The sequence below is a fragment of the Haliotis rubra genome, unplaced genomic scaffold, assembly GCF_003918875.1.
Source record: "Haliotis rubra isolate DU_JTF1 unplaced genomic scaffold, ASM391887v1 Scf1436, whole genome shotgun sequence".
NCBI classification, from domain to species: domain Eukaryota; kingdom Metazoa; phylum Mollusca; class Gastropoda; order Lepetellida; family Haliotidae; genus Haliotis; species Haliotis rubra.
In genome coordinates, this window is record NW_025765377.1 from 118,850 (window position 1) to 185,698 (window position 66,849).

A 66,849-nucleotide genomic window follows, 5' to 3' on the forward strand; every position below is an offset into this window, starting at 1 on the left:
TATTTGTGTGTCGGGTGGTCGGGTAGCCTGGTGGTTAAAGCGTTCGTTCATCAAGCCAAAGACCCGAGTTCGTTTCCCCACATGGGTACAATGTGTGAAGCCTATTTCTGGTGTCCCCGGCCATGATATTGCTGGAATATTGCTAAAAAGCGGCGTAAAACTAAATTCACTCTCTCACTATATGTGGGTCACGCCACTTCAGTATATTTTCTCGTCTAAGACGTCTTAGGATTTAACGCTATACCCTGAATTTTGAGTAAATTATTTAGTGGAATTATGTTCATTTGAAAAGGTTTTGGCTTTTACATTTTATCGAAGGAATTACCTACAGGAACTTTTACCTCAAATATACCATGCCACCTTTTTCTTATGATTCCTCTTTTGACTCAGCATGACGAAGAGGGGCCTAGTGGATAAGGTGTTGTCTCGTCACTCCGAAGACCCGGGTTCGATTCCCACATGGGTACAATGTTCCAACGTTCATCGCACCTTGACAACATGACCATAATGGTTACCCAGGCAACAACTAAGAAAATGCCTGTTGCAGGATGGCTCCTCATCCAGCCGTTTTATAGCGTTCACACCGACTTCCGTTGAGTGGACTGTATATGTTGTGCTATAACTGAAAAAAAAAACTATAAGTAAATATACCTCTCAGTTGATTTTATCATGTTTGATTTCGTTTGAAAATATGGAACTAGTGACATTATATCCTGAACATGATCAGCAGTCAAAGAATACTTCTACCTGGTTTTACGTGTTAGAATATGATGTAATATCTTTTAAACACTATAAACAAATTTCGCAGAATACGCTTCTTCTGAGGGGTATATTAGACGTCGTATATAACATTGAAAAAAATACATCTGCTTTATGATACAAATTTACATTTCAAGCATTGTTGGGGTCAAATGGGTGCAAATTGTGTTCTTACCACAGTTTGCATTGAACTATTTTATTCTTAATTTCCTACACATTATTACCCAGGCACAGGTTACTTCTTACAAATTACCCACCCACAGGTTACTTCTTACAAATTACCCACCCACAGGTTACTTCTTACAAATTACCCAGGCACAGGTTACTTCTTACAAATTACCCACCCACAGGTTACTTCTTACAAATTACCCAGGCACAGGTTACTTCTTACAAATTACCCAGGCACAGGTTACTTCTTACAAATTACCCACCCACAGGTTACTTCTTACAAATTACCCAGCCACAGGTTACTTCTTACAAATTACCCAGCCACAGGTTACTTCTTACAAATTACCCAGCCACAGGTTACTTCTTACAAATTACCCAGCCATAGGTTACTTCTTACAAATTACCCACCCACAGGTTACTTCTTACAAATTACCCAGGCACAGGTTACTTCTTACAAATTACCCAGCCATAGGTTACTTCTTACAAATTACCCAGCCATAGGTTACTTCTTACAAGTCAAAGATTGCTTTCTGGTCCAAGACGCATCAACAATGATGGACTACATTGAGCTTGTTAATTAAAATTCTTTTCACAAATTCTGACGAAAATGCAGACTGAATTATTTCATCACAAATGTGAATGCGATGCTGTAATACGAATACATAATAATGTCACCACAATTGTCACCTAATTAATCTAAATAATACCACGGTACTTACTGTCAATGACCTCTTGGTCCTACTCAAGCTTCAACCATTTTTACTCCAGAACTTCTGCAAGGTATTAAAATATATAGTCTCCTTTATTACATTTTGTTGCTTTTAGATCTTTATAAAAGCCCTTAGCCATAATATATTGGAAACTAAGTCAGATGACTTAAGATACGTCTAGCTCTAATCTGCTAAAGATTTTAGTAATATATTTTTTAACAAAGACATTTGTTGCGTAAATGAAGATTTAAGAGCCTGAGGGGCGGTGGGGTAGCCTAATGGTTAAAGCGTTGGCTCGTCACGTCGAAGACCCGGGTTCGAATCCCCACATGGGCACAATGTGTGAAGCCCATTTCTGGTGTCCTCCGCTGTGATATTGCTGGAATATTGCTAAAAGCGGCGTTAAACCAAACTCAGTCAGTCAGTCAGTTAAGAGTCTATATATATAAGCCTTTTGGGAATTGGGAGATAACATTTAATCGTCTGATTTGAAAGATGTCTTATTTTGGACTATTTCTTGTTTTCTACAAATTCGAATACTCCCTCAAACCTCTCCACTTGCTTCGGTACACAAATCCTGCTTGTGCTTACTGAACAAGAATAGACGACAGAGAAATTGTCTTTGCAAATTGATTAGTGGTATGCGAGTGCGAGGTAGAAGAGTTATCCCCCTTCGACCAGACGACAGCGGTGGACATTCCAAACAAACAGCCGCAAAGAAGTTACAGTCTGCACGCTGGAACAGATAAACAATGCAAAAGGCAAAGATCCTCGTCCTTGGACCATGTGAGGTACAAACGTAGTAGCTGGGGCCAAATGTAGGATGTTGTCAGTAGAACCCTAATGAATATTCCAAGTCACCTTTGATAATTTACTGAAGTGAAGCAGTTTGCTCTGGCATCAATGATGTATGGTTGACTACTATTTTTGCTCTGAAAATGCTCCCACTCCCAGTGGCCGCTTTGTGGATACGCGTTTTTGTCTGACAGTTTCATAAATAACTTGTCAAGCTGAACCAAATGAACTCAGCTAGCTTTAGTGTGTGAACATGGTTAAATTAAATCGCAAACCTTGTCAGTTGGACCCCATAGTGGTTCTTGTCTGAAAGGGATACTAAACAGAACAACTTTGTATCACAATATTTGATGTGATGATGAACAATGAACGTTTCCATGGTTTCTGTGTGGCTAGACAAATAATATCTTTCAGATAGATCGGCGAAACCTCATTATCATGGTTCGAGTTTCAATATTTTAACCAACAAAGTGGTTTGGGTAGGATTGTAATCAAATTTGCTGCAGCTGCCAATTAGCCCAAGCGAAGTGAATATGCTTATACTAAGTATGCATGGTTCTCAAACATCACCAAGATGTTGTCTCCATAAATCCAGGATTAATTTGTACACACAGACATGTTGACTAATTTTAAAACTTTTCAGAGTGGGAAGACTGTCTTGTCCAACTTTTTGGCCGATGCGACAGAAACGTCAGGTGGAGAGTATCACCCCACCCAAGGAGTCCGGTAGGTGGAACACTAGTTGGTTGTTTGTTGTTTAACGCCACACTCAGCAATATTCCAGCCATATGGTGCCTGTCTGTAAATAATCAAGTCTGGACGAGACAATCCAGTGATCAACACTACAGCATGAGTATCGATCTCCACAACTGAGATACGATGACATGTGTCAACCACGTCAGCGAGCCTGACCACCCAATTACATTAGTCTGCCTTTTACAACAAGCATGGGCTGCAATTCTAACCCACATCTTCAAGGTGCAACACAGACTACCTCCCTCCCTGTTCTTACCAAGAGGGCAATCAACAGATAAACTGTTAGGTGAATGACCCATGCAAAAGAATAATCTGGTAATCTTATAAGCACTAGTTGATTGTTTGTACTGCTTACTTTATCACAGGTGGAAGCAGCTGAATTTGGACATGTACAACAGTGTTGATTGGAAATGTATATTGTTAATGGGTTTCTTTTTCTAGAATTCTTGAATTTGAAGGCAATGCAGTTGGAAGTGGAAGTCGACCAAAACCAGTGGAAGTGGAGTTGTGGGATTGCAGTGGAGACAGGAAGTAGGTTTCTTTCATGTCACATTTGATCATACTTCAGAATAAGTTTGAAAGAGAAATCATTTTTTCCAAATTCAACACAATTACAAATTCTGATGAGAACACTCGATACATCTAACTCCCCTCATCTTCCATATCTTCAGACCTTGCACTATGGTCTCGCTAGGGCTGGCTATCAATATAAATCATAGATATCAATGATCAGTAACTAAATTTCGATTGATTATTGATAAATATCAAAGAAGTAACATTGAACAATAATGAAAAAAAAGTCTGAAAGAAATTAAGAAATTTCACATTGCTGGTGAGCATGCTTACTAGTGTTGGGAATTGGTTAAAATCTCATAATTGATGATTGGTTCATTACAACCCGATCAATCATCGAAAATAATTGGTTAAGCGTCATTCATGAAATTTGTTAATGTACCAAAAAATAAGGAAAAAAAACATAGTTGTTTTTGGGGGTTTGGGGCAAAATTTCACATCTTTAAAGGATGACTAGTATGTTAGGAACATAAATTTCTTAGAGTCTTTAAGATAAATTCAATCATGACTTGGAACGAGCTTGTAGTGCTTATGAAATGTAACAGACAAAACCAACCTAGTGAAAAATACTGTTAATGAAAACAAGTGTTCCAGAATTGTTTGTGTTCGATTATGAGAAAACATGATCGATTGCTTGGTCGTTTAGTCACTGCGCGACCAATCTTGATTATTTCAATTAATCGGACCACCATTAATGCTTACACATGGATTGCAAACAAAACAGTGCCCTGAACAAACTTTTGAAGCACCTTCATGTATGGTCTGAGTAAATTTAGATTTAATTTTATGACAAAAGTTTATCTACGATATTATTGATGACACAATTTTCATGTGAAAACAGGAACAATTGTTATGGATAGACAACTTCTTTATTGCAATGGATGCCAACAATGTTATCAAACATCGCATCCATTGCCATAAAGATGTTGTTGGCAATCTACAGCCTGGTTTTGTATTGTGTTATACTCTATAGGTAAAATGTTTTAGGTTTAAATACTGATTTACGTTTGTGATAATCTGGTTATTTTACTGTCCTTCGTCGACAGGTTTTTGTAATTTAATTCCATTTATTATTAATTTATAACTTTTTAAGACACGATATGGCTGAAATATTGCCGAGGTGACTATAAATCTTAACTCACTCACTCAAAAAGATGTTGTCTGTTCATAAAAACTGTTCCTGTTCAGCATACCATCTTCTAAATGTCACTCAGAGAAGTTAATTTTGTTAATTTTCATGTCAACAATCATTGATAACTTTTCCTATGAACAATATTTCTGATCATTGATCTTTTTAGATCACATGGTTGGTTGTTTAACGCCGCACTCAGCAATATTCCAGCTATATGGCGGCAGTCTGTAAATAATCGAGTCTGGACCAGACAATCCAATGATTAACATCATCATGAGCATCGATCTATGTAACTGGGATGCGATGTCATGTATCAACCAAGTCAGTGAGCCTGACCACCCGATCCTGTTAGTCACCTCTTACGACAAGCATGGGTTACTGAAGATCAATTCTAATCCGGGTTAGAACCACTAGAATGGATCTAGGGGTTAGAGTGGAGCACTTACAATAACACTATACTCAATGCCTTCTAAATCTAAAGCACTCCACAATCATTCTGAAATGCAAATAGACATGTTATTTACTGGTCAGGTAATCAATGGTTACTGAATGGCAACTGAAGCTATGGGACAAAGGGAGACTACTCTATTTCGGATATTAAGGCAAATGTGCATGTCCATTGCACACACATTTTTACCTAAGCGACAGATCATAATTTATGGCTAGGGGGGGATGATGATGATTTTCATGGAGAAGCATATACAATGTGAATGACACCCCCTAAAATCTATGTACAAAGTAAGTGACCCTGCCCTGCATGTCATGAACATAATCAATTATTCCCCCCCCCTAATTTTTAAACATAATCCTTTATATGTTATATGTTTATATATTTCTATGTACAAAATTTCTTGAAATTACATTACATATTTAGAATCCATTAATGTCATATATATGTATTTACTTCCTGATTGTGCAGTAATGTGAACATGGTGAAATAAGTTAAAAGGGTAGATTGGATTTGGACCAACACTTTGTATTCTCTTTATGTCCAACCTCGAAATATACAACAAAACAGCCCGATTTATACCGTTTTGAATTCATCGATTTTTAACAGTCTGCCTTCATGGTGCATTAAATCATTGATGAATATAACACCTTTCTTGTACCATGATCTGTACATAATAGGTGTGTTATGTATTATTATTTCATCATTATTCCACAAACATTGACTAAGAAGTTCACCTTCTGAAATCTCAAGCGTTTTACACTTATTAAGAAAGACTGAGTACGACAGAAGCACATCCTTCCAAAAAGAGTTAGTCATATCTGGAACTACTTGATTTCTAATATAGTTACTATCTGAAAGATATAGTATATTTATATCATTCAATCTGTTTGTAATAATATTACTCCATTTCTTTTCTCCATTTTGTAGTCTAGCTATCCACCTTAGTTTTTGGGATGCTATAATTTCTTTTATATTTGGTGCTTTTATACCTCCATGCTCAAGTTTTAGAACTAAGACATCTCGTTTAACTTTATCGGGCTTACCCCTCCAGATGAAGTTGAAACATTTCTTTTGGAATTTTTCAATTTTGTGTTTTGGTAGATCTGGTACCAAAGAAAATATATGATTTAGTTAAGGGAGTAAGAGGGATTTTAAGATTGTGTTTCTACCTAAAGGGTAAGGCTTCGGGCTGACCAAATGTTCATTTGGTTTTCAATCTAGGAAAAGTTGTCATCGTAGTTTTTTCAACCATACTGTCAAGATCAATGTCAAAGTTTATTCCCAAGAGAGAGAAACTCGTTTGGGTCCAATCAAATTTCCATTCTTTGCAAAGTTTGTATCTAGATCGTTTCTTAGATCCGATCCAAATAAATTTGGTCTTTTCTACATTTACCTTTAAACCAGAAAAACGCTGGAAAATGTGGAGAGTATTTAGCGTTGCATAAAGGCATTTTTCAGATCTGAAGACAGAGTAGTATCATCAGCAAACTGTGCAAGTAGGTACTCAATGTTTCCCAAATTTATTCCTTTAATGTCTGTATTGTCTTTCATCATAATGCCTAAAATTTCTACACAAAGTATGAATAAGTATGGAGCTATTGGGTCACCTTGGCGACAGCCGGGTCCAATTTTGAAAGGATCTGAGGCCAAACTGTTCACAAGTACACGTGATTCTATACCATTATACATAGTTTTAATCCATTGTATAATGTTTGGGCCAAAGTTGAAAAAATGTAAAACCTTTGTGAGATATGTTCTGTCCACTGAGTCGAAGGCCTTTTCAAAATCAATTAGCAATAATAAGCCGGGAATTTGAAATGTTTCCGTATATTCCATCAAGTCATAAATCAATCTTGTAACCTCTCCAATGTATCTACCTGAAATGAAGCCTTTTTTATCCTCACTGATAATATTTGGTAGAACCCTTTTGATTCTATTTGCAATGGCTGAAGCTCCTATTTTGTATGAAGTATTTAAAGGGAAATAGGTCGCCAGTTTTTAAGATATTTTTTAGGTTTATTGCCTTTTGGAAGTTATCAGTCCCTGAGTTTGTGTGAGAGATCGTTTTTCATTCTAATAACCAAAGTTTAGAGATTTTAGCAAAAAATCACCCAAGTCTTTCCAGAAGAATTTGAAAAATTCTGTTGTGAAACCATCAGGTCCTGGATTTTTATCATTTGTCATATTTTTAAGTGCTAATGAGATTTCAGTCTTAGTTAAATCGCCTTCTAGCATAGAACATTCCTCATCAGATAATTTAGATATTTTGACATCCTTACAGTATTCATCAAGATTGATGGATGTAAGGTCTTGTTGTGTGTAAAGCTTTTCGTAAAAGGCTTTTGTCTCTCTCCTCATAACTGCCAAGAGCACCCTTAGCACAGGGATATTTGCTATTCAGGAAGGTTTTCTGTTCTACTTTGTCAATCCAAAGTAAAGAATAATCCATGCTCTTTCCTGCCAAAAATTGTACAAAAAATTGGTACTGGATATGTTAGATGTTATGAATAATAAAGTTATGGATCCAGAAACATATTTTTCCACACATAGTGTATCTAGACAAAAAGACCCATACAAATTTGAAACACTGACTCATAAACACATGTTATATTTGGGATTACACCTTTCAGTAAAGTACAGATTCTAGTACTTTTGTTGGGTTGAGCCGCATCCAGGATTCAAACCTACACCCCCAGAGTCAGGCACCTAACCTGCTCAGCCACCACAGCTTCAGTGGCTGACTTTGTGTGCTGGCAATTAGGTGCCTGACTCTGGGGGTGTGGGTTCGAATCCCAGAGGCGAATCAATCCAACAAAAGTATTAGAATCTGTACTTTCAGTATATCTTAACCTTGACTAATGTCAAATACAACATTACAGGTTCGAGTCTTGCTGGCCGTCCATGGCGCGAGACGCTATTGGTGTCATGTTTGTCTTTAACCCTGATGAGGCCAACCACGACAAGGAACTGGACACATGGTAAGCAACATGCTGTGTAAACTGTTAATGCATGCACAGATTCAGCCACATCTTGTTTCCTCAAGGTAGTTGTGGCACTACAGTGTTCGTCTAAGAGTAAGGTATGGGTGTTACAAGTGTAGCTATACATGTGTTATAGTGCTTGGCTTAGTGTAGGTCTCATTAGAGGTGTGATACCTCAACCTGTTGTAGTGATATGCCAAGTGTTGGTTTCACTTAAGGTATTGTACTTAAATCCGTTGTAGTGATATGCCTAGTGTAAGTCTCACTTAAGCCTGATACTTAAATCTGTTGTGATATTCTTGGTGTAGGTTTTTTCTTAAGATATGGTACTTAAATCTGTTGTGATATGGGTAGTGTAGGTTCCACTTAAGGTATGGTACTTAAATCTGTTGTGATATGGGTAGTGCAGGTTCCACTTAAGGTATGATATTTACAATTGTTGTGATATGGGTAGTGTAGGTTCCACTTAAGGTATGGTACTTAAATCTGTTGTGATATGGCTAGTGTAGGTTCCACTTAAGGTATGATACTTAAATCTGTTGTGATATGGCTAGTGTAGGTTCCATTTTAAGGTATGATAGGTTCCACTTAAATCTGTTGTGATATGGCTAGTGTAGGTTCCACTTATGGTATGATACTTAAATCTGTTGTGATATGGCTAGTGTAGGTTCCACTTAAGGTATGATACTTAAATCTGTTGTGATATGGCTAGTGCAGGTTCCACTTAAGGTATGATACTTAAATCTGTTGTGATATGGCTAGTGTAGGTTCCACTTATGGTATGATCATAAATCTGTTGTGATATGGCTAGTGTAGGATCCACTTAAGGTATGATACTTAAATCTGTTGTGATATGGCTAGTGTAGGATCCACTTAAGGTATGATACTTAAATCTGTTGTGATATGGCTAGTGTAGGTTCCACTTAAGGTATGGTACTTAAATCTGTTGTGATATGGCTAGTGTAGGTTCCACTTAAGGTATGATATCTTAAATCTGTTGTGATATGGCTAGTGTAGGATCCACTTAAGGCATGATATTTAAATCTGTTGTGATATGGCTAGTGATATGGCTAGTGTAGGTTCCACTTAAGGTATGATACTTAAATCTGTTGTGATATGGCTAGTGTAGGTTCCACTTATGGTATGATCATAAATCTGTTGTGATATGGCTAGTGTAGGTTCCACTTAAGGTATGATACTTAAATCTGTTGTGATATGGCTAGTGTAGGATCCACTTAAGGTATGATACTTAAATCTGTTGTGATATGGCTAGTGTAGGTTCCACTTATGGTATGATACTTAAATCTGTTGTGATATGGCTAGTGTAGGTTCCACTTAAGGTATGATACTTAAATCTGTTGTGATATAGTGTAGGTATCCACTTAAGGTATGATACTTAAATCTGTTGTGATATGGCTAGTGTAGTGCTTAGGTATGATACTTAAACTTATGGTATGATACTTTAAATCTGTTGTGATATGGCTAGTGTAGTATGATACTTAAATAGGTATCCACTTAAGGTATGATACTTAAATCTGTTGTGATATGGCTAGTGTAGGTTCCACTTATGGTATGATCATAAATCTGTTGTGATATGGCTAGTGTAGGTTCCACTTAAGGTATGATACTTAAATCTGTTGTGATATGGCTAGTGTAGGTTCCACTGTATGGTTCCATCTTAAGCTAGTGTAGGTCCACTTAAGGTATGATACTTAAATCTGTTATGATATGGAGTGTAGTGTAAGCCTCACTTCAGGTATGACACTCCAATCTGTTATAGTGATATGCCTGGCATAAGTTTCGCGAAAGGTATGACATGACAAAAATATACAGATATATACAGATATTGGATTAACATAAGGACAAATTCTTAAAAAGAAAGAAATATTGTTTATTTCTGTTTAGTGATATAGCCAGTTGCTGGAGTTGTAGTTGTGAGATGTGAATGTGATGGTGTGTGGTATGTTTTCCTAGGTATCTTTTAGACTGTCACAGTTCCCATACTTTAAAGTAGTGAGCTAAGATCACAAAGATCTTAGTGAGCAGTGATATTTGATTTGATATAGTTTTGTTTAAGTTTGGGTTTCAGTTGCATGCATTACAAACAGTTCACATTAGAGACTGGTCACTTGTTATAGGGGAGGATGGATGCTGTTGGAATTTGGGGAGGGCGGATGCTGATGAAACTAGTGGAATGGGATATCAGGAATATATGAAAGAGTGAAAGAATGGGGGGTCACTAAAATTTATCACAAGTATGAAAGGGGAGTAACTGAGAAAATGTTAGTGTTCTATTTTTCAAAGAAAGTAATATATATATTTGAACATTATTTAGGGGCTGATAATTTATAATGTATATTATATGAGGAGCATGAAAACATTTTACATATATTATATTTGTAATTATTTTCAAAATTTTTTTTTTTAATTTGTTACTTCTATTTTTAGTTTATTGTTTTGGGGTGGGAGTAGTGAAAAGTTTGCATAAAATTTAGGGTCGAGGACAAAATACGATAAAACCAATTCCAATGATGCTATACTCCCCTGTGGCCAGTCTTGGTAAGTCATTGTTCTCATTATTCTTATATTTTGCATGATAGATTGTAGCCACCATTTTGATTCCTTATCACATTGACCATGAATCTTTCAACATGATCCTGTACACTGCATCCGACTGTGTAGCCATATGGTACACTCACCTGCAAAGGGAGGTAACCTGCATGTATACTTTCACCTTTGTGAATTGCCATTTTTGCACCAACCTACCTCCCATTTTAGGATGAACTACTTTTTGTCTGTGGCGGGTATCAAAGCCAGTAATACTGTGTGCTTCGCCCATCACAAACCTTCTGCCCCAGACCGTATCAAATGTAAAGGGCGTAAGTATAGAAAGGGAAATAACTCTGTCACTGTTTGTCTGCACCGTTTCCCAGCATGCAACCTAAACATGAGCTTTTGATATTTTGTCTTTATGTTGTCATTCATTATTAATTTTGTTGTGGGGGTTTTATCAGTCTCAATGTAATGTTATGGTTGTGTTCTGGCTAACTAAAATCTGGAGATGAAATGAGAGAATGCTTGTTAAAGATAGCCACGAAAACACAGGATTTAGCAAACAAACGTCCTGCAACTCATTTAGTGCAAATCAGATGTCGAGATGAACTTGATGAAATACAAGGAGGAGACACATGGCTTGAAAATAGTGAAGTGTTTCCAAGTCCAGCAATAACAAGATCTCCACTTGTCGTGGGGTAGCCTAGTGGTTAAAGCGTTTGCTCATCACGCTGAAGACCCAGTTCGATTCCACACATTTGAACAATGTATGAAGGCCATTTGTGGTGTCCCCTGCTGGGATCTTGCTGGAATATTGCAAAAAGTGGTGCAAAACTAAACTCACTCACTCACTCCAGTTGTTGTGCAACTTTTGTATTATACATGTTGTAGCTATGTCTCGTCATATGATTCTACATGGTATCTGATACAAACATGTGGTACAGGTATTTGTTTGTCATGTTTATTTTAACTCATTGTACGTTTTTCTAATACCATGATTGCAGCTGTTTCTCCTTCAAGATGCTTTTGTTGTATCACTGGAGATGTGCACCATCTCTCACGTTATACGTTAACATGCACCAACCCAACCCGCTTCCTTAAATATACACCCTGTTAACACCCTGGTCTATGTTCACACAGAGACATGCACCTACCCAATCTACTGTGTCATACACAAGCAGCCATTGTCTACCAGACCTGACAAGGACATATCTTGAAAGTATGTACAACACTGTTTTCCCTGAAAAATCAACTTATTAAATCATCCACCTTAAATAGAACACTTCCTTTCCACCCCGGTGGAGGATTGACAACATGCATCCCATGACAACATCTTACCATCCCAGTCTATGACAACATCCACCCCATGACAACATCTTACCATCCCAGTCTATGGCAACATCCACCCCATCACAACATCTTACCATCCCAGTCAATGACAACATCCACCCCATGACAACATCTTACCATCCCAGTCAATGACAACATCCACCACATGACATCTTACCATCCCAGGCAATGACAACAGCCACCACATGACAACATCTTACCATCCCAGTCAATGACAACATCCATCCCATCACAACATCTTACCATCCCAGTCTATGACAACATCCATCCCATCACAACATCTTACCATCCCAGTCTATGGCAACATCCATCCCATCACAACATCTTACCATCCAAGTCAATGACAACATCCACCACATGACATCTTACCATCCCAGTCAATGACACCATCCACCCCATGACAACATCTTACCATCCCAGTCAATGACAACATCCACCACATGACATCTTACCATCCCAGTCTATGGCAACATCCATCCCTTGACAACATCTTACCATCCAAGTCAATGACAACATCCACCCCATGACAACATCTTACCATCCAAGTCAATGACAACATCCACCACATGACATCTTACCATCCCAGTCAATGACAACAGCCACCACATGACAACATCTTACCATCCCAGTCAATGACAACATCCACCACATGACATCTTACCATCCCAGTCTATGGCAACATCCATCCCTTCTCAACATCTTACCATCCCAGTCTATTGCAACATCCATCCCTTTGACAACATCTTACCATCCCAGTCTATGACAACATCCATCCCATGACAACATCTTACCATCCCAGTCTATGGCAACATCCACCCCATGACAACATCTTACCATCCCAGTCAATGACAACATCCACCCCATGACAACATCTTACCATCCCAGTCTATGACAACATCCATCCCATGACAACATCTTACCATCCCAGTCTATGGCAACATCCACCCCATGACAACATCTTACCATCCCAGTCAATGACAACATCCATCCCATGACAACATCTTACCATCCAAGTCAATGACAACATCCACCACATGACAACATCTTACCATCCCAGTCAATGACAACATCCACCCCATGACAACATCTTACCATCCAAGTCAATGACAACATCCACCACATGACATCTTACCATCCCAGTCAATGACACCATCCACCCCATGACAACATCTTACCATCCCAGTCAATGACAACATCCACCCCATGACATCTTACCATCCCAGTCTATGGCAACATCCATCCCTTGACAACATCTTACCATCCAAGTCAATGACAACATCCACCCCATGACAACATCTTACCATCCCAGTCAATGACAACATCCACCACATGACATCTTACCATCCCAGGCAATGACAACAGCCACCACATGACAACATCTTACCATCCCAGTCAATGACAACATCCACCACATGACATCTTACCATCCCAGTCTATGGCAACATCCATCCCTTCTCAACATCTTACCATCCCAGTCTATTGCAACATCCATCCCATGACAACATCTTACCATCCCAGTCTATGACAACATCCATCCCATGACAACATCTTACCATCCCAGTCTATGGCAACATCCACCCCATGACAACATCTTACCATCCCAGTCAATGACAACATCCATCCCATGACAACATCTTACCATCCCAGTCTATGACAACATCCATCCCATGACAACATCTTACCATCCCAGTCTATGGCAACATCCACCCCATGACAACATCTTACCATCCCAGTCAATGACAACATCCATCCCATGACAACATCTTACCATCCCAGTCAATGACAACATCCACCACATGACAACATCTTACCATCCCAGTCAATGACAACATCCACCCCATGACAACATCTTACCATCCCAGTCAATGACAACATCCACCACATGACATCTTACCATCCCAGTCAATGACCATCCACCCCATGACAACATCTTACCATCCCAGTCAATGACAACATCCACCACATTACATCTTACTTCATCCCAGTCTATGGCAACATCCATCCCATGACAACATCTTACCATCCCAGTCTATGACAACATCCATCCCATGACAACATCTTACCATCCCAGTCTATGGCAACATCCACCCCATGACAACATCTTACCATCCCAGTCTATGGCAACATCCACCCCATGACAACATCTTACCATCCCAGTCTATGGCAACATCCACCCCATGACAACATCTTACCATCCCAGTCAATGACAACATCCACCCCATGACAACATCTTACCATCCCAGTCTATGACAACATCCACCCCATGACAACATCTTACCATCCCAGTCTATGGCAACATCCACCCCATGACAACATCTTACCATCCCAGTCAATGACAACATCCATCCCATCACAACGTCTTACCATCCCAGTCTATGGCAACATCCACCCCATGACAACATCTTACCATCCCAGTCTATGGCAACATCCACCCCATGACAACATCTTACCACCCCAGTCACTTAACAACATCCCAACCCAAAATCCAAACAGCATTCCGTTGTTGTCAACAATTCACCAAGACATGTGCCGACGGTTCCAGCTTCCGATCAGTGTTAGTGGTGTTAACCCTTAATGTCTGTGTGACTTGCACCTACTCTGTACATCCAGGTATAGCTATTTCGTGGAGCAGCAAGGGTTAAGGGAGTACCAGAGCGTCGTGTTCGCACACCACAAACCCCAAACTTCTGACCAGGAACGTGCGCAGTTGTGTGAGTAATACACACCTCCATCACTTACCTCCCTTTGTTAGCAGTAGTTTGTCTCACTAACACAACATTAACATTTAGAAGATCTTTTAGATAAATTGCTATAATACCACAGCCTATACCAAGGTTTTTATTTCAGATTTGTGGAAGGAGCTGCTTGATAAAAATACCATGATGTATTGCTTCAATTCTCTCTCAGTGTATATATCGTCTTGAAAACAGAAGTCTTTATCTTTTTACTTCTAGTCACACGCTTCCTTTCATATTTATACATTTTGCATTTGATATCATTACAAGCTGAAAATCCCTGATCTGTGTCTGAATGTTGTACTTGTTGAAGGCTGTGGAGCAATTTAATGTACTTCCATCGTAAAGATTGTTTCAGTATATTTCTATGTAGTGTTGTGATGTTAGTCTGCTATTCATACATGCTTATAATGTGCTGTAGTATTGAAATGTTAATTTTAAACAGCAGTTTGTGTAAGTTATAAGATTCCTGTTACCAAACCCATCTTTGCATTCCAACTGCAGCAAGACACCCGTGAAGATCCAGGTTAGATCTGATCCTCCGTAACCCATGCTTGTCATAAGAGGCGACTAATGGGATCAGGTGGTCAGACTGTAGCAAGACACCCTGAAGATCCAGGTTAGATGACACATGTCATAATGGGATCAGTGGTTGACACATGTCATCATAGTCATTGATTTGAGCTCATGATGTCAGTCACTGGATTGTCAGGTCCAGATTTGACTGTTGACACAGTACTTGCTGTGTAAACAACAAAATACTGCAGTAAGCAGTGTAAGTTACACTTTTAATGAATTGAAAACCTGATGTGCAATCAGAAAGCAGGCGGGGTGGCCTAGTGGTTAAAGCGTTTCCTCACACAGAAGACCCAGGTTCAATTCCCCACATGGGTACAATGCGTGAAGCCCATTTCTGGTGTCTTTCGCCATGATATTGCTTGAATATTGCTAAAAGCGGCATGAAATAAACTCACTCACTCACTCACTGCAAAGAAAGCCAATATGGTTGTAGGAATAATAATCAGCACAATCACATTTTATTTTATAACCTGAACAGTAATTAATCACTTATCGTCTTTTGATGATGCACTCATTCAGGTTATTGGAAAAATCAGTTTAATGGTGAACCAGAAATAATTGGGTACACTAATTATTATTATGCTGATATATACAGAAATATTCAAGTCACTTTCACAATTAACATGGCCAAGTCTTATTATCTGCTTGTGATTGATTAGAAATGGCAAGACATCCAGAATATGAGAAACATGGGTCTCTACATCTCTTTGTAGAAATTTCAGTTATGTATCTCTTCATGCCATCTTAGAAGGTAAGTCGTCACAAGAAGAGATGATTCAATGTTTTTGTGTGGTTACTTTGACATCGATACTTTCAGTTATTTAGTATTGTGTGATATATATTACAAGACTTTCCACTGTCATGAAAAGAACTGCAATTTGCTGTGCAGAGTTGCGTCCCTTGGGAACGCCAGAAACCTATGATAACTTGGTTACTTGTTTTACAGCATTGAACTTTGCTCATGATATTGATCACTGGATTATCTGGTCAAGACTTAATACAGGCAGCTGCCATATAGCTGGAAAATTGGAGTGATTTATGTGAAAATTAATGTGAAACAATATGATATTGACAGTTAGTGAGTGAATGTTTAACATGATTGTTTTTTCCTTGACAGCTGCTAGTTTCAGCAAGATGAAGACGGTTCACACAAACATCGAGGAGGACGCGGAAGGTGTTCGTCAAGAATTCTATAGGTTCCTTGGCACACTGGTCACAGCCATGACAGACAAACAGGAAGAAGAGGAGCTGAACATCATGAACAGCCGGTAGTGACATCATGAACAGCTGTCAGCAACATCATCAACCGCTGACTGCAACATCATCCACAGATGATTTGGTAACATGAACATGAAGCAATCTACTCATGTGTTATTAACAGGAACAACTAATGGCAACATCATGAACAGCTGTTAGCAACATCATGAACAGAAGACTGCAACATCATGAACAGCCGGTAGTGACATCATGAACATTTGTCAGCAACATCATCAACCTCTGACTGCAACATCATCTACAGCTGATTTTGTAACATGAATAGAAGAAATTATTGTTATTTAACAGGAACAGTTATTGGCAACATCATAAACAGCTGTTAGCAACATCATGAACAGAAGACTGCAACATCATGAACAGCATGTATAATAACATAACTAGTTTTGAATGTCATCATGGATGGAATATTCAGCACCACCAACAACTACAACTGATGCCCCTAACAAAATATATATTGACATATGATTACATTGTGAATGTTTGTACATACCATATCAATTCTATTACTTTGTAGTCAACCATCACCACAATTACAATTCTCATGGCAGTCAAACCCAAATCGTGACAGATGCTTGAATTACGACTTGGAATTATTGGTAGGAAATTGTCCTCCAACCCTCCCAGGGAGTCAGTATTCTCTGTCTCCATCCTTGAGTTTGTCTTTTACTGCAGTTTATGACCTCCTTGTTTAATGGTTATGATGTACAGGTTAGTTGCTCACGCTGCACTAAACAAGGCCAGACATTGTTCATGTGACAGATGGCCGTAAAATATTTCACAGTATTGCTTGAGATCTGAAGAACTAGACTCGCCTGTAGTGGGTGAAACTCATATCCTACACATAGTCCTTTATGTTGTAGAGAGCTGTCACAGATCTTGGTGATTCAAACCAGGCAATGTAAGAGTGTATGGGTTTATTGAAATTTGTCATTCGTTTATCTAGTATTACAGCACCAATAACAAATTGAGCTGTGAAAGAACTAGCCTTGCATCAGGCTCCTTTTATATGTTTTCACATCCAACAAATGTCACTTATGAGGGTAGCCTAATGGTTCAAGCATCTGCTCATCACGCTGAAGACCCACGTTCAATTCCCCACATGTGTACAATGTGTGAAGCCCATTTCTGGTGTCCCCTGCTGTGATATTGATGGAATATTGCTGATATTGCTGTAGGAATAGTATTGTAAAACCATTCTCACTCACTCAGTAAATATTATCTGTTTGATTGGCATTTAGAAGTTGATGAGAAATAAGAAAGGCAGGATATTGTATGGATGACAACTTTATTCATATGAGGCATCGTACCTAGTCCTTCCTCACGACCAGAGAATATTGTTAAAAGCAATGTAAAACATTCTCACTGAAGCAATAGTATGTATGAATTTTGAGATTTATGCATATGAACAAGCTCTTTCAAAGACCCATTTCTGGTGGCCCCCGCCGTGATGTTGCTGGAATATTGCTAAAAACGGTGTAAAACCAAAACTCAGTCAGTCAGTCTTTCAAAGAACATGTGCACCCTGATTATCTTCATGATTTTGGCAGCACCATTCATGTTGCTGGAATATTGCTAAGAGCGACGTAGAACTTAACTCACTCATTCACTCACATCTGGTGCTTGTCACCAAAGCAGGGCTCGATTTAAGATATGTTAACCTACTTGCACCAGGTGCAACCTGAGATAAAAACCTAGTTGCACCAGTCAAATTCCAATTACACTGCTTTTATGGTAATATGTACTGAACAGAATATGCTATTGAATTATTTAGATGTTTTATTCAGAAGTTTACCCACTCAAAAATTGACCTGCATCTGGTGCAAATTAGACTAATATACGTTGCACTTTGTAATATTGGCTAGCATCAGTGCAAGTAACAAAGCACTAAATCGAGCCCTGCAAAGTGATACATGCTTAACACCTACATGGCTTAAACATATTCCCATATCAAGCTGACTTGTGATACAAGTGTAACACTGAAGGAAAGCCCACATATACATTGTGGTGTTCCTGTGCCACATGTTGCCCACATTGATTCAGGATCATTCGCCCATGAACTGTTTACAAAACACCCAAATTAAAAACCTCATAAAATACAGGAAGCATTCTTAGAGTCCAATTAGGCAACTTGCCAATTACTGAGAGAACATCATGCTGTGGTTGCTCTGTTACAGAAGTGAGTTATTCTGAACCAATATATTAGAGAATATTCTGGTTCCTCCATAGGTTTCCTCACTCTTTCAATCAATGATAATGTTGATTCATCAGACAGTTGCAAATATTTACAAGTCTGACAGGAGACTCTGTCAAATGTTAGTCTATTTCTTGTTGCAACATGACATGCCCTCGGTATTTGTCATTTAGGATAGCAATTTATCACAGGAAAACACCAGGAGCCGTATTAATAAAGATTCTAAGAGTGAAAAATAATTCTTAACTCTGGTTAATTCTAAGAATAAATGAATTTTTAATCTTAAATGAAAGATTTTTCTTAAGTCATATTAATAAAGTGATTTTATTCTTAGAATTACTCTTAACTTTACAAAAAGTCCTCAGCATGTACTCCTAGCAAGTTAAGAAGTTTCTTACCTGAGAAAAGATGGCTGCTCAAATGTTAGTCTATTTCTTGTTGCAACATGACATGCCCTGGGTATTTGTCATTTAGGATAGCAATTTATCACAGGAAAACACCAGATGAGGAGGAGGGCGATGATGATGGTGATGATTTGGATATTTGAGGTGCGCTTTCTGACATAATACCTATTTCGCACATGGATAAGTCTATAGATTGATAGGACCATTAAATATCAACAGCGTGTTGGTGATGCACCCAACATGATGCTAGGGGTGGAAATAACCCATTGCCCGACGTCCGAGTCCAGTGTTTTTTTCTGTTGGGCAAGCAAATTTGTATATCACACTGTACCAGTGTCCAGTTGACTTTCCAACGTTAATTATGTTGTTTATTTAAAAAGTCAACAAGAAAACGGCCAGTATAGTGGAAAAATTATCAGGGCAAGTGATTTTACATGTGCCACTGTACCAGAGTACACTAGCAATTTTAAAGTTATTTCCACCCCTGGTTATCATGCTCATCTGGATATCCATTAATCTTACATGACCACCTAGCATCTGTTTCAAATGCTCTGCCCAACTGACTAATGATGATACAGAACCTTGTGAAGAATGACAGGATTGGTTTAACAAAGACAGCTTACTCAGACATCGTGTGTATGTACTGTGCTGTAGATAATCTGTGGAAACACCCCTGTTTTAAGGAGAGCCTATAAATATAGTGAGTGAGCCAGTTAAGTTTTACACCGCTTTTAGATATTCCAGCAATATCACGCCCGGTACACCAGAAATTGGTTTCACACATTGTACCCATGTGGGGAATCGAACCCTATAAATGTAACATCTAATGGTCTCTATTGTAAGGGTGTTACCACAGTGGGAGCCAAGTTCGTTAAAATAATGCTATTTTTCAACATGGGTTTTATCCTAGATCATTAAAGTTGTTTGCATGACGAGTATGTGATGCGAATGACCATATCAATGTGTGGTCTCTGTTGATGCTGCTGAGGCGGCGGGGTAGCCTATTGGCTGAAGTAATCGCTTGTCCTGCAGACCAGGTTCAATTCCCCACATGGGTACAATGTGTGAAGTCCTTTTCTGGTGTCCCCTGTATATTGCTGGAATATTGCTAAAAGCGGGGTATAACTAATCTCACCCACAAACTGTTATGCTGGTTCCCGGGAGTACTTGTTGTTATCCTGCATGGCTCTGGGGAATAATACAATGACCCTGTAAGGAGTCCATATTCTGTGTCTGACAGGGGATTCATGTTAAACTGTCGCATGGTGTGGCAGTTGGCTAGCCCTGTTAACCAGTCATAGTTGAGATCAGAACAAGCTCCCCACCTGCAGGCATGTCGCCCTGTGATCATGATAATCTTGAACACAACCTTAAACCCCTCACCACCTCTACAGAAAGTACAACTTCATGAGATGCTGTCTCAGACCAGCTGTCTAGAATTAATACAACTATACGGCAGTGCAAACGACATCTGTTTCACGCTGTTTTGTCCTCTATTTGGGCTTGGAATAAACTTCGTTGACCTTTTATTGATATGATAAAGATAGGGTGTACTTAGTGCTTATGTTACAAACTGCGTGGTGTTGGATATTTCCTCTTGTTTATGGACAATTCAGACTGCTCATATTAAACTAGTGGAGAAAGTCGTTTGTTTTAATTATCGGAAATGACCTAAAACCTACACGTGTGTGATTAAATCCCTGGAGTTTCATTTCCAATTGCCACAATCATACCGTTAATGTTTATCAATAACTACCAAACAGCGATATTTTACACAGCTGCGAGTTCTCGGGATTTGGAGATAAACGATACCCGTCGTTTCACATACAATTATTGTAGTCATCAAGCTTTTGTCAACTTTTATTACGTTTAATTGTGTCCATAAAACGTCTATGCATGACGAGTTTGATACTGAAACCTTGGGTGGTATTTATCGTTGTTAACCATTATCCCGCTGATGTCTAACTGACTGCGTTTCTTGTCACTAGTTGGGCAGCCAAGTGGTAACGCGTTCGCTCGTCACACGGAAGACCCAGGTTCGATTCCTCACATGGGTACAATATGTGAAGCCCATTTCTGGTGTCCTTCACCGTTTTGTTGCTGGGCCTAGATTTTCGAAGCTCTCTTAGCGCTAAGATAGTCGTAAGTGCCATACATTAACATTAACTTACGACTATCTTAGCGCTAAGACAGCTTCGAAAATCTAGGCCCTGAAATATTGCTAAAAGCGGCGTAAAACTTAACTCACTCATTCACAGACATGTGGTGCTTTTCACCAAACTGACAGATGTCTTAGACCTGCATCACTTCAAGCATATTCCCATATCTAGCTGACTTGTCACTAGTCAGTCTTGACATCATCATCGGATCGATTTGTTGGTTCGATCAGATAAACAAGTTACCATATCCACTTCGTGGGTGTTATCATTGTCATATTCTGTTATAACAAACAATGACGCGATAGCAACTCTGTATTGTTGTATATTGTATGTTGTATAGCTCTCGATGTTCACCTTCACATTCCGTCCTGACATATGTTGGAATAAATATTTTCCAGTGTCATTACTGGTTATTTTCATTACGTCTTTGTTGTTACACTCACACTCGGTCTTTTTCCACCTACCGTATTTCCTCGATTAAACGCTTGGTAAAAATTATGCACCGAATTCCTACTATTATTATCTTTGCGATTACGCACGGGGTATACAGAGTGTAAGAGAGAAATCCACGCCCGGGCATTTCATTGAGGAATTATAGCGTGTGATGGCGACCTGGGCCTCCTTTCACAAAGCAATTAGGTGATCGTAAGTCACTAAGGTAACCTTAGTTCAATGTTAGAGAATGGGAGTTAAGGTTAACCTTAGTAAAGGTTGTTTTGTGGAAGGAGCCCCTGTTGTATAGTTGCGTCTGGAGCAGACAACTCAGTGGCTGATAAACCTATTCACAGTACAAAGTTCCACGACATCAGTGAGTCTAGCAATCCGACCAGTGTCTTTTGTCACATTTCGTTTACCAGGCAAACGAGTGACCGAATGCATGCGCATCCATCCACGTGATCCCCATTTTAGTCGACTAAACAACAGAATGATTCCAACATGTTCTGATTTATTTCCATGCAACCATGAACACCACATTCGAAGTTTTAATTCGGACCATTTGATAGGGAATTGTCATTTCACAATACCCATGAACATACACTTTTCTGTTTAGTATATACAGTCTTGTAAAGGATCTCACACTTGTACCTTGACGTTCCTTACAATACCCGTGAAGTTCCGGGTTAGAATTGATCTTCAGTAACCCATGGCTGTAAGAGGCAACTAACGGGATCGGGTGGTCAGGCTCGCTGACTTGGTTGACACGGGATCGGGTGGCCAGGCTCGCTGACTTGGTTGACACATGTCATCCTATCCCAATTGCGTTGATCGATGCTCATGCTGTTGATCACAGGATTGTCTGGTCCAGACTCGATTATTTACAGACCGCCGCCTTATATAGCTGGAATATTGCTGAGTGCGGCGTAAAAATAACCTCACTCACTCACTCCTTACAAATATAATGAGCCAGCGTTGTAAGACTTTCGGTATGCCAACAGTGAGTGAGTGAGTTTGGTTTTTTGCCAGCAGACTGTAAGTTAAAATATATAAATAAATAAAGTAAAGTATGTTTTATAACAAACACGAATATAACGAACTGTCGTATACTCGTACTGCACGTGCATTTTCGGCGATTTGATCCCTGCAACATGTACATTCGAAATACAGGTGCTTAGGTTAATTAAAAAAATAGGTCAATAAAATAAATCGTCACAGATATTCTGCAGTTGAAACATTAGTGACGTCATAGCAGTATGTCAGTATTTGGTACATCTAATTGTTTATGTATTTTCTCTAACAGAGTAGAGCATTTATATCTGTTTGTATTTCGTGATGTTCCATGCAAATACTGTGTTCTAGAAAGGCTAGTCAGCTGTTGACCGCCGTGATATTGCTGAAATATTGCTAAAAGCGGCGTAAAACTAAACTCAGTCAGTCAGTCAGTCAGCTGTTGATCTGGTTAGCTGTTTGTCCGGCAGTTGCCATGTAACTTAACAAGGCTGGATAGGGACTTTAACAACGTATACATTCCCCACACTTTAAGCCGTGATGTAAATCTATATTATGCTATGGAATGGCGAGCTCCTGAAGTAATGAGCCAGAGTAGTTGTTTCAGTGCACGTGCTCGGTTCAAGTTAAGCGCGTATACTTACAACAGCGTCAGTCGCTTAATGAGGGGCCGCAACCGATTATATTTTTTAGATTCAGACGTATATTTATTTAACTTTTTTAAAGTATTTTTGAAATTCTGAACTAGGATGTAGGAAATGTCACATGATTTAAGGAGGGGAATACCCTCGTAATTCTCCATGCCTCCTCAAGGCCCGAGGTCCATTATTTGTAAGGGATGGGAAGCTACTTAATAATAATAATAGTCAATTTATATTGCGCGTTTATCCATGCAAATTGCATGCTCAAAGCGCTGACATATTAGCCCTGGTCAACGAGTACAGAACGCTCCATGTGGAGAATACAACCGGTCGCCTGTCAGGTGCTCAAGGTTCAAATTCAGACTACCATCGTATCATACCAGGTACCCAGTTTTACTGCTGGGTGGACAGAGGCAATTTTGAACAAACTCACTTGCCTAAGGTGAGACCACATGCGTCACATGTGCTTCGTTGTGGGGCAGGACTGAAGTCCTAGAAACTTTCAGGAGTCAAGCTGCCAAACACGGTCATCCATCCGAGGACTGTCCGCGACCAACGTTGCTTAACTTCAACTGATTGTGACCTGAGCTCTACACACAGGACCACACACCGCCACTTAGACATTCCTTTCTACGGAAAACAGTTCCCAATTGAGTAAACCCAACTTACTCATTCAATTTAAAGTCGCGACACTCCCCTTGTTATACAAACAACAAAAAAACAGAAGGATTGGCGATACATTTATCTGTAAGTTAGTTTTATTTGCACTGAAGATAGAGTGAGTGAGTTTAGTTTTACGCCGATTTTAGCAATATTCCTGCAACTTCACGACGGGGAACACCAGAAAGTGGCTTCACACATTGTACCCATGTGGGGAATCGAACCCGGGTCTTCAGCGTGACCAGCGACGCTTTAACCACTAATCTACCCCACCGCCCCAGCTGAATATAGAAGACTGCAGCAGAAAAAACCACTTCGTAATTGTGTAATAAATCTTTCTCTTGTGTGAATTACGTTTTATTACACTGTAAATACATAATCATACCACACGTAATCAGTACTAGTAAAATGCGGCTTATTTGGTTCCAGACAAGTCTATTCATAAATATTGCAGTTAATACTGTCATCCCGGGAGTACAGTACACGTCCCACGTTGCTCGGGATCCGTGAAGATCCGGATTAGAATTGATCTTCAGCAACCCATGCTTGTCGTAAGAGAGGAATTACGGGGTCGGGTGGTAAGGCTCGCTGACTTGGTTGACACATATGATCGTATCCTACTTGCGTAAATCGATGTTCATGCTGTTGATCACAGGATTGTCTGGTCCAGACACGATCATGTACCGACCGTTGCCATATAGCTGTAATTTGTTGAGTGCGGCGTAAAACTAAACCCACTCACTCGCTCCCTAAATGACACTATCTTGTCGTTATGGACGACGTGGCAGTTATTTTATTGCTCAGTGAAGAGTAAAGCAAGATAAAGTCACTCTTTATGGAAGGAATGTTTGACAGAGGTCAGGACAACATGCGGCCAGCTTGTATCAGTTTGCTACCACACTCCGACGGTCCAGCTTCGTCATGCTGACCATCTTGGTGTGGCCCTGTGACGTGGTACGCGTGTTGCTGGACGAGGACCGCGACGTCCTGAACGGGATCCGGCAAAACATCTGTAAGAAGATGTCCCGAAACCTCTTCCCGACGGCGCAGTACAGGAAGAAATTCGAGGCGGAGTTAACGATCACCATGGTGTCTGCGAGGGCGATGAAGTTGTTGCAGAAGACGGAACACTCCCTGTAATTGTTGATGCTGCGGGTGATGATTAGGGAGGTGACGGAAAACAGCTCGCAGAAGAAGAACAGAGATGTCACGGCCAACACCATTGCGGTCAGTCGCTGTCCCTTCCGAGCCCTGGCACCAGCCCGGCTGACCTCGAAACTTTTGCTCTTCTTAAGAGCTCTTATAAGCAAGACGTTGAGGACCACAAGGATTGCAGCTGGGACAAAAAACTCCAGCGAGAAATTAATCCACACCATAAACACTTCTTTATAGAAAAACCCATTCCCAAAGTCTGTTCTGTTGAAGATGAGCTTTGTTGAATTGGTATCGGCCTGGTATTCATAGTAATTAGTATAAGCCAGATACCTGGGTGTGTGGTACACAATGCTCCAAACCAAGATGGCGGCGCTAGCTTTCCAAGCTGCCGACCTGCTGCACAACCGCGCCGCAAGGAGCGGTTTGACGACGGCGATGTAGCGTTCTACGGTGATGAGGACAGTCATGTATGTTGTTCCTGTCTGGGCAATGTAGGAGACATGGAAAAGGTAGACGTATCCGGGCTTCAGCCAGTCGTTGTAGGACCCCGAGATGACATTGCCGCCAGACAGAGTGGCGAGCGTCTCCAAGACCATGTCCGACCCAAGCAACGTGGAGTCGCACAGAGCCAACAGTATCAGTAACAGAGGAGCAGACGACTTTTGTTTGTATTGGGACAGCACTATAATTGCCATTGCATTGGCTACAAGTCCAAATAAGGCAATAGCCGTTCCTCCTATACCGTATATCCCTACTCGCCCTGTCCAGATCTCGTCTCTATATACTGCATCACCCAAATCTGTGTCATTCTCTTCTGTCTCTGACGAAATGTCAAGGATACTTTGTGTCACGTTTCTAAGCATATCTGAGATAAACGTGCTCACGCTCCAGTTCTCTTGAAACATGCCGTCGAATATCCACAGTCTTCCACGTTGGACCAGACCGCCGTACTTCCAGGTCGTACGCGGTGACGCTGTGGGGTTGAGATCTTCTGGAGCAACACGACTGCGGTGCGATGTCCAGGTGCTCCGTCTGACACTTGACGTCACTTCCTGGATCTGCAACGAAGCTGAACCAATAAGTATCCATGCAAGTGTGTACTTATATCATCTGAATTCATGCTTTTACCAAAATATCCAACAACAGACCCCGTAAGTCATGAGAGCAGTGACCCCTGTGATAATCCCAGTTAGAAGTGGTCTTCGGCAACCAATGCTTGTCGTAAGAGGCGGCTAACTTGATTGACACCTACACTAAACGTCAAACGATACGTTACCCTCCTACCTTTATGAATTACTGAAAAACTATCAAAGATATGTTAGAAGGTATTAGTTTACAAGAAAGCTTAACAACACAGGTTTATGCAAATCACGAAAAGAAATTCTCAAACGCATTCATATTTAAGTGAAATGTATCTTTTTCAGAAGAGTTAAATTGTCCTATTTTCGACCTTGCCGAAATAAACGAATAACAGTGATTTAGATGTCCAAAAGAAAGGTTGAAATAAAATTCTGCTTTGAGACAAAGATAAACCATTAAAAGTCACCATTTTTCAACTACATGTATTAAAACAAGAAACAACTGTTGTAGAGTGTGTAAAATTGTAAAAGAATCATTCCTATGATTCCAGTTTTTTAAAACATTTTCTCCTGAATTGCATAAGTGAAAACAAGTAAAACATGTCTTTGATATTGTGAAAAAGTGTTTAGGAGCACCTAGAATTATCTTTGTTAACATTTTTGCTTGCAAAGTAACATTTTTCCATTTTCTGTTTACACATAGCAATATCAATCGCCAAAACGTAGCAATATTCAAGCAGTATTTGCATCAATTTCATCTGTAGAATGATTCTATAGGGTATAAAGAGAGCCTAGAATGCATGATATGAGACACAAGTACGAGAAATATGCCACGATGAACAGCTGAAGTGAGGGAACGAGCCACTGGGATGTTGCAGATGGGGTCGACATACAATGCTGTTGCCAACGGCCTCGGATGCCACCGTATCACGGTTATAAGACTTATTCAGGGCTACAGACAGACAGACAGACCAAGAAGTGGACGTCCACGCATCACAATGCAGCAGACAGTTTCATCTTCACTTGAGTAGATTTTAAGACATTCATTAAGGAAGGAGCGTAACGTTTCTTTTGGCGTTTAGTGTATGTCATCGTATACCATTCGATCGGTGCTCATGCTGTTGATCATTGTATTGTCTGGTCCAGACTCGATTATTCACAAACCGCCATCATATAGCCGGAATATTGCTGAATACGGCGTTAAACTACAAACAAACAAGCAAACATGTGAACCGTGAGTCTCTGGTTCTGGCAATTCAGTGGCGTCAACATGTCTACTCTCGCGCCAACAGGACTACACTGTGTGAAGCCAACCTTCCATGATATGGTTGGATATTGCATACCAGCGTAAACGCATTCACTCGTAATAACATGGCTTGGAGATAAATAATGTATATACAAGTGATTTATGCCGCTTTAGCAAAACCCAGCAAAAAGCAAACAAACCGGCGTAAACTATATTCAGTCATAATAAGACATGACGTTTTAATATACTCTTTAAAAAAAGTAGGGGAACTTCATGTTAAATTTACGATTGAAAAATTGGGAGATATAACTGAGTCAATCAATGTTGATATGATTATAATGAATGTTTTGAGAGTGCATCACCACTTATAATGCATGATGATTGTCAAAATTAATGGTCTACAGTGATTTATCGACCTTCTTGAAAACCGTCAACATCAAGAATGACATCCCATGCACGTGTCTGGGGCTACTGCCTTGTGCACGTGCATTACATGCGTTGTTTTTAGGGGTGATAAAGTGAAATGGTTTTGCAGTCATAAGATACATGTCTGCCAACTGAAAAAGTAGTTAACGCTTATAGTTCCTATCCAAATTGAAAGTTGAGGTTCCCCTACTTTTTTATATGAGTATATATTCAGTCGTAATAAGACATGACGTTTTAATATGTAAAGTTGCTGCAAGTCTTTCAGCGAATCCGCCGTTGTGTGTATTACCACAAACCAAAGATCAAAACCAGGGTGGATACAGGAATCAAACTCTTTACCAGCTTTAACGTCGTGCTTGAGAATATTTCGCCCATATGACGACGTGCATGCGTGTGTATGTGTATGTGCGGCTGCTTGTACTAGCCCAGACTGAAGCTGGTTTTATAGTGCTAGCCCACTGAGATACCATGCCGCAGTGAAGCATGAATACCCCACTCAGACACATTATGCTGACTCCGAGCCGACCAGTCCTTGATGTACCTATTAATGCCGAGCGCCAGGCAGGGACCAACAAGTACATTATTTTAACGTATTTTGGTATGACGCGGTTGGGGATCGAACCCGCGTCCTTGCGCTCGCCGGGCGGACGCTCTAACCACTACACCACGGAGGCGGTCTTGAGCGCGGTAGCTCACTGAGATACCATGGCACAGTTTTACGTGGATATTTCTCTCAGAAACAGTAGACTGACTGTCCTTGTTATATCGCCAGGTAGGGAGACAACAAGTACCATCTGTTAAGGTCTTTTTTATTATGGCTCGACCGAGTATCAAACCACCGCCTTTCCGCTCTCCAGGTAGAAGCTCCATCCACTAGACCAAAGGGGGTTGGTGGGGTAGCCTCGTGGTTAAAGCGCTAGACCCTGGTTCGATCCCCCACATGGGTACTATGTGTGAAGCCCATTTCTGGTGTCCCCGGCCGTGATATTGCTGGAATATTGCTAAAAGCGGCGTAAAACCATACTCACTCACTCACTCACTGGACCAGGGATCTCATCACTACTGTCGGAGAATATAAATGGTCTCTGCACAGAAAAACCATCTACTCAAACTATCATCTCCCCAAGACGAACACATGATAATAAAATATCAAAATATCACTTCTACAGCCCCTGGAAGCCAAATGTAGCGTCCAGTTTATTATACATCTGGGGCCTGCTGGCATGGCCAATAACGGTAATCTAATTGCTTATGGGAATGAAAGTTAAAGGACAGGTGAAATTGACGAGCTGTACCGAAATAGAGTATTTTTGCCCTGGTCACAAAGACTAAGATGAAATATTGAACGATTTATCTTTTTGGCAAAGAGTCCGTTTGAAAAACGTTTAACCTTCTAGTGAGTGATTATGGTTTTACGCCGCTTTTAGCAATATTCCAGCAATATCACGGCGGGGGACACAAGAAATGGGCTTCACACATTGTACCCATGTTTAACATTCAAGGAAGGCGGGTGTGTTGTTACATTTGCCATTTTCCCCTTCAATAACACAATAGGAAGCAAACAAATGTCTCTATCTGCAATTCCATCAGACAATCGTCTTCAAAATATTGTCTCTGAGAACCGAGCTAAGGCCTTATCGTTATATAAACATGACCGCGGAAGTAAATGAGATTTTGTGCTGATGGGGCGGTAAATATCAGTATCTTGATTGTAATGGGTCCGTTATCTGTAATTGATTTAGTCAGTGCCGATCTATAAAAGGATACACTACAGCAATCGTTGTCGTAACTCCCAACATGAATTTAGTAAACTACCCTAACACCACAAAAGTTGACTTAACGGTATATGGAATTAGCCAGAGATGTGACCACACAAGTTGACCCGTACACAAGAAATCCCAGTTCCAAAACCGAAGGAAAGACAGATCACTGTACTGAATAGTAATAAATATGACTAGGTATTTCGAAGAGACACGCATATCTGCACAGCGAATTGGAACCCTGTGTTTGCCAAAGGCTTTCATTTAGTGAATGAGTATGCTTTTAAACCGCTTTTAAACCTATCCCAGGGCCCGTATTTTCAAAACGTTCGTAGGCTTAAGAATTCTTAACTTTGATCGTAGCCAATGTGTTAAGAATGGGATTAAGAAGTCCGTAGGGGCTACAAACCTTTCCAGAATAAGAGCCCAGGAGTATCTCGGGACGCACGAAGTGGGCTTAACACATTGTACCATTGTGGGAAATCGAATCCGGGTCTTTGCACTGACAAGCGAATGCTTTAACCTCTAGGCCACCACACCAGACCGACTTTATAATAATATGATGAAACACACGTTATATTCGGGGAACGCTTTTTCAGTGTATGTACAAATTCTGACACGTTTTACGGCTTGGTTGACATAATTATGTCATCGTATCCCAATACTCATGAGGTCAATCAATGGATTGTCAGGTCCAGACTCAATTATTTACAGACCACCGTCATATAGTTGGAATATTGCTGGGTACGGCTGTTATCAACAAACAAAAAGGTTATTTTAGGGTTGAGTCCAATTTCGGATTCGAACCCACACTCTCTGAGTATGGCGAAAGTTCCGGAGACTAAAGCTCCTCTGTAAGGTAAGATGATGAAACAGTACCTACCACAGCTCGGCAGTATCCTGGACGCGGGACGTAGTAGCTCCCTGGAGACTCTGATGGTGGTGGGAGATTGCGCTCCGCTAATATCACCAGATCGGCTTCATGAGTCTGATTTACAGATGGCATTGACAGCCCATCATATTGTAATCGACGCCACTTATCCGTCGTGTTAGAACATGAGATGGTCATATGTCTCGCAATAACAGCCCGTTGTTAATGTTTGCACAAGTTCTTGATGTCGTCTGCTGCCGAGCAAATTGAAGAGAGCAAACGACTGGATCCGGCACGTGCGACGCGTGTGAAATAGTGTTTTGTGTTTGTCTTTGGCAGTTATAGTTCCAAAGATGACAGACAGTGTATTTTGTAAGCAGTCAGGTGTCGGTAATTGAATTCTTGGGCTCTCGCTAATAGCCTCATGAGTAACGTCTTTTAAATAAACTCGACGCGTGGTTTGAGAGTTAACCGGTCTTAGGCAATCGATTCACGTTTCTATATAAAGAGGTTGCTCATTTACTGATGTGAATGTTGTTTGAAACAAGTCAACATTTTTTTATCCAAGGTGCCCGTAAATAAACCGAGTCTGAATGAGACATACCAGTGGTTCTAAACTGAGCAACGGTCCCTGAGTATAAGGGTCTGTTCTGTGAACGGAGACATGGAAGTGACGCGGGAATCTTTTCTGTCACTAAATGACGATGGAAGGCAAACGTTACCAGAGGCAGTACATGGATCTAGTTTCTGCCGGTATCCCAAAAGTGAGTGAGTTTAGTTTTACGCCGCACTCAGCAATATTCCAGCTATATGGCGGCGGACAGTAAATAATCGAGTCTGGACCAGACAATCCTGTGATCAACAGCATGAGCATCGATCTACGCAATTGGGATACGATGACATGTGTCAACCAAGTCAGCGAACCTGACCACCCGATCCCGTTAGTCGCCTCTTACGACAAGCATGGGTTGCCGAAGACCAATTCTACCTCGGATCTTCGTGGGTCGGTATCCCAAAAGGGAGCAGTAGTCATCAGGGGGAACTAGGGATATATTCGGTTCCGGTGTCTTCATATATATAGGGACTATAGGGACCTATTTTGCCCCGAAATCGACAGTTCTGTACAAACCCGAATTATATCAGAAGTTGGAAGAGCTCGACTGACCAATATGAGAGGAATCGACATACGTTTCCCCATTGGTAAATGCATGTTTCAACACAGTATAGTGGAAAAATGCGGGGGTTTTCACGAAATGTATAGAGTATTTCATTTGTAGGAGCTCATCTGTTGTAATTTGTGGATCTATCAGTAAAATAGAAAAATCAGTCTAATAATTAGGTTACATTTCAGTATGGGAACATTTTGATGGTGTTGGGTTTAGGGGCTTCTATCAACTCGATCGTCATCTACAGCTGTCGGTCGGTTGGTCGGTCCTACACGCTGACAACACGTTGTAGGAAGATAGTATCGCTTGCCGTCCACGATCACTGTTATGACATAAGGCATGTCACACAACTCATTGTAGCTATTGTCCATCATGGACTCCCTATAGTTATCATCAAGATGACTTCATGGATGCCAGGTCAATCGCGACCTCGGGGTTGTATGCGGTGACTGTCACTCCCAGTATAGTATGACCAGAAATTATTGAGAATTTTAGGAATATGTTTAATTGGATTTCTAGTATAAACAACCTTGACCAGCTATCAGGTGTTTGGTTTCATTCAAGAGAGACAACTCCCTTAATCCTTTTTCATTAGTTTGTGAAGAGTTATCCCCCTTTGTTTACTTGCTAGCAGACGACATTTTCAGTGATCCTCAGTATGGATGATTTATAGAAGAGGAAGTTGATTTTAGAGTATTATAACAAGGACATCAGAGCAGCTAAAGTGATTTCAAGTAGAACAGGCATCCCTTTGTCCACTGTTTATCGTGTTTTGAAAAATATTGCAAATGGATATGGCATTGAACATCAGGGAGGCGCAGATAGGCCCAGAAAATTGACTGTCGGTGACAGGAGGCGGCTTGGTATTCTTGTTTCTAAAAGCAAACGAAGGAGTTTAGAAAACTTAAGGCTGGATATGATTGATAGAGGAACTGTGGCTGTACGTAAGGAGACAAATAGAACTGAGCTGCATGCAATGGGTTGGTTGAAAAGTCGAGGAATTCCATCACCGATCATGAAACCTGAACAAAAGGAGCGAAGGTTTAACTGGTGTTAACAGCATAGAAATTTTAACTGGGACAATGTGATTTTCTCAGATGAAAGTTCTGTGTGGCTGTTTCCTAAAACACTGAAATTCTGGACCAAACAAACTGAAAAACCTTTGTATCAGCGCCCAAAGAACAGTCCGAAATTTAACGTGTGGGGTGGCATATCTGTGTTAGGGGCAACGCCCCTCTGTGTATTTGAAGGGAATATGAACAGTGAGCGGTACACAGATATTCTCGAGGGACATTTACTTCCATCTGCTCACGTGTTCTATGGAAATTTTTGGATTTTCCAGCAGGACAACGACCCAAAACATCGTTCAAAGCATTTACAGGCCTGGTTTCGGACCCAAAATATGACATTATTAGATTGGCCAAGCTATAGCCCTGACCTAAATCCAATAGAAAATGTTTCGGGACTTATGAAGCAAAGTGTCAATAAGGAAAATCTGACAAATATTACTGAAATGAAAGAAGAGGTGGTCCGATATTGGGACAGCATGGACCACGACTTTCTAACTTCGTGGATCAGTAGTATGCCCCGCCTGTCTTTGAATCTGGGGTTATGTTCTGCTAATATTCACATTTAATACGCGAGTAATGAGTGAAAAATATCTTTTTTACAATCTTTAAATTTTCAATAATTTCTGGTTGCACTGTATTCTGTAGAAAGGGACGTTCAGTTAAACCTTACTTTGTCTGCTAGCACTAAACTTAATGGCAGAGAGAAAATGTCACGTTACTACCTTGAGACAGGACTGTGGGTCAAAGTCAGGCCACAACTATATATACTACTCACACTTTGATGAGGATTCACAACTTTACTTAAACGTAGATCTTTAATTTGAAATTATATCCATTTAAAACTCGATAAATAATAATATGGTAACCCCTCTTTAGGCAAGCAGCCACTTTAGTCTAACTTTATGCACTTGATATATGAGTAACCATAAAAATGGTTTTCATGGTACCAATCAACCATTTTGCAAATCATGGAACGAGTCATTGACAAGTACACAACACCTGTCAATAGCAGGTATGGATCCACAAGATGCAATGACAAACTGAAACATAGGATCCATGCTTGCAATAAGCTTAGATATTTAAACCAACTTTGACCCCACATCATAGTTTTCTGTTAATCCATGATTTGATCCTTAGCAAAGTGTGAATAGTATATTTATATGGAACAACATTAAGCTTTATGATTGTTCAGTTGTGTGCCCCATCGTATGACCCGCACTGCTCTGTGAAATCAGCAACTTTTCCCGATTCGCCAAGGCATCGTAACTCCCATACTTTAACATAGACTTACGACTGTCGCTACGATCGCTTTGAGGGCCCATGGCCTAGATTTTCGAAGCTCTCTTAGCGCTAAGATAGTCGTATGTTAATGTATGGCACTTACGACTATCTTAGCGCTAAGAGAGCTTCGAAAATCTAGGCCCAGGTTTCATCGTCGATATTTAGTGGTCCATTCATGTAACTTTCACTGCTATTTTGTCCTTCGTGTCAAATTGATTTTGTCTTGAACTGGCGTTACATATATTCATTCCTTTTAACTGACAACGGGGCGGTGTGGTAGCCTGGTGGTAAAAGCGTCCGCTCGTCACGCCGAAGACCCGGGTTCGATCCGGTTGAATCCCATTGCTGGTGTCCTCCGCGTGATTTTGCTGAAATACTCACTCACCCACTCACCTGAAAGCGCTCTTACAACCTTGAAATCATGACCCTGTTCGACCCTTTAACTGCAAGACCCGTCTTCAGCTGCAGGAGGCTTCAACTGGCATAGACCAACAGAAGATTTAAAGATTCTAATATAGCCGAACTCGACAACTATGGAGGAGCATCAGACTGGATCGTGAGTTGGATCGGTATACCTGGTATCCGACTTCAACGTCATGGGCGATAACACACGGTCTCATTGTACCCGAGTAGTTGTTTCATACTTAGGACCTTGGGAGACCTTGGACTGAATAAGAGTTGCACATATGGAACGAGCTGCAGGTTGCCTTCACACGATGCCAGGTGTTTCCAGAAAGTCCACAGGAACTCGGCAACGCTCTTACTGAAGAGTGGAACTGCTACTGACAACTGAGAACAATTGGATTACATATACCAGGAGTGAACTACTTCATGTTGGGCTAAGGATCTATCAATACCAAGCTGCTGGTCTACTCTCACCAATTGATTTCATCACACCTCCCAATCACAGACACCGCCGTCCTTTCAGGCGAGGGACAAGGGCAGGTAGAAATAAACAACGACCAATCAGTGTGATTAGTGAGTGTTCCAGATGCAAGTCAACCAATCAGAGGTCGATGAATGCCAATAATCTGATCTACATCACGCCCCCTAAGATACCAACAAACATATTAAAGTTTCTCTACTCAATATACGCTCGGCTTGCAATAAATGTGAAGAAATATCTGACTTGTTGACTGACAGAGATATTGACGTTTTGGTTTTAACTGAGACGTGGCTCCGACCATCAGGACATGAATCCAAAATAGCCTCAGTGACACCATCAGGCTATGAACTTAAACACAAGTCCCGTCCATCACGTGGTGGGGGCGTGGCCATTGTTTACAAGTCGCATCTCAACGTGAAAATACTTGACGATGCTTCTTCAGTCTTCTCTTTTGAAAGTCTTGATTTTGTCGTAACGGCTGGCAAAACTGCAACAAATGTTGTTGCCTTGTATCGACCACCTCCCTCTTCCAGAAATAAACTTTCCTTTCAACAATTCTATGACGAATTCTCCGTATTGCTGGAAACAAAGTGTATCACGCATTCAAGATTCATTGCCCTTGGAGATTTTAATGATGAAGGCAATGTGCAATGCCTCAAAAGGAGAAAACTCCTTGAATCCCTGCAGTGCATACAGTTGGTAACAGTTCCAACACACAAGAGTTGGCACAATCTGGATTGGGTTGTGGCCATTAAGGATGTGCGCTGTGTTGTGGACACAACTGTAATTGAACTCCAAACATCTGATCACTATCTGGTTTCCTTCTTCTTGGACACAGTGAAGCCTCCTCTTCCAAAGAAGCTCATAAAGTACAGAAACATAAAAGGTATTGACCACTCAGCTTTCAGTGGGGATTTATCGGCCAGCAGCCTCGTGCTGTGTCCGCCCACTGATCCGAATGAACTCGCAAATCTGTACAACTCTGTGCTTTGTGAGACCTTGGATAAACATGCACTAGTTAAGGACAAATGGATAACAGACAGACCTGTTATGCCATGGACGATGACAACAGAAGTACTAGCTGCTAAACAGAGGCGTCGCCGTGCCGAGAGAGCTTGGAGACGTTCACGCCTTGAAGTGGACAGGCAAATATTTTGTGAAGCCAGAAACAAGGTCAACTCTGAAATAAGGCGAGCTAAATAAGCATCCCTCAAAAGTGAAATCACTGCATCAATGCACGATTCTAAATCATTACACAGACATGTCCCGTCTTCTTGGCAAGGTTTCCACGCACCCTCTTCCGTCATCTCATGCCCCTGAGGCTCTTCCACAGCGCTTCGAGCAGGTTTTCATGAACAAAATCCAAAAGATCCGTGACTCTATAGCAGATGGAAACAACATGTCTGTGTCTGACCCTAGTGAAGTTGATCTTGAAGCTATCAGTCGGTCCAGAGACAGTAGTGTTTGTAATCAGCAGAAGCTCACTAAATTCAGATCTTTCAGTGAGGAGGAAGTACACAAGCTGATCAAGAGATGTAAACCCACATCATGTGCTCTATGCACTCATTGCAATAAAGAAGTTGACTATCCATAGAACTTAGTTTTCCTTCATCTTCACAACTTCTAAAATGCCTCTCAAAGAACCAAAATCTCCAGTCTGCACATCGTGGTCACCACAGCACTGATACGGCACTAGTCAAGGTCCTCGGTGATCTGAGGCGTGGTGTTGATGAACACAAAGTTGGTATATTAACCCTTCTCGATTTAAGCAGTGCCCTTGATACCATCGACCATGACGAACTCATCCATCGTCTCAGGGGTGATTTCTCCATTGACGGAACAGCTCTTACTTGGTTCCAGTCGTATCTGTCGGGTCGTGTTCAGACCGCCATCATTGATGGTCATTACTCTGACTCGGCCAGCATCAAGTATGGTGTTCCACAGGGGTCGGTCCTAGGACCAGTCCTGTTCACACTGTACATAACAGAGCTCGGAAGCGTAATTGATGAGCACCGTGTGAATCGTCATCACTATGCAGATAATACACAGGTGTACAGATGCTTCACTCCTGACAAGGACCAAACAGATATTGTCTCGAGAGACATGTCCCAATGCTGTGTCAGTGTCAAATCCTGTGTCAGTATCAAATCCTGGATGCTAGTAAATAAACTAGAATTGAGTAGCAGCAAGACCGAATCTATTCTCCTGGGTCCAGTGAAACGGAGGGATCTGTGTGCTATTGATTCCTTCGAGTTCGACAACTCACATATTCCTTTCGCAGATCAAGTCAGAGATCTTGGTGTAATCCTAGACTCAAATTTGTCACTTGACAATCATGTCTCTAATCTAGTTAAGACCTGCTTCCTCTCACTCCGGAACATTGGCAGTATCCGTCAATACCTGACAACTGAAACAGCAACAACTCTTGTTCTATCCCTTGTCATGAGCAGACTTGACTATTACAACTGTCTGTTGACCGGTGCAACCAAGTCTCAGATACGAAAGCTACAAAGAGTCCAGAATGTAGCAGCCCGCCTTGTGACAAGATCGTAGAAGAATGATCATATCAATCCTCTTCTATACTTTCTACACTGGCTGCCCGTGGATTTCAGAATTGAGTTTAAACTTCTCTATCTTCCGCTGTCTGTCTGGAACTGCCCCTACATAGTTATCCAGTCTTCTTTCTCTGTACAAGCCTTCTCGTTCGCTCAGTTAACCAGATAAAAGTCTTCTTCTTGTCCCTAAAACTAGAACAGTGCAGTATGGAAACAGATCCTTTGCCTATGCAGCACCAGTGGCCTGGAACAAACTTCCACAGAATCCCAGGGACTGTACTGATTTTGTCACTTTCAAATCCCAGTTAAAAACACATTTGTTCAGGACAGCCTTTTCAACTATAACTGTGTAATTTGTTACATTCTATCTGCGCTTTGAGCATGGACTGCATGGATGTGTTATGAGATGATGATGATGATGATGATGATGATGATGATGATCGCTTGGACAATGAGTTCGTTTTCGTGATTTTGTTGACGTTTCAGTTTTTATCAGATACTCTTAGTTTGACGGGTGATCTGACTTATTATTCGTCACATACTGTTTGGCACATCACAGCGGACTTTAGTTAACGTTTCACCAAAAAGTGTCTTTGCCAATTCATCAGAAGCACACAACCCGAGAAGTACCTGTTAAGTCATGATTTTTAACAAACTAGTACAGAAGCCCCTACTAAATGCTGGCTGTATTGTTAGCCAACAGAGATACCATGACAGGGTCTAACATGGAGGTGAGGTGAAATGGTGTCGTCGCTCATATGACGACGTGTATGCATATGTCAGGCTGCTTGTACTAGCCCAGACTTAAGCTGGTTTTATAGTGCTAGCTAACTGAGATACCATGCCGCAGTGAAGCATGAATACCCCATTCACATTTATACCGACTCCGAGCCAACCCGTCCTTGTTGTGCCCATTAATGCCGATCGCCAGGCAGGGACCAACAAGTACCATATTTTAAGGTCTTTCGGTATGACGAGGCCGGGGATGGAACGCGCGACCTTCAGCTCTAGTAGGTAATAAGTAATCAGTCACAGCCACACAATAGCATTCCTGAACCAAACAATAGCATTCCTGAGCCAATCAATAGCATTCCTGAACCAAACAATAGCATTCCTGAACCAAACAAAAGAAATTCCTACAGGCTCAGCCTTAAAGAATGTAGGTTCATTACATTATGAATGACATTCCATAGGTTCAGTTGTTACAACAAAAGAAATTCCTACAGGCTCAAAAGAAATTCCTTAAGGATCAAAAGAAATTCCTTAAGGAGCATAGAGCAGGACAAAGACATTCCTTAAGGAGCGTAGGAGTAACCATAGAGGTGAAACGACATTCCTACAGCTGCTCCTCAGGTATATACAGGTGCGCTAACTCACATTCCATAGATACGACATTTGTCAGTACACATTCCTTCTATACAAAACCAAATTCTTATCTTAACAAATTTCAAATATTATCACAGAATTGTTTATAATGACATCACATATTTGCATCTATTTCAATCACTTGAAGCAAAATTCTCATCATTCCATATCTCTTAACCAATCAAACTGAATGTGTATTACACATAAACCAATCAGACAAACCATTCTCTACAATCCTATCTTACACTCAAACGTTTTAGCTATTTCAAATCAGTTTTATCACCAACTTGAGGCAAGAAGGTGTTGAAAATCGTCTATCTCCTACATATTCTCTATGATGGCACAGAAAAGTGTGGATGTGAAACGTGTTGCTTTTTCCTCAGAGGAGACATTTGATGATACATTTCTGAAAGTAAAGGATATTCTTGATAGTCAGGTTTATCTACATGAAGTTATGATGAGATCGAGTGAGTTGTACAAAACCATTTATATGGATATGTTGGAGAAGACCAAAGCCTTAGAAGGGAAACTTCAACCAATGTCACCTGCTTTCTTGAAATGGTTGACGGATTACACTCATCTCATAGGATCTTTCTCCTCTGCTCAAGAGCAAACTTCAGAGACAGCAACAACACAGAAAACAGTTGTTGCTAAGAAAAGAAGAGAAGCAGAAAAATGGAGGATGATCTGTTTCAGCCCAGTGTGAAGAAACCAAAGAAACAGCAGGTTAAGAAAGCAAAGTAAGTATATATTTGTGTTACATGCGACTGTGTTCTGTCTATTTAATTTGTAACATCATCAATTTTTGTTATATATTCATATCTTTTTCTTTTCTTTTTGTTGGTAGGGTAATGGACAAGAACTCAAGTCAACCATCGCTTGTTATAGAACCTATTTCACCTCCTCCAACTGAAGCTAACCTAGATGTTTCCAGTGAAGTCAACTTGTTTGTGGATGAAGACACTCGTAGCCGACTGTCAATCTACTACCCCAAACGACTGGAGGCAGGATTACAATCAGCTTATGGAAGATATTGAGCAACAAGAGTCAAATGCAGTAGAGGATGATCCTTATGAAGAACACAAACTAACTCCTCTTCAAAAAGAATTGTAGTGTATGCTGTCATAATAATATGTTGCGATATATCAGTTGCAATAGTGGACAGGTTCGGTGTCATGTATGTTGTATGGATCTGATGAACTGTATGTGTTATCATGATCCAGAGGGATGGTGGATGACATGATATCTCAGGACTTTCATGGACATATCCTCACAGTATAAGTTGTTGCATTCCAACAGAAGACATATGACTGAGATGACGATCATTGGTTCTTATCTTATTGTGTATGATGATTGCTATGTTCAACTGATGTTGTTATGTATAGAATTTTCTGTGGTGAAATAAATTCTGTTCACTTCTTTTTTAGTTGTATAAAATCTTGTTCAACACATTGCCTTGTTTCAATTCATCATGAGTTCTCGAAAGAAGAACAGTGCATTAGAAAAGTATTATTTCAACCCACAAAACCCAGGTGCTTTCTATGGTCCATCTAAACTGCGTTGATGAATTGAAGAAAACAAGCAACACAATATCAGGTTGAGGAAGGTGAAACGGTTTGTGAATGAGCAAGATGCTTACAGTTTACACAAACCAGTTAGACATAAATTTAAAAGGATGAAAGTAAGAGTTAATACAATGAATGAAATGTTTGATGCAGATTTAGCAGATATGACAAGGTACATGAAATGGAATGATGGTGTCAGATATCTGTTGGTAGTCGTGGACATTCTTTTCACGCTTATGCTTTTGTCTCGCCTTTGGAGAATAAGAGACCGCTTACAGTGGTGAAATCTTTCAAAAAGATACTCAAATCAAGACGACCAAAGAAAGTTCGGTACTGATGCAGGATCTGAGTTCGAGGAGAATTTGAATCATTTTTGAAAAGGAAAACATCACCCACATCATCACACGTAATGAAAACATTAAAAGCAATTATGTGGAACGTTTCAACAGAACACTGAAATCTTTGATCACGCGTTATATGACACATAACAACACCAAAAAGAATACCTTTCTATATTGCCTCAACTGGTACAGAATTACAATCACACTTTACATTCATCACTGCCTTATTTATCACCAGCACAAGTGAATAAAAGCAATGAATTGAAAGTATGGCATCACCTATATGTCAAACCTTTGAGGAAACACCTCAAGAGTAAATCAAGTATGTAGTGAAGAAATTCAAATATAAGGTTGGAGATATTGTTCGTGCATTCCATATCTGAGGAAACCATTCAGTAAAGAACTTGATTTTACGCTGGACTCAAGAATTGTTTCAAAATAGCTCATCGCTACAAAAGGCAAGAAATACCCTTGTACAGAATTAGGGACTTTCATGATCAACAAATTAAAGGAACATTTTATACTCAAGAACTTCAAAAAAAGTAAACAAAGGTGAGGACATTGGTGGCAGGTGGAAAAATCCTGAACGTCAACGTGAGGAGGTAAAACCTATGTTCTTGTGCGATGGTTAGGATGGCCAAGTACGTTTGATTCTTTTGTGGAGGAAAGTCAGTTGAAAGATTTGTGATGGAGATATATATTTTCCTTAAGTCTTCAGATTCAAAAGAAAACTATTATAAGGACAACAGCCCCTATCATTTCCGTGTGAAACTGAATCAAAGACTGGTGTTGGATGGATTTTGGGTTGTTTCATTAACAGAGTTGAGTTTTGGGAAACTGACTGATGTGGACAAAATCCAAGATCCATATGTAAACATACTGTGCAACTTGTGTGATAGTTCACTGGTAGGAGATGCTCAGTTACCATTGCTGAGACGCATTGACTTGAGGTTGGGACCTAATTTCACCTTTGCAAACGAATATAATATTCATGTGGTATTGAAAGAATCACCTGTCATAGAAATTGTTATAAAACCCAGTGATGAAGTGGCCTTGTCATTCTTGAGCGAGGAGACCAGTGCAACACTTCACTTACAGCGATATCCATTTGCAAGTTAAGATGGAAGACTATCCTCTCTATGTACCTCACTATGAAAATTGGAAACATTACTTCAAGAAACTGAGCACAAGTCACCAGCAATACCACAATGGAAAATTATCAGCTAAAGTAATACCATCTCATGCAGTGAAAAGAAAAGAAGAAGGACCTTCAGTTGAATTGCAAATGACATCAGAGACTCAGAGCACAGTAGAGAAAGCAGATGCCAAAGAGAGACGACGCAAGTCTTTAAAAAGAGCTGCAGGAGAACAGATCATCACTACCAAGAGGATACGTCAGACAGAGAACACTACTCCTTCTAAGACAGCTAATGTTTTAACGTGCACACCTGTTGCAGGAAACGATATTTTCAGTTAACACAATGGCGCTCTTATCCAGCAGTAACTTTTCGGAATATCTCCCAGATTCTTACTCCCTTTTTTCGCTTCCAAGTTACACAACAACCACAGAGATGTTCTATTTCAATGATGTACGTCCATTAAGCCAAATCAATGACTCGTCACCATTGGAATTTGCTATCCCTAATCAGGGTAGTGAGTACATTGATTTGAAGAGAACAAGACTACATGTGAAACTTAAAGTGGTGCATGATGATGCTACATCATCTTCACTGGCTGAGGATGAGAAAGTTGGGCCCATTAACCTATTTTTACAATCGTTGATCTCGCAAATGTCTGTTTCCCTAGGAAATCAATTGGTATCAAGTGCAAATAATCACTATCCCTATAAAAGCATGTTCAAGACATTGTTGAATTATGGAGCAGATGCCAAGAATTCTCAGTTAACATCACAGTTGTTCTATAAAGATACTGGCAATGACAATGACGACATTGAATCAACTGATGCTGTTGCTGGCGGTAATGATGGATTGTTGAAACGTGGTGACTTCATTGCTGAAAGTCAAGAGATCACAATGGTTGGGAATTTGTTTGAAGATGTGTTCAACATGGATCGCTATTTGATTAATGGAGTAAAATTGAATGTAACCTTGTATAGAACCGATCCTCAGTTTTGTCTTATGAGTGGAGTTGCTAATGCTAAATACAAAATAAGCATTTTAGATGCGGCACTTAAAGTGTGTTATTTGAAAGTGAACCCAGCTTTAATTCTGGCTCATAACACCTTGTTTGAAGAAAAGACCAATGGGAAACCAAACAATGCACTGTATCCCTATGTGAAGACAGAAGTCAAATCAACCACTATTCCTGTGTCTACTGAATCATTTACTATTGAAAATATCTCAAATCCTGTCGCCCATCGATACACAGTTGCATTTGTTGAGAGCAGTAGTATGTCAGGTTCTTTGGTGAAGAACCCATACAACTTTCAATCGAGTATGATCAAAAAGGTTACTCTGAATGTCAATGGTGTCAGTCTCCCTGGGAGAGCATCCAATGCAGATGATGCAGATACCTATCTGAATCTATTTGATGGTGTGAATGTAAAGAGAGAAAGTAAAGGCAACTTTATCAGCAGAAAAGAATTTTTACTTGGAAGTGCACTTTTTGTGTTTGAACTGAATGAAACTGGCACTGAACATCTCAGTCTAGTAAGACGTGGAAATGTATCGCTAGAAATTCAGTTCAATGCAGCCTTAACCAAAACACTGAGTTGCATTGTCATGACTGAAAGGACCTCGCTCATAGAAATTGACCAAGCCAGGAATGTATATGTCAAATGAACAAGATGAAGGCTACAGAATTGTTATGTGCTATTCAATGCGATCCTGTGCTTAGAAACCATGTCTTAGGAGTGTATGCTAGAGACACTTTACCTGTGCTTACATCTTCAATGTTGATGAGAGGTGTTGGGCTTATTGTTAATACTAATGTGAGAACTAAAGATGGCCGTCATTGGGTTGCTATGTATTTGAAAGGAAACAGAGCAGAACTGTTTGACAGTCTAGCTGAACCTATCAGTACAACATTTGATGACTATTTAAAGTCATATGTTCAATTCTACACGTACAGTAGCATACCTTTACAATCAGTAGATTCAAATGTCTGTGGATCATATTGTCTGTATTATCTGTTGTGTGCATTTAAAGCTAACTGGACTTTTCACCACTTTTATCATCAGTTTGATGTAAAAAACTTGAATTGGAATGATATGTTTGTATCACGATATATTTGTCACTATTTTAAATATTGTACTCTTTCCTGTTTTCAATGAAATTATGTGTTATAGTTGCATGGAAAGAAAACTTTCAATAAAAAGTAGCTTAGTTTAAATCCTGTGGTTGTTCTTTGTATAAAAAAGAAGTCATGTGAGGTTTTAACTCACTAGTACAATACACAGGCAAAGTGTGCAAGTCACCATGGAAGAATGTCTGTTACCCTTTCATACGCCTACTACAATTTCTGTAGCTGGTGGATCCTCTAGTGGTAAAAGTGTTTGGACTGCTCGTCTTATAAAACAAGCAGATACCATGTTTGATCCACCACCTCACTTGATTATTTACTGTTATGTTGTGTGGCAAGACATTTATTCAGAGCTTGAAAAAAGTGTTTCCAATATTAGATTTCAAGATCACTTGCCTACTGAAGAGGAACTGAAAGCTTATTCTCATGAATCAGACAAACAATGTTTACTTGTCCTGGATGATTACATGCAACAAATGTGTAAAAGTCCTTTGATTTTAGATCTGTATACCACACTATCGCATCATTTAGGGATTACAGTGATCAACATTATGCAAAGTGTCTACCCTAAAGGCGAATATGCAAGAACAATGTCACTGAACACACATTACTTTGTCTTGTTGTCCAATCCACGTTCAGCACATGAATACAAGATTTTAGCATCGCAAGTATTTCCAGGTCAAGCTAAGTATTTTGCTGAATCGTTTCAAGATGCAGTAGGAGGAAAGAAATATGGTTATCTTGTCTTAGATGTGTCACCTTATGCTGATGAACAGTATGGACGTTTACGGACCAACATATTTACTGATGATGGAATGTGCACAGTCTACCTACCTCAGAAATAACTTCACTAAATATACAAATTACATGCCTGTCATACACCATTTCGTTTACAACCTCTGAACTGATCAGAGCTATGGATGTTTGTGGACGCTTTAATGTGGAGTCTGATTGTGTTGGTGTGACACATAATTCTCCTGATGGAAAAAGGTTTACTGATAGACTGGGTTCATTCAAGACTTGGCCCATTCAGATGAATCAGTCACCTAAAGCCATGGCTGAAGCTGGATTTATTTACACGGGACAATCTGATAAAGTCTACTGTTTCCAATGTAGACTGCGAGCCCATTCGTGGATACCAGAAGATGATCCTCTGACTGAACATTTCAAACTGTCTCCACATTGTGACTATATCAACATGATAGCAGCTCCAAAACATACAACTATGAATTCATCATCATAGTTTTTCAAAAACTGACAACCTTCTATATATATATATATATAACATCCAATTCACTTCCCTTCAGTCATTCTACAGCAGGCTCGCCTTCCGCAAACAAAATGTATGCAGTGAAAGAAAGGAATTGTTTGTTTGACATTATTGAAAAACACAGAAAGAATGGTACAACATTGAATGAAACAGCTTCTAGAATGTTGTTTACAGTGTCAGTGTGGGGAGACGATTATGCTGCTTTACAAATAGAAGATCGCTATGACTCATGGACGGAAGTCATTAAAGACTTGTTGTGGAATAACAGACTGTGTCCCAACATACTGGATGAAGATATATGGACAGATGGGGAAGTAGACTACGCATGCTTCAGTAGCGAAAACGAACGAGCAACTGCCCATAATATTTTCCAAAAGGCTATGTCTTTACAAGATTATGAAGACACAAAACACAGTACCTCCGTGTCTGTTGGGGGTGAAGATTTGTTGGAAAGTTGGCAAAGAGATCCTCCTCATGATTGTAGTCAGTGTGAAAATGTCAATGAAGAAGATGACAATGAAGAAGAAGATGTCTAGATAAATAACAATAACTAAAGATGTATGTCTTCATTTGAAAGTGGAACAGCTACCCTACAGCTTCAACATGAGTGGACTGATAAAACATCATGTTAGTTTCTTAACAGTGTTAGCAGAAGCTAATCCTGCTCAGAGAAAAGCTATGCTGACTCATGCTTCTTCAGAACAATTCCTATCAATTCTTACTCTTGTGCATAATATTCTCATGGGTAACATAGAGGTGACAGAAAAAGATAAAACGTGGTTGTCTCGTCGCAAGAAGGCCATTCGCCTGTTAGCTAACAAGGGTGTCAGCAGACACAGAAAACGTGAACTCCTCATCTTACACCATTCAATTCTACCTATTTGCATAAGGAGCTATCTATCCTACCTCACCACTCTACAACATGAGCAAGCCAATGATTCTTTTGACAAGAGAAAATTACCAGAGACTGGTGTCAAAACAAGAACAAGAGAAAGCGAATCCGACAGTGAATCCGACAGTGAATCTGACAGTGAAACCTCCAGTGAGTCCAGTGACAGTGAGTGATGGTAATGAAGAGCATGACTCATCTCTACAGCCAGATCTTAATGTGATGTTACGAGTTCCAGATCAACTCATTCAAGGCATTTCATCTTCAAATTCTGTTGGCAAGCTGATGTCAATGTGGTTCTTTTTGGAAAACAATATTACAGCTGGAAACATTGGATTAACAGAAAATTTGCAACTGGTGTTGGAGAGTGGAAAAGTGTTGTATGGTACCAACATTGTGGACTTAATTCGGTTTATGATCATGTCTCCTAAGGAAACATACACCACCAGGATATAATAAGTTTCATAAACTGTTAAAGAGCTTGCATGCACCAAAACAACTGTTGAAAAGAAGAACAGAACACAAAAGTCAGTCAAAGATTTTATATATCAAAGGAAAAGCAGTTAATGGTGTGCCTGGAACAACAAAGCTGAGAGCATTAGAGGTTCTGTAGTGTTCATGCTTTTTTTCAATAAACACATAAATTACATTTTTATTGTTGTTGTTGTCTTTGCTCAGTGACTCATAGAGCAATTAGCACATCATCGTGCACATAAACACACACACACACACACACAGTGGATGAATAACACCTTCAGTCATTGTGGTGTATCCTATGACACGTGCACACACGTGGCTTTTTCTCATATTTCTTCTTATGCACTTGTATTCTCACAGGACAGGTGGCAGTATGAACCATGAATCTATGGTAGGTGTATTTCAGCTTGGTATTGCAATAGACACACGTAAACAGTCCTGAACTGTCTTCCCCATCAGCATCCACAGGTAGATAGCCGTGACAGGTAGTGCAGATATATGATGGTTGTTCCATCTGTGAATGAAAAAAGAACAGACATGGAAACTGCAATGTCAAACTAAAAAGTTGATGTTCAAGTGTATAATTATGAACATAATTTTAAAGAAGTGGAAACACAAAGTGGAACATACCTGAGGTTGATTTCCTCTACTGTGATTTCATCTACTGCTTTCCTAATGGTTCAGTAAGCAATTATTCTGGTGAATAACCATAAGGAACACTATAAATACCATCTTCTAAAATAAAACGTTTGTTGTCTATGGCTGTCAATGCTACTTTGGTATGATGTTCCGTGTACAGAGTGTTATTATGTGACCTAATGAGATTAAAGGAACATGAGACAGGTTTCCCATCAAACAGACAGTCTCTAAACATTTCGTGTCTGAGAAATTTTTGATGACAGATTTCTTTATACCTTTGGCTGTTTTTCTCAATGAGTTCTTTGTCTTTTGCATTAAGAAAGAGTACATCTTACTTTTCAAACCACAAAATTCTAAAATAATGTTTCCCACCTGCTTCATCCTTCATCTTCCCAGTGACTTTGCGATTATGATCAGAATACAATCCTTTTTGGATCTTCTGGTGCATAATTGGAAGTGTCAAATAACTCAAGTTTCCTTCATAAAAACATAGGGGTCCAGGAGAGGTTCATGCGGAGGGGCATGGACTTGCATGAACAGACTGTCAGTATCTGTCATGAGCAAATCCAAATGTTCATGTCCATATTGATTTTGCATAACGTCATAGTAAAATGAATAGATTTCATATTTGGCCAAGTCCAGAATGGTAAACCCAACAGTAATAGGCTGATCTAATCGAACAGACACCTTTTCCATTTCTACTGCCACCACATCCTCTGAATAAATTTTAAAGTTTTTGAAGTTGGATTTTGCACACAGTTTTTGAAGTTTTGCTTGTTGGGTGACCAGCTGCACTGTTTTGTGTTTGCGTTTATTCATGCAGAAACGTCCAAACACACAGTTGTTCATCAGTTTGTAACGATCTTTGTCACAATCGTCCTTTGCATTTTTGCGATTTCTCAAGTTGAGCTCCACGTAGGGCTTCAACCATGGGCCTTGGGTAAATTTGAGAACTCTGTGTATTTGCTTTAACACTAAACCATGCTTTAGATACAACTGTAAGGTTTTGAAATGAACCACATAATTGGTAGGTCTTTCAAGGTACAAAACAGTTTTCTACCAGATGATTTTGTAGGAAGTTTATCCATGTCTTTTTTGAGGAAATGAGCCAGCAATTCTTTGTGTTTCTCTGAAAACTCCCCAAAAGAGATATCATCATGAGTTGGAGCCATAGGGAAAGCTGCATGAGATTTGTGTAAGTGAGGAGGATACATCAAATCCACTTCCAAGATATAACCTGTATCACCCTGAGTATCTACATTGTACCAGTCTATCTTACTGAACTCTGTGGATGGGATGAATTGATAGTTTCCAATGGGGAGAGGTTGTAACATGACAGTGGCATACAATGAATTCACATCAAAGTAGAGAAGGGTGGAAGTGTCTTTCTCTGGGTCAGATTGTTCCATATGGTCATTGTTGGCTTCAGCATATTTCTTACCAATGACTGACACTCCACCACGAATAGAATTTTCAATGAAATTGTAGGTGTCAACCTCTGTGAATAGATCCAATTTTGCTCCCGTGATTTTCATAGCTGCGTCCAAACAGAAACCAGGCATGGAATAGTAATGGCAAATGTCTAGCCCATAATCATTCAAGCAACCTGTTGAAAAGTCTCAATGATATCTGTGAGCAGTAATACATCTGTTTTGACATACAGTCTCGTGAAATCACTGATGGTTTGGCACTGGAATGTTTCCCATAATTGCTGTGTATATGCATAATCTGCATCGTTGATACTTTGTTCACTGAGTGAACTGTAAAAGGTCTCTTTGGGAGGCAAAGATGTCTCATCTAAAGTGTTCCAGGATTGCATATATTCATAGGGAAAGTTTAGTTTTCTTGTGAGATGATGAGCCTTGCCTCCAAAATGCTCATTCAAATACACAAATGTATCCTCTCCTTTCTTCAGCTGATTTTGAGTTAGAGCCTCTAATGAACTCTGTAAAAATTTGTAAGAATCCAAAAAGACTAAATGTTTGTCAACAGTGAAGGACAGAAATTGCTCAGTGGTATGTGGTATGACAGTGATCTCACGATCACCAAATTTTTGTACCACCTCTAACAGCAGATGAGCATCATAATGTTCCAAATTGTGAAACATGACAACCACCTTCTTCCTTAACTGAAAATTTAGATTGCATTTATTATGCAAAACCTGACGAAATTTCCCTGACAAATGGTCATGGTCTAACACCCTATCAGATCCCAGCAGCTCTCCACACAATCCACAATGGGTTGTGCTAGCTATAAGACGTTGATCTTGTTCAGTGAGCTGCATAGGTTTAACAGAATCAAACAGATTCATAATTTCATCATATTCTTTCAAAATGTTTTCAATGAAATGTTCTGCAGCATTTTGACCTACATAAGTTTGAATAGGTTTAGAATATTGTTCATCAGTACACACCACCTTGTAGGCATAAGCACAGGGTACATGCCGATTCAGACGAGACGTATTTCCCTGTTCAGGCACTAATAAACTTTCAAAGTCAGCTACAATCAGAAACTTCGCTCTTTCAGTTTTGCTTTGTGATCTTAAACCAAACTGGTACACTGCTTCTTCAGGTTTAGGTAAATCAACCCTTTGTGCCTTTGTGTAACAGTACGTTTTGTGAGCTTCCAACCTTGTCTTGGATGAAAATGACCATAAACATTTTCTACAAACAAAGCACATGTTTTTTTCACCTTTTCTGTATCTGACTAAGCCATTCAGTCCAGTGATCAGACAGTAATGCATGTTTGGGCTCTTGTCAATCTCCATGGCTTCCTCATGGTCTTCTAATCCTAACACCCCTACAAAATCATCTGGTTCACTTTCTTCTGACAGTAGCAACAAATCCACCTGACTGTTTTTTTCTACATCCAGAACCTCACTGATGAACATTGGGTATAAGGTACCATCTTCAAAACCATACACATTGATGGACAACTGATTCACTTGTTCAAACCGAGGAATTTGTTTCAAGGACATAGGGAAAGTGAACCCTTCTAAATTCAGTTGATTCAAAAAGGGAAGGTAATGACTTTGTCTTTCTTTATGATGAGATGCTGGGTACAATTTGGCAAGAATGGATAAGGGAAAACATAAATTATTATCCTCATTTTTAACATTGGTAATGCAGTAAGTATGCTTTGCCAGTGCTGGTGGTAATGGGATGTAAGTACCTCCTCTAAAGGGAGCAAACTTGACCACAGTAAGTTTCAAAACCACAATGGCAGACTACAAGAACATGTACCTACCAGTGGTGTCAAGCACATGCGTTGAGTTGTAATCAGCGCCATCATCATCATCCATGACACCATCATCATCATCATCATCATCATCATCTTCGTCATAAGTATGTAGGTGAGAATCATCATCCTTGTCCTCAAAGGTAGGGGAGGGTGGATCTGTGCATAGGGAGAGCGGTGAGGTGATTGATACATAAAGATTCATACATGTTGTTACTTTTTGATAAATTGTGTCCTCTTCCTCATCATTTTCATTCTTTAAATTTACATGATCTAAATTTATATGATCTAATGATAAAGGTCTGATTAATTGATGTGATCGTTTTTTATTGACGACAAAACAAATACAACACACGATGAAACAAAACAGAACAACAACACTACCTGTTATGATGAGTGGCTTGACTGATGTATCTGTTGATGAGGGTGTATGTGTGGAAAGTGAAGGTGAGGTTAAAGAAAGAGTCGAGTTAGGATGACGTGAAGTGATAGGTGAGGATATGGTTGTTTGATGAATGAAAGTGCTAGTTGATGTGTCAGGCGGTGATTCAGTAGTTGCTGTGGTTTGAGTGTTATGTGTTAAAGTGATACTAGTTGGAGTGGTGGTAGTTGGTATGCTGCTAGTTGGAGTGGTGGTAGTTGGAGGGATAGTAGTTGGAGCGGTAGTGGTAGTAGTGGTGGTAGTTGGTATGGTGGTAGTTGGGGGGATAGTAGTTGTTGGTGCGGTAGTGGTAGTTGGTATGGTGGTAGTTGGGGGGATAGTCTGTGTAGTAGGAGTTGTGATGGGTGTGGGTAAACAAGAGGTGGTGAAGGTCGTGATAGGAACTTGAGTAGTAAACGTTGTAGGCGCCGACACAGGAGTAGTAGAAGTTGTATGTGGTATCGTAGTAGGAGTGTATGTAGTACTTGAGGAGGTTGAATTAACTACAAAACAACAAAGTTGTAAATAACATAGGTTAGTGATTGGAGAAATAATCATGGAATCAAATTATCATAATATGTTAATGAATTAGGTAAGTATCAAACAAGAATATAAAGAGGAAAATAAAATCATAAATAAAGAATTCAAAGAAGCGGACGTAATATATAACACTCTTCCTTATCATACAATTGTATGCATATGTGTGTGAGTGAGTGAGTGAGTTGAGTTTAACGCCGCACTCAGCAATATTCCAGCTATATGGAGGCGGTCTGTAAATAATCGAGCCTGGACCAGACAATCCAGTGATCAACAACATGAGCATCGATCTGCGCAATTGGGAACAGATGGCATGTGTCAACCAAGTCAGCGAGTGACCACCTGATCCCGTTAGTCGTCTCTTACGACAAGCTCAGTCGCCTTTTACAGCAAGCATGGGTTGCTGAAGGCCAATTCTACCCCGGACCTTCACGGTCGTATGCATATGTAAAAATGTAGGTGTTCAAATTTTAACAACAACAACAACAACAACAAAAATGAATAGATTCATCAATAATCTTATGTGTTCACACAATCTTGAAAATTGCGACAATAAACAACATGTATAACCACTATATATAGATTCAGATGTGTAGTACAGAAGTGTATCCTATTTGGTTGCTTTTACAGCAGTGTGATTAGTAAACATAAGCAAGAGTGTATCACAGTTTTAAAACCAGGGAAATAAAAAACACTTACAATAACACTGGCGATAGTTGACAGTAATGAGTCTTCCTCCTCTATCGCTATTGTTTTCCACACTAAGCACAGTCAGCTCTGTCTCCTTTGATGTACTGAAAACATAAGTATATATTTGTAATTCTCTATATGAAACATAGTTGTGAGGAACATGATATGAATAATTAAGATGATATAATTTGATATCAATGTTCCGTAAGAATATAGAAATAAACTTATTACCTTTAGGTCTGGAAAACGCGACAAGGCAATGAGCAGCTGGTCGTGTGGTCCATTTAGTTTCAAGTATTCGATACCATGATACACTTTTCCGTTTACATGCACCAGTTTATGTCCTGTAGCGATACATGTTAACACTTTGGAGGACACAGGTTTACAATTTCGTGAAAAAAGTTGTGATTCACCTGCTATGCAGGTGAACAACAACAACACGAGCACAACTAATGGTCTCATCATTATGACTGATTTTAAAATACTATTTAGAGGTTCTGAATACAAGTGATAAATTCACTATTATCCAATCAAAGTAGCTGCACGTACACCATTAAGTGAGCATGTGAATCTCGCTCACCATCGGTCAAAGATCAAAGGTGCGAACCGTAGATCTGTGACATCAAAGTACAAGAAATACCAAACTGTGCCATGCATTACACGTGTTATTGTAGCACAATCAATGTCTAACAGGAATATGTTACACTATGTTCCACAAAATGACAGGAATATCACATAACCTAACCAAGTTGACTTTATAAACACTTTATACGTCGCTCATATGAGCAAACAATGAGATAAATTTGACCTGGTAACAACCCTCGGTCGTTCACCGCTCATAACACGCTGACAAGATAAATGATATCGCAATACACCGGAAGACAGAATGTGATAACAATTAAACTGATGGGTGATGTAATTCTATTTTACAAGGTAACAACTATGAACAAAAATTAAGTTTTGATCTATATAAAACTTTCAACGAACAGAGTAAAGAGTGTATGTTAAATTTGATCTATTGGAATTAAAATTCACTTACCTTCAAGGAAACTGCTGTTGAAATGCTTCGATCTCCAACTCCGCCTCTTCTTTAATGAGCGCTTCCGCAATAAGCTTTATTCCATTGTAAGAAAAAGCAAATTGATTACCCGAAACACCGCTTGTAATAAAAAGCACTTTGTGTTCGAGATCGAACCTGAACAACAACTCACAGTTTTGTATCAAACAGGTATGCAGATCGTACTGTGATGAACTTATATTTGTACCTGAAATTTGAAATCGATCGTATGATTTCAGAATTTCTAACAAATACAATAACAATTTCTTCAATTGACGTTTTACCGTGTCACACAATATATATGTCTGTGAAGCTGGATTCTGAAGAACGAAACCAAGGTGATCGTCAATAAAAAACTGACTAGTCATAGTATAAGAGAAGCTAATAGTAGAGAATTTGTAGTCTACATTTCTTTATATAGCATAAAGTGAATTTGCAAAATTTATTTTTGAACCAACGACGCATGAGCATAATTTCAATAAAATAACTAGAATCGTGATCCAAATTTCACAACATTTTGTGTGACGACTTTTTACTGATGTCATAAACCCATCATATGATTTCAAAAAACACCACTAGTCATAGATAAATAAATGTAAAAAGTTTTCGTCCCTCACGATTTTATTTGTGATATTTAAAAATCGTGATTATGAACATGCTGTAAAAAACATTCCTTCGTCATGAGTTTACAACTAACTCAGTCACAAACATGACGTCAAATACATGCTTGAATTGACAGACATTCTTTGTGTGCTAGTAAGCAGACGTTTTTGTTGATATTCGGTATGCTCTGCTTAAGGTGAAAAAGACGACCTACATTACAACGTTATGTAAACATGCAATAACACGATGCGGGCATAGCTGTCAGGAGACTGTAATGTGTTCATTTTAACATGATTAACCCTTTTGTCTACGCAGTTAGGTGTTGTGTATATTTAAAAATGATATATAATGAACCGGATTAAAACTTATACAGGGTTAAATGATTTGCAAGGCATAAAACAAATTGAATAGTTATCTTCATCCAATATGTTAAGGCACAGTGATATAGCTACAATGAAAAGACAGTCTGTGGCATGTGGTGAATAAGTGCGATTAACCCTTTCACGCATAGTTACGTATCTGTTATCTACATGTAAAACTGTTTTTGAAGTGAGCATGATTAAATGGAGTGTAATACAACTTGCATTGCTTATTTTACATAAAACAAGGAAAAACTATAAGAATTTGATATTTGAATAGTAGGAACGTGTACTGACAAATGTCGTATCTATGGAATGTGAGTTAGCGCACCTGTATATACCTGAGAGGCAGCTGTAGGAATGTCGTTTCACCTCTATGGTTACTCCTACGCTCCTTAAGGAATGTCTTTGTCCTGCTCTATGCTCCTTAAGGAATTTCTTTTGAGCCTGTAGAAATTTCTTTTGTTGTAACAACTGAACCTATGGAATGTCATTCATAATGTAATGAACCTACATTCTTTAAGGCTGAGCCTGTAGGAATTTCTTTTGTTGTAACAACTGAACCTATGGAATGTCATTTATAATGTAATGAACCTACATTCTTTAAGGATGAGCCTGTAGGAATTTCTTTTGTTTGGTTCTGGAATGCTATTGTTTGGTTCAGGAATGCTATTGTTTGGTTCAGGAATGCTATTGTTTGGTTCAGGAATGCTATTGATTGGCTCAGGAATGCTATTGTTTGGTTCAGGAATGCTATTGTGTGGCTGTGACTGATTACTTATTACCTACTAGCTCTCCGCGTTGACGCTCTAACCACTAAACCACGGAGGCGGTCGGTTTAACATGGATTGCCAGACACAGTATGCTGATTCAACGGTTGTCTCCCAAAACCCCTACAGCCCAGTACCCCTACAATTAGTTAAAACAACACACGGCATTTACCTGTCGGGCATAATGAACTGACCCAAAGGAGAGATTACAGGGTAGAGTACACAGTGTGAGATTACGCTGCACAGAGTATACAGATGTATACAGGTGAGAAGGGAATAAGATTGTGCTATTGTTGGTAGGGTTTTTCATAATTCATTTTTAATAAATTGAGATGAAGTAATTGTTGAACTGGGTTTTTTTTAGCTTCCTGATGTACATAGTGAGTAGACATTTTGCAAATCATAATAATATCAGTTGTAATAGTGTTGGAGATAGTAGACTGAGATAAACAAGCATTGTCACTAAGGTGACATAATCCCCCGCCGCAAATTATCAAATCAAACTTATAAAGTAATGAAAGTTTAAGATGAAGTTAAATGTCAACAAAAACATTATCTTGCTCTTAAGTTGTTCAAACACACACATATTTTCAAGACTGACTTTGACCTTGACATGAATGTCATAGTGTATAAAATATGCAAAACTAGTACTAAAGAATTGCTTATTGAAAAACATTCAAGGGAGGTCTTGAAAGTCTATGAAGAAAATCCAGTGAACCGTACTTAAAATATGCTGACAATTCAGGTTAACATTCTGAAATCTTCATAGTGTCGTCGTGACCCTACAAATTATGTGAAGGTCACCAAAATTGACTGGGCCCTGGGCCTTCCCTAGATGAAGCTTGGTGTCAAATATGAAGACAATCCACTGAATATTTTTTGCGATATCTTGCTGACTCTTAACAAGCAATTTAACATGCCGAAATCTTCAAAGTGTCTCTGTGACCTTGAAACTTAAGTGAAGGTCACCAAAATCGACTGTGCCCTGTGCCTTCCCTGGATGAAGCTTGGTGTCAAATATGAAGAAACTCCAGGGAATGGTTCTGGAGGTATCTCGCTGACAAGCCTAACATCTAGTTTAACATGCTGAAATCTTCCAAGTGTCTCTGTGACCTTGAAAATTAAGTGAAGGTCATCAAAATCGACTGGGCCCTGCGCCTTCCCGAGATAAAGCTTGGTATTGAATATGCAGAAAATCCAGAGAACGGTTCTTGAGATAGCTTAACATGCAGGTAAAACGTGAAAGTCCCCTTGTGACCTTGAAATGAAGGTCAAGGTCACCAAACCTGACTTCGACCTTTCTTATTGTGTGACGAACCCAGGTACCAAATATGAAAAGAATCTAGTGAACGGTTCTTAAGATATTCCAATTCGTACGTACCTACGGACGGACGGAGCCTAATACTATATCGAGCCTAATACTATATCATAATAATTTCAGATGATTTGGGGTGGTATATACCAGGGGCGTTCAAAAAGTAGAAAAGCCATATCCAAGATTTCACACGTGTCGGTAATGTGGTTAACGAGATATTAGTCATCACAACACATTGGGGCATAATATGTCTTTAAAAAATTGCAGAACATGAAAAACAATCTGACATTTGGTACCTCTTGGATAATGGTATGCTCTGAGATAATATCATATAAAATATGTTCAGTATAATATTGGATGACTAGGCTCCCCCCCCAATATTTAAAAAATATTGAGTCCAGATATTCAAGCTGGCACTGTTTACAATATATTGAGATCTGACACTTGTGTGACCATTGCTTTTTTTTATTTTATGCACTTTAATGTCTAAGTTTGAATCTAGCGGACTTCTGCCTATCTCAAACACACAAAGTGTTTCTTTCACATTCTGTTTCCTGAAGTTTGTGATGCATTTATTGCAGAAATTGCAATTTACCAAGATAAAAAGTGAAACACTAGAAAAATACAACATAAAAACATTTACTATGTTATGACCATGATATTTAATGAAGTTAATTAAACCTCAAGTTCCATATTAATGAACTTTTGTTAAAATATATTGTTGGTATCTTCCATTCAAACCATTATCTCAAACTCTTAGTTTGGTAATAGGTAAATCATTGTCTTAATATCCAAGTGTTGGCCTGGTCCATTGTATGAAATAGGTAACAGGCTGGAGATTGGCAGTGCATTGGACCATGAACTTTGTTGTTATAAGCTGCAGGGGTTATTGGCTGTAGGGGTTTAGGAGGTTACCAATTCAACCATTGTTTCAGCCCTTGTTAGTTGAACAGGGTGACAAAGACCATCTTTCAACTAACGCTTAGTCTCTAAACATATATATTGAAAAGAAGCCCCAGTGAGAAGGGAGATTCAGAGCCTGAAGAAATCTAGACTTGCTTTATTTAGAGATTTAGCACTGCAGAAAGGGCTATACAAAAGTGAAAATTATGCAGTTCAGACAGACCACAGATTTTGATATCAAACCACCAACCATTCACTCTCAGGGCAGATACTATTAATTCGACCACAGAGGCAGTCGTGGTCTTTGGCCCCTTCAATTGTAATTTCATGTTTCACAGCCTTTCGGGACCATGTATGACCTCAAGGATTTCACACAGATGGGAGCGGTGGGGTGTTAGTGTTAATACATTCGTTCCCCACATGGGTACAGTGTGTGAAGCCTATTTCTGGTGTCCCCTGCCATGATATTGCTGGAATATTGCTAAAAGCAGTGTAAAACCAAACTCACTCACTCACACACAAATGGTACACTCCAGGATTTCACCAACATGGTCAAGTGTCAACATATAGCGTTCTTACCAGCTGAAACATCGTGATACACATATTTGTTTGTTGTTTGACGCTGGATATTCCAGGTATGGTGGCAGCATGCAAATAATCTGGACCTAACAATCCAGTGATTGATATCATGAGCACTGACCTACGTAATTGGGATAGTGTGATCTCCATTAACCTATGCTTGTTGTAAGAGGTGACTAACGGGATCGCAGACTTGGCTGATACATATCATTGTATCCCAATTGCGTAGATCAATGCTCATGCTATTGATCACCGGACTGTCTGGTCCAGGCTCGATTTACAGACCACCGCCATATAGCTGGAATATTGCAGAGTGTGGTGAAAACTAAACTCACTCACTAGTGTGACTGTATTTACCAAGCCACCAAGTCTGACCCCCAGATCTTTTTAGTCCCCCTTATAAGCATGGGTTGTTGAAGTCCAGTTCTAACCCGGATCTTCACGTTTGATATAAGAGTACATGTAATTGAAAAACTGTTGCAATACTCACACAACCAATCACAAGCCAACACTACATGGTAAATAACTTTTATTGTGGAAGACGGTGGGTGCATCATAAACGGCTCAATAACAAATGTAATCTTCCATGTAGACTCGTAAATATAAATACATTGTATTAATAGGTGTCGGGTGGAAGTGGAACATTGGTCACATGTAGACTTCCCATAGTCACTCCTAAACAGGAAAACTAAAGCAGAATCAAAGTTATAGACGTTTTTCTCTCGGTGTGACGAGCAACCACTTTACCCTCTAGGCTACCCAGCCACCCAAGGATGAATATTGGCCTCCGACAGGATCCAGATAAATCAATGTATGACGACCATACAACATACATGAACTCTCTCACAGGTTCAGTATGACAGTATAAAATCAGTATGACACACATGCAAGTGTAATAGTTACTTTAATACCTGTTATTTCTGATCCTTTTAAGGTCCAACTTAGAAACATAGAAGGACATGGCTGCTGTCATGGAAACAATTGTGGAATGACATTAAGTCTTCATCTCTGATGATGCTGTGATGCCTTTCCAACAAGATTCAAAAGACATTAGCAGTGCTGCCAGCATGGAGTAGACAATACACTTGTGTATGTGTAGTGATGTTTGCATTAGGGCATTAGTGCACATATACATATAATGAACTTGGTTAATTCTCAACCTACAGATAATAAAATGTAATATCCACTATTACTGCATATATAAAATATATTGCCATTTTCCCAAATAAATATTTCAACACTTTGAAAATACAATTCTACAAAATCTCCATATTCTTAGAAATTTACCAATTAATAACCCTGAACGAAAACCAGGGGTAAGTGTACTGTAGCTCTCCTCACACTTAGTGAACAGTTACAAATATATAAAAAGCTGTCAGCATTACTATTCCCTGCATTAATTGTGAGGCCAAAATTATGCAACAATAAACATACCATTTTCAAATATTATCTTGATGAGCAACACTTTAATTTACTTTTTACAAAGTTCTAGTCAAAGCCTTCAGTATCGTGGTGTGTTTCACCATCAGTGCTGAATCTTCATTCTAATACCAAATACATTAAACATTTTTATTCTCCATTTCTAAGCAAGATTTTTATAGTATAAACAAAGTCAAAATGAAAAGTTCAAACAAACGTCAAAATTTGAAATATTGTGTAAAACATAATGTCATATCAAACTTCATAGCGTTCTGGCCACAACGTTCAAGTACTGGCAACAAATATAATCATAAACATTCCATGGCAGTCATATTGAAAATTTGATCTACGCAACTAAACAAATTCAGGCATAAACACTGAGAAAACAAGCATGGAATATTCTGCTTCATTGGTCCAGTAGTGAGTGAGTATGGCTTTAAGCCACTTTTAGCAATATTCCAGCAATATAACAGCGGGGACACCAGATAAAGGCTTTACACATTGTACCCATGGCCATCTGGGGAATCTTATCCCGGTCTTCGGCATGACTGGGCTAACCCCCTGTCCCAATAGTCTCTGAGGGAAATTTGTTGACAGACATTAAACAAAGTGAGCAAAGGTGTGTAAAATAGTATAGTGCTGTTCTACTGCTGAATAACAGTTGGGCATTCATTACCCACTCGTGTGATTCCAAGACAAGCCTTGTTGGAGGTTACAGAAAGAGACGAGTGTTGACTAATTACCAGTTGCCATTTACACCCTGTAAGGCTGGTGTTCGGTCTGGTGTGGCCACTCAGTCGATTAACACCATCAAATCTGACTTGTCAGAACTACCGGTACTTCGTTCCAGTGATGTTCAAAACCTGGAGACTCTTCTGGTTTCTTAAAATGGGTAGTTGACCAATACATGTACCTGCTAAAGGCCATAGTTTTGCCAGGAGTGAGTGAGTGAGTTTAGTTAGGTTTTACGCCACTTTTAGCAACAAATGAACTATAAAACTTTATGGATGACAACTTCTGGTTTATTTGCGTTGAGCGACGTTTCGATGTAGATTCTTACATCGTTATCAAGCCAAGTTTCGACGTAGATTCTCACATATAATCTACATCGAAACGCGTCGCTCAACACAAATAAACCAGAAGTTGTCATCCACTAAAGTGTATGTTTCATTTGTTGACTCACCCAACTTCTAGAATGCCGATCAAACACTTTTAGCAATATTTCAGCTAAATCACTGCAGAGGACACCAGAAATGGGCTTAACCCATTGTACCCATGTGGGGAATCGAACCCGGGTCTTTGGCGTGACGAGCTAATGCTTTAACCACTAGGCTACCCCACCCCAGTTTGGCCAGGAATCAGTCACATGATAGTACAAATTTATTTATTAAAATATCCACAAAAATTTCTCCAAATCATTCTGGCTGCATTTTCATAGTGTAAATATTCAGTAGACCTGAATACTCCAGGTCTACAATATAAATAGAACTATCATTATATTTCTACAAGAACTAGCACTACAGTATAAGCAATATCATTACTGGAAATTGCATATAGAGACGAAAGTAGAAAAGTGACAAACGTTCATCTTGAGCATGCAAATATATAAAACATGTTCAAATATTGTACCTAAACTCTTTAGAAAATATTCTAAAATGAACATATTGCAAGAACAATGAAAATGTCAATTCTTTCCATTAAATAATATCAATTGAAATGTAAGGAATTGAGCAAAAAATTGCATAGGGCAGTTGTGTTCTAAACAAAGGAGAACATTAAAGAAACAAATACACTACCGTCGCCATGTAGCTAAAATATTGCCGAGAACGGCATTAACATGATTAAACAGCCAACCAACAAGCTGTAGGCATGACAGATTAACTACAGTGATATCACTGAACTGGGAGGTCCTTAACTTCTCTTGAGGAGTCTAAGAAGATATACTTTTGCATGCCATATGTAAGTGTCTAGGGGGAATATCATAACTGGCTCACAAAGGTTTGAATAAATGGAAGAATATATGCAAGGCCATTGGCCAAGCTGGTCAATCAATTTTTAATCTGCCTCCTCTGCAACCAGATTATATGACCCAATTTACTTCATACTCATTCAGATTTTAAAAAACTTCATGTACAACTCCAGGAAAAATGAAATCTGAAAAATAAGTAAAACTGAAATGCAGTTTCATTTTATTTTAGTAAAATGTTTTAAAAACCTAATGTATTTACTGTTTATATCAAAATATATAAATTCTAAAGAATGAAACATTTAACTTCAAAGCCACAAATCATGATGGATCAGTGTCTATAACAAAAGGGAGGTAACTCTAAACTTGCTTCTTTCCCTATTTCTCTCATCCTAACCTTTCCCTAACCTAACACTGAGAAAACCCTCAACAAATAATTGAAATTGGAATAGTATATTTCCCCTGACCATGTGAATTTGTTCACTCAAAACGCATATACCAAACAAGAAAATACATTGTCTTTCAGTTTCCATGAAACAATGGATAAGTTAAGACTGCCACTTCTTTTCTTTTCCACTATTATCATCAGATTTTCATTCCCACTGCGTCTCACCATTAAATGTGCATCACATCATCGTAACCATCAAACTGAGTGTGACTGACATTCATTACACTCACCAATCCGCTCTGCACAGACTAGAGTGAGTGAGAGTGAGTCGCGTGGATTTACACCACCTTTTAGCAATATTCCATCAACGCCATGGTGTTGGTGTGTGTGTGTGTGGGGAAGAAGAAGGAGGGAAACACCAGAAATGGGCTTCACACATTGTTGTACCCTTTAAGGGAATAGAACCGGGTCTTGGGCGAGATAAGTGTATGCTTTAACCACGAGGCTAACCCCACCTCCACCATTACACACACCACATACAAAGGTATACATGAAGTTAATGTGCACAGATGTTTTGAACTATCTTGTCGTACTCCAGGTATAATGCCATATTGTAACATATGCTATATTTGGGAATACACTTTCTTGGTAACATACAGATTCTAGTACTTTTCGAAGTTGCAGTGATTAGATCACAGACTTTATAGGCAGGCAATTAGGTGCCTGAGTCTGTGAGTGTGGGTTCGATTCCTGGATGGGACTCCACATCATAAAAGTACAAAAATCTGTACTTTACTGAGAAAATTTATTCCCAAATATAACGTGTTACATTTGACACTATCTAAATGCCATTGTGTATTAATATGTCATATCCTTCAAATCAAACCTAACTAAATACAGATGGATTACAAATTATAACCATATCAATAAAGCTGGGAAATTCTGCTATACATTCTCATCATTAACTGTTACCATACCTCGTCTATCTATTCTAAAACATGTTCTTCAAACATTGTTACTGTACATGGAGTTACCTTCTGCAAAAACAGAAAATGTAAATTAAAGAAATTATGAAAAAAATAAGAAGAAGAAATGTCACACTGTGAGAGCAGCAAATAGGCTCGTTCCTAATCTTGTATCACACATTTCAATTATCTCATTGCAGTCTTATCAACGTTTAGCACCTACTCTGAAGGTCAAACACAAAGACTTTCAATGATGGTCAAACCATCATACGTACTGTCAAACCACAAAAAACCCACTGATGTCAACTTGACAATGACCATTGTCCAGTTGTTCAAAAGGCTGTTACCCGTGAAGATCCGGGGTAGAATAGGTCTTCAGCAACCTATGCTTGCCACAAAAGGCGACTATGCTTGTTGTAAGAGGAGACTAATGGGATCGGGTGGTCAGGCTCGCTGACTTGGTTGACACATGTCATCGGTTCCCAATTGCACAGATTGATGCTCATGCTGTTGATCACTGGACTGACTGGTCCAGACTCGATTATTTACTGTCCGCCGCCATATAGCTGGAATATTGCTGAGTGCCGCGTAAAACTAAATTCACTCACTCACTCAAAAAGCTGTTATTTCCACGTACTGTTAAACACTAACAGCCCATTAAATAGCTAACAAAAAGTTAGTCAACAGTCTGTTAAAATTTAACAGGCTTCTGAACAACCGGGCCCAGTACTGTAATCAAAGGTTGAACAATCTAACCGAGTCTGTTGTCAGTTAAACTCAAGTCCCCCTGCCCTACATGTCGATGAATCTAATAACTAATTCATTGTGACCAAGCAATATTGTATAGTGTAAGGATAACAGTATTGAAAGAATAACTAAGTACACTAGGGGATAACAAATAGTATTGCACTGACAACTTTAGTGACTTGTCAATAAAATCTGAAGTACTCAGAGGAAGACTTGCAATATTGCATTTGTCAGCTGTCTTCATTAGTCCTTTCTCAAGACATTCTTCCACATATAATGATGTTGAGTGTCTCTGGTGTGTAAACACTAGATGTGTAATGATACAGAGATACGATATTGTATCCTGATACAGGCCCACCATCCAATACATCGATTTATACCCTGGTTCATAATACATACAATGCATTACACACTATAGTCTGTTTGCAGTGAAAACGTTCCGATGAATTTCACTTTAAGCAAAAACGTAAATCAAATAAAGTGAAATTAAGATTGTGAATCTTCATAATTTTACCTTGCCAATTGAACATTTTTAAAATCTCAAAATGTTATTCAACTTAGGATAAAATTTGTTTAACAAACGATCATAGTTTCAAATCGCTATTATTGGTTTGTATTACAAGGGGGTAAGCGCAGTAGTTGGAACAGCGAAACAAATGCACGTGCGGTACGTGATGAGCGTTAACTTAGACCAACCCTGCTTTTTCTCGGTGTTTCATGTAATGTGTAAACCCCCTTGTAATACAAACCAATATTATATATATTTGGGCATATGCACTCACTTTAGCTTCCTATCCTAAAAGACTTATTATCCCTTACAACTTGCCTGAAATTGAAGTTGTGCGTATGTTTTTCTCTAGGACTGAGTTCTCACTCCAAAGGAGTTATAGGATATTCGTAAAGAGCGCTCCAAGGGACATAATTCTATGGGGTTCACCTAAAATAATGTTCGGCCAGTAGAGGGCGCAAGAGTCAATTTAATGCAATGTTGCATTAATTCTTTAAAACTTTTTAATTTATTTTGTAATCAAAATATGTAATAAAAATTGGAATAAACTATATGGTAGCTTCCCTGTGGGCTGATAGTATTATTGAGAGAAATCCATTACTTATTTTTAGATAAGTGTGGTGTGAAATAATGCCTCTAACTTTAAATGGAATAAAATTCACAGAGCCCTCCAATATATATGTGCCCTCTGATCAGTATGCTATTATCAACCTCTGTAAATTATACACAAATTATTCGGGGCCGAGGATAGCAACTTCACAAATGAAGGTGCTGTATCAGGATACAAATCATATCACACCCATGGTGCCTGGAGATGAATCGTATTGCCACCCTACCATATTGCAGGTCTGTCTCCAGATTCAGTTTACATGCAGTAACAGTAAACCATGTAAATAACAAACGATATCCCAATATTGCATAAACAATGTCTGGATGTTCTAACTCACAACAAACTTCAAACATAACATGGAAAAAAACATAATTTGTAAGGCCAGTCTTAAATATTTTCTCCTAGTAAGCGATCACAAAGCAGAAACATATTTTGTCTCTGATTTTTAAACTTTAATTCCTCCATCGTCAGATTATCCGGGATACATATGAATTAAGAAATTAACATGGCATGACCTTATGCCACATCAAAACATGGAAACTTAAAATACAACATTTAGGAAATTCAGGGGTGGTGCATGTAAGTAACCATGGTAACGGGAATATAAGGTGTGGGGGGAACACATGGAATGAATAGGAAGATAAATATGTGAAACAAAATAAAATATAGTTCATAATTTTGTAACAAAAGACTTGATTAAATATGGTGCACTGAACATGCTGACAATATAGACATTTGATCATAAAAACATGGATATCAAACTGACCTCATTCTGAAGTGACTTCTTGCCAGTCTTATCTGAAACAACTTATATACAAATAATCTATCCTAACAGGTCCTGTGTCACCAAGGAACTGACTGGCGTTTCAAGCTGCTTTGGTATGGGGATTCAAACCCCAGACCTAGTCCAGACTAGTGAACACTTTAACCACTAGACTACCTTGTATTCGAACAAATATCTTGTCACAGAGCAAAGCATCTACAAAATCCCCCTGAGAAGGAACCATTGCTTCATCAACTCAGGATTAAAGCAGAAACTTACTCTAGTGTTTTCCTGATGCTAGTTAGACCTGATTGGAGTCATTAATATCATTTGTTTGAGGTAACCATGGTAATGACAAAGTTTGGACTAGAAATATTTTGATATAAAGAGCTCATTTATCATCAGTCTTATCAGTGAGTTGGAAAAAGTAATGCACTTACATCACAAAACATATCTTTCGTCAAAACACAGAATAACTACAAGCAATGTCACAATCTCTTCTTTTAAAACTGTTTTCAGAATATCAGAATAACATACTACCAGGGATGAAATATATAAATATGACCTATGGATCATCAACAACTGAAGTTACCATAGCAAGGCTACCTTAATACAAGTAGAGGTGTTGGGTCCATACTGTGTATATCAAAGGTTCCGGTTCAAAAGCCATCCTTGTGCTTTAGGTTCAACAACAGGATTGCTTGGTGGAACAATTGTGGATCCAATAAGTCACAAAACAGACTAAATCAAGAATTGAAAAAATGACCATCCAAAAAAACAGCTTTAAAAATTTAGTTATATTTAAATGCTGCAGGGCATGGAGTCATCCCATAGATGACATCCTTACCTTGTCAGCTTGCTGAAGGGGTCAACCTCCTTGGTCATGTGGACAAGGCATCTGACTTCTGTTCAGGTGGTCCATGGTTCGAACCCCAGCACAAGACTCGGACATTTTATGGCTGCTACATAAAGACAAGCCAAAGGATCAAACTTATTTTCACTAGACCCACTTTAGCATGATCTTAGCATGGAGAGTACTGTAGCTCTCCTCTTTCAAAACAGACTTATATATTCACAGCACTAGGATGTCTTTGTACACTGGATCCACATTGGGTAGCTAGTCCTGACTGAACCGAGCAAAAATGTTTATCAGTCATATTTCCTGTCGATGTATTCAGTTTGTAGCAAAACCTGAACCAATTCATACTGAAAAACTCCTTCAATGCCATTTAGCAGGGATACACCTAAAGATTGAAAATTTATGTTTGTCAATTTCTGTTTATGAAGAACACATTTCAGAACATATTCCTACTCCTTCAAGGTTGTGTTCCTCAACATACAGAAGTTGGCATGTACAGTTCACCCCTTCATCATAAACTGGTTCAGAGTTAT

General features: G+C 39.3%; 2 protein-coding genes and 2 long non-coding RNA genes across 6 annotated transcripts; 2 read left to right on the plus strand and 2 right to left on the minus strand.

Moving 5' to 3' along the window:
- The first annotated feature begins 2,313 nt into the window (after nt 1–2,313).
- Nucleotides 2,314–17,949, plus strand: LOC124269288 (intraflagellar transport protein 22 homolog). 3 transcript variants are annotated; one of them, XM_046704294.1, is made up of 7 exons: nt 2,322–2,428; nt 3,076–3,158; nt 3,630–3,719; nt 8,224–8,322; nt 14,839–14,939; nt 16,660–16,818; nt 16,985–17,946. In XM_046704294.1, exons 1-6 carry the CDS (start codon nt 2,390–2,392, stop codon nt 16,812–16,814), a joined length of 567 nt encoding a protein of 188 aa, XP_046560250.1. In that variant the 5' UTR covers nt 2,322–2,389; the 3' UTR covers nt 16,815–16,818; nt 16,985–17,946. The 3 variants fall into 3 exon arrangements, with proteins under 3 accessions (XP_046560249.1, XP_046560250.1, XP_046560251.1); XM_046704293.1 differs by having other exon boundaries at nt 2,314–2,428; nt 16,660–17,946; XM_046704295.1 differs by lacking the exon at nt 14,839–14,939 and adding an exon at nt 11,104–11,204 and having other exon boundaries at nt 16,660–17,949.
- Nucleotides 17,950–24,995: 7,046 nt separating this feature from the next.
- LOC124269284 (FMRFamide receptor-like) lies at nt 24,996–30,990 on the minus strand. The gene is made up of 2 exons (XM_046704286.1): nt 30,868–30,990; nt 24,996–26,531 (listed from the first exon to the last, which is right to left on the minus strand). Exons 1-2 carry the CDS (start codon nt 30,988–30,990, stop codon nt 25,203–25,205), a joined length of 1,452 nt encoding a protein of 483 aa, XP_046560242.1. The 3' UTR covers nt 24,996–25,202.
- Nucleotides 30,991–38,689: 7,699 nt separating this feature from the next.
- Nucleotides 38,690–59,889, plus strand: LOC124269291. Its single transcript, XR_006896483.1, has 3 exons — nt 38,690–38,823; nt 54,320–54,328; nt 59,879–59,889. It is a non-coding gene; the product is annotated as an uncharacterized LOC124269291 (long non-coding RNA).
- On the minus strand, nt 50,934–52,578 carry LOC124269289. Its single transcript, XR_006896482.1, has 3 exons — nt 52,515–52,578; nt 51,242–51,781; nt 50,934–51,016 (listed from the first exon to the last, which is right to left on the minus strand). It is a non-coding gene; the product is annotated as an uncharacterized LOC124269289 (long non-coding RNA).
- Nucleotides 59,890–66,849: the final 6,960 nt, after the last annotated feature.

What these genes read in the sequence shown, in the direction of transcription:
- LOC124269288 (XM_046704293.1), top strand. Translation starts at nt 2,390, where the DNA reads ATGCAAAAGGCAAAGATCCTCGTCCTTGGACCATGTGAG. An exon ending in GATTGCAGTGGAGACAGGAA is followed by an intron (nt 3,720 to 8,223) that starts GTAGGTTTCTTT and finishes ACAACATTACAG; the next exon opens with GTTCGAGTCTTGCTGGCCGT. An exon ending in CCAGGAACGTGCGCAGTTGT is followed by an intron (nt 14,940 to 16,659) that starts GTGAGTAATACA and finishes TTTCCTTGACAG; the next exon opens with CTGCTAGTTTCAGCAAGATG.
- LOC124269284 (XM_046704286.1), bottom strand. Translation starts at nt 30,990, where the DNA reads ATGCCATCTGTAAATCAGACTCATGAAGCCGATCTGGTGATATTAGCG. An exon ending in CAGGATACTGCCGAGCTGTG is followed by an intron (nt 26,532 to 30,867) that starts GTAGGTACTGTT and finishes GCTTCGTTGCAG; the next exon opens with ATCCAGGAAGTGACGTCAAG.